Source organism: Cyrtonyx montezumae, unplaced genomic scaffold (assembly GCF_038088225.1).
Source record: "Cyrtonyx montezumae isolate F1298 unplaced genomic scaffold, pur_monq_1.0 scaffold_5, whole genome shotgun sequence".
Taxonomy (NCBI): Eukaryota; Metazoa; Chordata; class Aves; order Galliformes; family Odontophoridae; genus Cyrtonyx; species Cyrtonyx montezumae.
Window position 1 is genome coordinate 19,707,337 of NW_027072056.1, and position 72,089 is coordinate 19,779,425.

At 39.2% G+C, this 72,089-nt stretch overlaps 2 protein-coding genes across 2 annotated transcripts; one reads left to right on the top strand and one right to left on the bottom strand.

Annotated features, from left to right (window-relative positions):
- Positions 1-17,612: 17,612 nt before the first annotated feature.
- On the bottom strand, positions 17,613-36,283 carry SERPINI1 (serpin family I member 1). The gene is made up of 8 exons (XM_065748071.1): positions 36,017-36,283; positions 34,236-34,466; positions 31,708-31,902; positions 30,466-30,670; positions 26,451-26,548; positions 20,827-20,913; positions 19,560-19,649; positions 17,613-18,301 (listed from the first exon to the last, which is right to left on the bottom strand). Exons 1-8 carry the CDS (start codon positions 36,264-36,266, stop codon positions 18,225-18,227), a joined length of 1,233 nt encoding a protein of 410 aa, XP_065604143.1. The 5' UTR covers positions 36,267-36,283; the 3' UTR covers positions 17,613-18,224.
- A 19,609-nt stretch (positions 36,284-55,892) lies between these two features.
- PDCD10 (programmed cell death 10) lies at positions 55,893-65,946 on the top strand. The gene is made up of 8 exons (XM_065748060.1): positions 55,893-56,066; positions 61,382-61,596; positions 62,336-62,389; positions 63,109-63,226; positions 63,795-63,921; positions 64,262-64,340; positions 64,625-64,707; positions 65,464-65,946. The coding sequence occupies exons 2-8, from the start codon at positions 61,501-61,503 to the stop codon at positions 65,543-65,545; spliced, it is 639 nt and encodes a 212-aa protein (XP_065604132.1). The 5' UTR covers positions 55,893-56,066; positions 61,382-61,500; the 3' UTR covers positions 65,546-65,946.
- Positions 65,947-72,089: the final 6,143 nt, after the last annotated feature.

The window sequence follows — 72,089 nt, forward strand, 5'->3', positions numbered from 1 at the left end:
CAAAAGCCTTCTCCATAATCTTCTACTTTCTTTACCTTGTTATTTCTATACTTTCTCCCACATAGTATTTTATGCCTGAAACCCCCTCTTAGGCATCTGAACCTTTCTTCCAGGTGCCTCTTTTCTCTATGACTGGGTATGTGTGTGTGCTCTGAGTGGAAAAAACACAACTACGTGATCGTGGCTTATAGGTTCAACATATAATCTCATCTGGAAAACAATGCCCTGTATCAGCTGAACGTTAATATTCTCCATCATGTGTTTGTGCACAGGGAGAGACATGAATCAGAACACTGTGCAAAGTAAGTTTCCTATATGGCTTCTTCCTTGAACTCAGAGAGGCTATAAGTTACTGCTGATGAGAGCCAGAAATAATGTAGCATCTCCAGACAGAATAACTGCTCAGACTGGTGCGAGGATAGAGAGGATGAGCTGAAATGAAACCACTCCATTTTTTAGCTGTTCACTCATCAGTTTTTTGGGGCTGTGAAGGCAAAGGATTTCACTAGCTGTTATATGCCTGAGCACAAATGGAGCATTATCATCAGAGCTTTACTCTTTGACCTGGTTCAAAAACTCAAACTATGGTATACTCCAGTGTTTCTTCCAGTTTGCAGAAACCTTCTGGTTTAAATTGCTGTGGTGCCAACCCGAGCTTTAAACCAACTAACTGTAAGGAGCAACCAGTGCATTACTTCTCTGGCTTATTTACTACCACAGTGCAAAGAATGAATGAGGAAGTTTTACAGCACAGTTTTCCCAGTTCTCTTGCAGTCTCTTTTGCCACTTCTCTGTGTCAGTTACTTGTTTTCTTTTTTTCAAGGTATGTTCTTCTCCTCTGAAAAATAATTCTTCTTCCGAGGGCCCTGCTCAGAAAGAGAAGATTTACAACAGTGGATGTGATAAGGAAACAGCATTTATGATTACATATATACCTGGGAATTATATCTAAAAGATAGGAATATATCTAGAGATTATAGGTGCATATGTTTCCAGGCTTCCATGAAGTAAATGAATGTGAAGATGTTCTGCCATTTCTGGGCCCATTACTCAGCAAGCAACGTGATGATCTAATACATGGCTAGTACCTGACATTTATTCAAGAGCTCAGAATAAAAGCTTCTTCTAAATGGTCATGCACAGGACAGGCATCTGATGTCTAAAACATGCTATGCATTCGTTTGCATGTTTCAAGTGAGATTATATAACAGGGATGTACTTCAGTTGTGCAGAGAAAGGATTACGCTTCATAACCTTATCAGAAACAAATTTGTGTTACTGAAGACAAAAAATCAATGGGTCTACTGACACGCTTACAGCTAATGCTCATCTTGCACTGAACATGCAAACACTGGATTTTAAAATTCACCTTTCATTCCTCACTCTTGATTACACCTTTCAATTGTAATTGGGCCATCTCAGCCTTAGAATAAAAGGTGTCACTGTTTGCAGGACTGGATTTCACTCTTGGTTTCGAGTCTGGCGTATGCTTTTAGTGCTCTGAACAGCATTTAAATGTTAACGAGCTTTTATGAGAGGTAATCAGAAACACCACAATGCTAAACGTTTTTAAATTAAGAGTTGTGACTTTTCTTTCCTGTTTTCAAAAATACAAAGTTTATTTTTCTAACAATTAGGAACAGCAAAGATGTACAATATGGGCTGAGATCCTGTCTGTTTTCAAGACAGTGGTAAACCCCATGATTTCATCTCTAACATTTAACAGCTCGCTGTTAGAATAGAGATGAGGCTTCAGCCTAAGCATGTCATTTTGCTCTTTACCTTCTCTCACTCGGGGACAATGAAGCTGACTGCCTCGAACATCATGTTCCTCTATGTCATACCAGCTGAGATACTTGAAGGGATCAGAAGGAAGCTTAAAAAAAGCAAAACAAAGAAATAAATGAATCAGTAAATTTTCCAGTTCTCGGCATTGTATTTTCTTACATTTTTAGCCTTATTACACGAGCAAAAATATTCAGACGTGGTTTCGGTGTCTTCTGCCTTAGTGCCATCTGGTGAACAGCAAACAGACATGTGGTAATGAGGATACAATGGCATGAATTTCTGTATGCATACACATGAGATCATATTTATAGACTATTTTACATTAAAAATACCCTGAAAGAAAATGACACATTAAATCTAAACACAGAAAACCTGCTGCAGTGTTCGAGAACATGAGGTTCAGGGCATGCTCCCTCCAGTTACAGCAGAGCTACACACACATCCAGCAGCTGGTAGTGCTGCAGAGATTCCCATTTCAGCTGTAGTTTCCCACAGCCCTTTCTGGATTCACAGTTACTTGCATGCATTGCCTCAAATACTGCACTCAGATTACGTTACCTTGCAGAGCAGCACTTGCTGTGACATTTTATAGCAAATAACACACAGCCTCCTCAAGAATTATCACACACATGTTCATTGCACAGTGCTCAAATGCTTCCTGGGCCATTGAGTCAAGTCCCTGACACTGCTGACACCACAGCATATTGTCCTGTGATCTGATCCAGCTTTGGGAGATAAAGGGGTGCAAAACAAAACACGTTCAAAGCTGAAGGAGAGATTTCAGCCTTAGTCACTCTGTGTCAGTGCCTCTCATCTAGAGTCAGACTGGTAAGGCAAACACTTACTGGGGAAGATAGCCCTGAGTCACAGCTCTGCCTGATGAATCCTCTGCTTGGTGATGAAACTGGAGGAATGGTGTGAGTGTCACTCAGGATGGAGCAGCAGGTTGAATAGGATGCACAGAATTTTCGATGGCCCGTAGTCAGACCTGAAGAACTGGAGAGATGTTAAAGCAGTAACAGGTTCTGTTCAGAGAAATGGAAACTGCTTGATAATAACAGAACATATGGAGCAGCAGATGACAGCCTCATGATCCTGGTCAAACCACAGGTACAGCACTTCCACCCAGTACCTTAAAGGAAACCTCTCACCCAAACACCATTTATTTACATAAAAGAAGCAGTTTGTTAAAAAGCATTGACCTTGAAGATCACGATACCCCATTTTCTCCCGCATAGCCCTGCATTCATGGATCTGGGTTGTAGGACAAGATAACTCTGCTGTGTGCTTATTTTAATTCTCTAAGCAAGGTTCAGTAGAACGTCAAAGGTCCAAAGAAGAGCACAACTTTGTTCAGTGCCTTGAGGGTGTGTGTGCTGTAGGCAGTTCATGCCCAAGAACACCTCCAAAAGTATATTGTACACACTCCAAACAGTGTAATTTCTGCAATTGTGCTTCAGAGGTATTTAGAAATTTGCAAACTAGCAGCTGCAATTTAGAAATTTACCATGGAATGCTTGAGAAAAATAACTTTAACTTGGTAAGTGTGTGCATACAGCACTGCAATTTGACTTTTACTGCACCAGCTCAGCGAGAGCTTGTCTAAAAGCATCAGCTGTCAGAAAGCATCATTAAAACAATTATAGTCAGGAGCAGAAATGGAGAATAAAAATGTGTCTTTAAAACAGGCTAGTCAGGATGATACTGGCAGTTTCATATTGAGTGTAAGAGACAGGCTCAACACTGTGCTGGTTAAAACTCAGGAGTACAGCCTCATTGGAAAACAATCATGCAGCTTCTCACTGCGTTGACCTCCTCGGCTGTTTTGCCTTTTTGCAACATTATCAAAACCAAACATTACTTCTTGCCTGGAAGTGCATGCTGACTGCAGAGCACAGCACTGACATATGGAATTATGCCTCCCTTCTTGTTTTATGGCTTCACTGTGTTGTTGTTTGCCTGTTAATGCCATCAGGGCAGCCACAATAAACCACAGGCGACTCAGAAGAAGCGGAGCATGCTCAGCATTTCTGAAAAGAGCAGCTCTGTACTTCGGCACTTCTTAGAGATCATCCTGAGACAAACAGACTACAGGCCAGCAGGGATTCCCACACTCAGCAACCCTGTGAAAAGAGGATTTACGGTTGGTGAATGTGGGAAGCACAGAAATTAAAAAATACACTGGGAGCTCTTGCTTCGTGCTGCCTTGATATTTGCTTTGCTTCCACTTCACTGAAGTCACATCAGAGAAATACAGAAAAATACTTTTTTTTACTCAAGGAAAAGTTCTGTTGTTCTTCAAAGTCCTCGGGGGAAAAAAATAAATAAATTAGGATGCACTGAAGTAAGTGTTGAGAATCACAGGGCTTTCCAAAGCCTTCCTCTCACCCAGACACTGTCAAGACATGCGTACGCACTGCTGGTCACTGGAAATTTGGGTGAAAACATCTTAGCTGGATGATTTCTATTCTGGTATTTTGGCAGAAGCCCACTCGCCAAATTCTGTATCAGTGATAGAGAATAAAACATAACATCCCAGAATCAATATGTGATAGATAACACTCCTCAAGTCAGGTGGGCAGTGAGATTTTCACTGGAAAGAGTGGCAGAAGGAAGCATTTTTCATTTCAAAACTGAGTTTAATAAGCACCAGATGGACCCTAACATTTTGTCAGAGGATCTTTTGGACAGAGCAAGTGCAACACTGCTTTTCACTCTTTTTCTTTGTTTTCCTGTCCATTTTGCTGTAAAATTGATGTAAAAGAAATTGCAATGAATGAGGCAGGATGCAATTCCAAACAATTACAGATCACACAATACATGAAAGTAACAAAATTTTCTGCCTTGATTGTGAGGCCCTTTGGCTGGATATGAATCTCCAATGACACTTCTGGGAGCAGCACACCAGATTATGTCAAGCATTAGGGGGAAAAAAAATGAGATTCATGATGTCTGTCCAGGCTGAGTCATTTCCTCTCACTTTGCCTGCAGTGAGAAACTGGTGCTTATCATAAATCACAGATCTAAATTCTTACGAGAGAGGAATTAATTTCAGTAATGGAAACCCTCTGTGGCAATAACCTTCCTCCATTCTCTCTCTTCTTGGGATCTGTGGGGAGGCCTCAATGATGTCTCTTAAGCAGATACTTAGCTATATTTTAAGAATCCCATAAAAGATGCTTGGAGATGAAACTTCAAAACTAAACTTAAGAAACTGAAGGGAAAAATCTTCACTAATGAAAGTCCCAGATATCAAGGTGTCGGTGTCAGTCATGTCAGTGAAATGGGTTTGCTTCACCCCTGCTGAAGTCTTAGCAAATTTTTCATAGGTAACAAAATGCTGTGATTTTTGTAATGTGGTTGACTTAAAGCGTAGGATATATTAAAGGTTCATGGAATACTCTGATGAGCTATAGCTGTGCCACTTCTGAAGATACACTGGTGAAAGACATTCTGAGTGAAAACGATCTCTCCTATGTATTATTTCAGGTAATTGGTCTTTAAGAAAGAACTTACAGTCAAAAGGCTTTTCTCCTGATTTAACTGGCAGCTTGATATAGAAACATTCTAGACACTCCAGCACATGTTCAGCTTCGCCTCATGGAAAACTGCAACTGGAAAGCTCAGTGGGTGAGAAGCAGGGCTGAGGTAAGCTATGAGGAAAGTCTAGCAACTGGGATTTGGAAGGCTTCTGTCCTGGTGATTGGAGCAGTTTTGGGAAAGGTGCCTCATGGAGGCTTAGCTTACTACCAAACCATGACTACTTTCCATGTAAATCCGCAATGCTCTTGATACACTGGGTCTGCAAGACTTGGGAAGAAGAAATAGGGCTGTTGGTATCGTTCTTGCAGACATCCAGAGTAGGAACACATCTGGTGATGGATACAGCTAGATTTCTAGCTCAGCCAGAAGACACAAGATGGAAAGGTGCTGTGTTCCTGTGTGGTGCACTCGGAATAAGTCTGCTCACGTTGTTATGCAACAGCACAGTGCTCCAAGGCCTTCTCATTCTACTACTGTGGAAGGGAAAAACATGGATCACTGTGAAGGAGTGAAATCTGCTCGATTCTAAGATCATGTTTCAGAAGAAGAATGTAAGGAAAGGGTGATAAACCCTCAGAAAGCAAAGAATTCACTGATTTTGCAGAGTCTCTGAGAGAGCTGGTGATGGAACTGTCCATCCACTGGAACGTGTATCTCACTGCCTGCATGATACAAACACCCAGTTATTTATGTTGTCTCAGTCAATTGCACGTGCCGAAGCTGATCAACAGAATTGAATTGTAGGGTTAACTCACAAATGCAATTTGTGCAGGCTTTTAAAAGCCAAGAAACTCTGAATTCAGGCTGAGCTCTGTTCAAAAGGCACAGAATTTACTGCTACGTAGCAGGTGTTGCTTGTATGCAAAGACTTATTAAAAGAATCCTTTGAATTTAGAATAGTATAGGACTTGGACATTGTGTTTTTATGCTCTACTGCCCTTCAATTATTTTTATAGGTGTTATAAGACTTTATCCAGCACTTTGAAGCAGTTTGTTTGAGCATAATTTAGTGACAAACACACCTGTGAGTTACGGTTACAATGCTGCTCACTGTATCACCAATTATCCTGCTTTACACATCACAAAATTGCCCCCTAAAAAGATGCAATTAACATAATTAGTTCTTATCCATGTAATTCTACATACCTGGTAAATTAACTAAGGTTCCATGCAGCTCACCGTGGATCTAACTTGCCCCACAAACACAACTCAGCATGCCTTTTGCACATTTTTATAACAAATCACACCTTTTTGTCAAGACACCTTCTCTTTCAGGAATCATACAATGAAACCAAGGGAAGAAAAAGAAAAACATTTTTTTTTCCTGTTTTCACTGCACAACAATCTCCATCAGCAATGCAGGTTGGTACGTTTTAAAAAAGACACTCAATCCTGTAACACTACCTTTCTTGTCAAAGCATGTCAAGGCAGCCGTGCAATGGCTGCAGTCACTTCTCTTCTTTCACCCTCCTACCTTTCCGACATGTCTTGCTGCTGCATAAAGTCCTTGCATCTCGCATGAGGCCGTTTGTGCACAGCCAGTGCTTATCTTCCCATCTTTTCCCCTGCACAGGTGGCAGTTCAGCACCCTCTGAGGATTGGTGCCCTGCTGGGGTCCGGGTTGGGGCCGTATGGATTCAATGTCTCCAGGGAAACACTGTCACCTCGCAACGCAGTCACGTTAGGAGCAGTTGTTACCGATCTCTTAAGCACACCAAACAAACTCCTGTACTGATCTCGTGGCTGTCACTGAGCCGTCTGCCTTTCCAGAAGGAGGCTGAAAGCAGCAGGGGATCCCTGTCACATCACCATCCAGCTGAATCTCAGGGATGCTCACTCCACAATTTCACCTGTCTGAATCACCTTCACATTTTTGCCCATTAGCTTGCCTTTGCATAAATGGTCCCCTCCTTCACTCACAGCTGTCCCACAGTTAAGCAATGCAAGAACTCTGGATGAAAACAAAATAGCTACTTAGAGAGTCTCACACTTTATGTGACATTCCTTAAAGGTCTTTATGAGCATCTCTCCTCACCGATGAATGCCTTCGCACCACTTGAACACGCTTGGCCTTTTTATACACCATCTTCCAACGCTACCTTCTTTGAGTTGAGTCTGCGTCTGAGAATGAAAACGAAACACTTCTCCTTAGGGGAACTTGCAGATCAGTGCTGGGTTTATTTTTATATTATGTTTTCATTAAAGCTTTAAAGCTACAGGTCCTTTGAATAAGTTGAGCGAAGCTATTCAACTTGAAACGTGTTTGATATAATGTCCCTTTGGTTCCCACAGGCCAAGAGGAGATGCTTGCAGCGTGCCACTGATGGAATTGCAGCAGCTCAGTATTGTTATGGACGTTGACTAGTCCCTGCTGAAGTTTACTGATGGCTTTTTGACTCTAACAGTGGTTACAGGAACCAAGTTTCACTGCTGTGCGGTATAAGGTTGTAATAGAGCAGTCCATCATGCCCTATTGATCTGCAAGTGCATTTCCCACACTGCAGACATAGCTTTTTCCTCACTTGAGCTCCTAGCCATCCTACTGCAAGGAGAGGAGATAAATAGACCAGGATCAATGTGAAAAAAATTACACAGTAAACTCCTTCGCCCATGGATATTCAACAGGAAATACCGTATAATCACAGACCTCTATGGCTGCCTTCCCACCTTGCAATTTCCTCCACAGAAAACATACCTCCTGTTCTCCTTTTCCTTCAGAACTCTCTTTCCTCTTCTCTTTTGTCATTATAAAGTTCCCAAACATTAGATTGTCAATTAATTATCCACAATTTAACAAAATAACCATTCCACACAGGTTTCACTAAAGATTTAGATTGTAGGCAGTTTACTATAGGGTGGGCAGGGGACAGGATATGGAGAGTTGCCTCAGGTCACTTTAAGCACATCTTTTCTCTACCTGCCCAGAATAGAAATTAATATTTCATTTTTAAATTAAACAAGACAGTAATTTGGGGCCTCCTTACTTAACATTTTTTCTCTCTCTATAAAATGAAAGGCATTAGTCCACATCACACTCTAATGGGATTTAGAACTTCTATGGCAAATGCTTTCCTCACAAAGCATAGGAAAAATAGCTGTGCTATTTCACTGAAATGACACATGTAAGTTGGTGTCAGCACTTCCATCGTAAACACTGCTTTTTACAGATCCCTACAACCTGTGCATAAAAATGAACTTCTGCCTAGAAACGCACATCCCTGCAAGAAAGACATAGCTTTTCCCACTTTGTCCAACTCTGACAGTAATTTTGTTCTTAAAGTGGCTGAGTGGGGCAAACACACAGCGTGCAGCCACACGTCTCTCCTACCTGCACGTGACTGATCAGACTCCTCTCTGCATGTCCTACAGATCCAGCTGGTGCTCTGCTGAAATATGTATGAGCTGCTCAGAACCTGTCCCCTCCTGAGACCTGATTAATGACAGAAACAACTCAAAATTATCATGGCTGCTGTAGGCCACGAGAAGCCTTGTTGTGCTGGGTGCCACAGAAGGCAGCAAACAGAGTTTGCTCCAGTGAGTTTGTAGTCTAATTGAACGGAGCAGACAGACAAAGAGTCAGGGAAAAGCAATAAGATCATCCTACTTGCTTTCATACAGCAGTAACTGAAACGCTCAGACTATGAAATCCTGGCACTGTGGTAAACAACAGCAAAAATTCTGCTTATGCAATGGATCAGCATCGATGCATGATCACAGAGACCAATTTCCTTAAGATCAGACCAGAGGAGCCACCTGGCTTTAAAGCCCGGGCACTTAAACTGCTGACTTTTTCTGATCTGAAATTACGTTAATAGTCTGTACAGAATTTACTTAAGTGACATTGCTTCATTATAACATTTTTGATGGAGGGGTACCACACCACTTCCTAGACATGATTTCACATAAATCTCTTAATTTACTTAGTGTTGTGATTCACCAGCAAAATCGGATCTAAAAGTTTAATACTATTATACATACGGTAGAAAGTTAAATTTCTATTACTGATCTTTCCTGGCCTGACTATGTCCAGGAATCTATGGTATTCGTGCTGGATGAGTCACTTTGAGGGAATTTCTTTGAACCTTTAATTAGTATAATCTGAATGGATGCTCGTAGGAAGCACTAGAAAGGGAAAATAATATTAAATGTATGTATGCTCATCTGTGCTGCTGCACATAAGCAGGCATACTTGAATAAACTATCTGGTTATTTCGTCGGGTTACCTAGGCAACAAGTTTCTTTTTGTCCTGCCCACTTGGGATTCCAGCAAACTGTTTCACTCCCAGTGATAACTTGGAGAGCACTTACAGGGAAAAGCCAAGAAAAGCAAAATAAAGCCTCGAATGGGAGAAGCACAGCTAGTGAAATGTTTCATCGGGGTTACTGGACAGAAAGGAATCAACAACTAACTGCATAAATAATTGAAGTGAAAACAATATGTGCCTGTTTTTCTAAGGTGTTATAAAGCCATGAATTCCAAGAGAGTTGGAGAGGCTGTAACCAAGCAACACTACTGAAACTTGGTCCTCTCTTCTGGAAAAACAAAGAGCTTGTAAGCCACAGTGACAACATCTGGCAGAAAGATTGAGTTTTCTCCCTCATTTTATGGCTTTTGGATCATAGAAAGACATGCTTATGGAATGAAGAATGGCATTTTTATTTGGTTTTAGGGGAGACTTTAGGGGAATTGGACTTCACTCATAAACCGTCAGTCAAAAACTTCTGGATGAAGTTGACTTTTTCTGACATTAAAGAAAGATCATGTCTAAGTAACGTGTTGAGATGTATATATATATTTTTCTTCTCAGAACTTTCTTGCCTCCTTTTGCATTTGGCAACTTTATGAAAGAGGAAACAAAATCAGACCCCGAGTGAAGTCAGTGGCATGCAATACTTCGTTTAAGCATAACGATTTCTCTCATTATATTTCTCACTGAGAGAAGGTATATTTCCACTTTCACCTCAAAACACAGCTTTTTATAATGAACAAAGTCATTTCATCCCTAACCCACAGGTGTACATAAGCATATGATCAACCTTTTAGCCCCTAAAAGTATTGCCGCTGAATTCAGCGGAGGTAGAGTCAAACCTGCATGTGCATACAGGGAAAACAAAAAAATAGTATCTGTCAGATTTTTTTACAAGAGACTGAACCAAGGACTCTTTTATGGAGGCCATAGTTTAGAGCTTATTGAAATAAATAGGCAAATACCATCCATTTTAATGAGCTTTCTGTCAGCCTTGACTTGTCCAAATGCTATTTCCATCTCATTCTCACAAATTGAAACATCATATCCAAAGCTGACAAAACGATATCAGACATATGATGAAGTCACCCAGAGATGAAAACTCTGATAAGAGCAGGACAGTTGTCTCCATCCACATCTCTGTCAGGAACCTCACCTTTCTCCTTTTCACATGTTAATTGTTAATATGGAATACAACATTCATTAAGCGCCTCCTAAGTTTACTGAATGGGACTTTCATCAGGTAATTTTAATCATATGAAAATCATTCTAAATTAATTTTGATAAGCAATTTCCTGTTGCACTCTTGTAAGCTTCCTTTTGCACATTGTCACTTTAAGCAGCGTCTCTGGTTATTCTCCTGCCTAACTTCCTTCATTGCAGATGCCACAAAGCCTCCATAAATTGTTGTATTTATTTATGTTACTGCTGCCAATTGCTGAAGAGTTATGGTTTTTGTTGTTGTTGGTCTTGGTTTTTTTTACATTTGCTTTTTGTGGAGAATTGATCACTCGAATTAAAATGAAAAAATTGTTTTACTTCACTCATCAAAAACGTCACAGAACACAGATCACAGGTAATACTGGAAATACTTAGAGGAGTCACTAAACGACTTCTTTATAAAACTGGGTATATGAAGTTATCATGTGTTAAACACTTAGGATAAATAGACATGATCTTGTTAAATATAGAATGGGAATATTACTCATAACACATCTGACTTATTCAGTCTGGCATCATCAATGCCAGTGGCTCCCAAGCTGTTCATACTACCCAGCCTGATTTTTGCACCTTTCCCTCCCTTCCTCCCCAGTAATTCCTGCCTGCCATGAACATCTGTTTTATACATACAGTGAATATGTTTAGTTCTGTGCATGCATGCACAGACTACAGAACTCCACCTGCACAGCCAATCCATTCTATATGTGCATATCTACAGATATGTAAATACAAACATCACTGAATTGCAGAGGAAATGTACTTTAACACATACCTGATCTCTTTCACAGACCCATCCCTCCTTTCGTTTCAATAACAGTATTTTCTTCAGTACTACAGTTCTCATTCATGTTACTGTTTGTGGGATGAGATGCAAACAACCACCTAGCAATACATATGTGAAGAACAGACTGAAAGAACAGAAAAGCAATGTAGTTCAGTGGCATAAATAATTTGACTGTTTAAAATTCAGAGATATGTCTTTGTAGCAACAGAACTGAGATCTATGAACGGGTATGCACAGGCAGAACTTGTTCCTGATATCTCTGATTTTATTAATCTGTATTCTTTTCCTATCTTATCTTTAAAAAAAATACACTTCAATTGACAGCCTTGCTATTCATTATCCTTGCAGGATGTAAAGATGTTTGCTAGTTGAAAACAGAGCCTCCAACAATCATAGAGAAAAGAAGAGTGAAGCACTCTGAGAACCCCCTTCCATTTTTGTTGAAGATGCATCATTCACACAACTTTTCTCAGGAAACATAAATAATTTGTTCCCAATTGCTTTCAGCTTGAAAAAATGGGAGCCTTGTGATAGAAGCAAGGAGAAAAGGCACTATTTCCCTTAGTGCTTCTTCTATTGGAAGAACATGGAGATATTCTATCTAGAAATGGACATATCCTGCCAAAATAAATGAAATTCAATGAAAACATGTTGCTGGTAAAAGTCAGAACACGCTTCTAGTATCACATTGTCATAAACACTTCACAAAGGTGCAAGAAATTTGGAACGGAAGGAAAATATGCACGTCCTGAGGGCTATGCTACCTTCTTTCAGCAGCAGAGGCACATAAGCATTCTTTGGTCTGATTTTCCGATGCTTTGTCCTTCGGATATGCATTTGTACCTGCTGCTATGCAGGTGTGAGTGCCAGCCTCACCAAATGGTGAGAAAGTTTCTTTTCTCCTTAGCTTGCCCTGAGGAAAAGAGAGGGCTCTGTCTTCAGCAAGACACACGATGTGGTGGAGCTGCAGTTTAAGGCAAACACATCTTATTGTACCTTTTTATCCTTTCAGACCTCTAAGTTTTTGCAGTCAGACTGTGGAAGACCAGCAGCTGAGCTTCAGCAGTATTCTTTGTATGCTGCCTTTCCTGTTTTGTAGATGTACTGAATGCAAAACAAAACAAAACCCCCCAAAAAAGCAGCAAGACTGTGCTTGCTCTATAGCTAGCAATGCATGAAGCACTTATTTCTACAGCTGTGGAATTCATCCAGAACATTCATAATGGTGTTACAAAAGATGTGATTCAATGTGTGACATTTAGTGTGCTATTGTGTGACACCAAATGATTAATGCTCACAGCAAAACACTGGTTGGCTTAAGCAAACAAAATTAAATATTTCTTTATGATTATGGAAATCATGTTAGATAGCTGAGGGAAAAACAGCTGCTGCTCTCAAATGCTTCATATTTGTTGACTTGTTTTTAAATGCTTTGCTTGTTCACTGGATTCTCCTGCCACATACACCCACTGACACTTTGGCCCAAGAAGTGATTCAGTGATTCGGATGGCAGCTTGGGGCACAGTGGATAGCTGCATATCACTCTCCCTCTCGCTTTATTACCTGCAATTTACAGCACCGTATCAGTCCCATTTTCAGCCTTAGAAAGATACTGCAGGAGTTAAAAAAGGCAAAGATCCTAACCCACATACCAAACCAGCTGATTCTTCTCTTCCTGGCTGGCCCCAGGACATTGGACAAACTTTACATGCTGGTCATTCAGCACAGGGCTTATACTCTGCTCTGGCACCATTGTTCTCTGTGGAACAACTCACTTGGGCTGCAGTCAAGCAGAAGGACCAGAGAACTGTCCTGAATCTTATGTGTTTCCCAGCAGAGTACTGGAGCATCCAGTTGTGCACTGGAGCAAAACAAAGTAGTGCAAATCACCATGACCTCTCCCCTATCCTCCAGGGGAAGGAAATAAGATCTAGTCCTTTGCACACCTTTATCAGACTCAAATCAGTTACCCTCTGAGATCCCAGGCACAGGACCCTAAGGGAAGACAAAAGGAGCACCAGTAGCACAGGGGGAGTTGCAAGTACTACCTTTGTATCTTGGATCTTACCTGTAACACAGGTATAAATGTGTTTTCCCACACATTGAAAGCAACGCAATAACCTGTAAGGTAAATGCTAAAAAGAGGAATGAAATGAAGAATGTGATCTTCCGTTCCTCTACCATCAGTGTTAGGCAAAACTGAGTTCATGCTTGTGCAGGATTAGGGCAACAGCAGGATAACTCATCAGCAGCATTTCTGCCATACAACTGCATCTCACACAAAGGCTCACTGATTCCCCTCTATTGACATATGCTGGCTTCTACACATTTGTGTCAAATGCAAACATGTAAAATACATAAACTCCAAGTCATTTAAAAAAAGTTCAAAAAGTGACTTTAAATAATAAGCTGGACTTCACAGCACTGAAGGAGATACAAAGATAAAACATGTCTCCCACTTGGAAAAACCTCTGCTTATTGAGTCATCAAGACCCATTATATGGAATTAGCAGACTTTGATCCATCTTTCTCAAATGCTTTTCAGATTATCATGCTTGCAACGAAGGAGGGTGGAAAATGAGCTGCCAGCTGGTTAATGGTCTTCCTGAAAAATAGCCTTCTCTGTTGCTTTTTTGAAGTCACTTGTCAGGGAACTGTCATAATGTAATCTCTATTCTCATTCATTGAAGGAAGCATATTTTAAGTAATTGTTATCAAGGCTAAGGGAGCCCAAATTAACTAGTCCTAAAGCTACTTCTCAGGGCACTACAAATAAATCTACTGACAAATAGATGTATCTAGAAAACGCACACAAAGTAACACAGAAAGAGCATATGAAGGAGCTCCTCAAATGAGGGTTGTGACTCCTCTTCAGGGCTCCCTGTACTGATGATCTTTGCCCAACATGGTGAACACCAGTATTCCTTTATTGCACCAGGACTCTGCTATCATCTGTCTGCTTCAATTTAACTTGAATTCTATGAGCAATGGCTCTTGGAATAAGAATGCAATGCCAAGAATCCCAAGGCTAAAAAAGATAGATTTACTCTAGAAATCAGTGATCAAGAAGTGGGAGAAAGTTCAACAGAATATTCAACAGAATAGTTGTTTCTCTTCCAATTATTAATCTCATGCACCTGTATCTAATTATGTCCTCAAACATACAAGCAACTCATGGCTTTTGCCAAAATCTACATACAAGCAATCCTTATTCAGGACACTCAGCTCCTCAGTATTCCCCTAGGATTACTGCCCTACAAGGAAGTACTTCCTGGCTTCTTAGGATAGAGTGACATCTTGTGGTTTCTTCTGCCCATCATTGAGAAATTAGCCACAGAAGTGTTAACTTTTTCTGTTTCTGGTATAACACTAAGATCTTGAGTGATCTCTACTCAGTCATACTCTACTCAGTCCCATAGAAGTCCAGCTTCATGCTTGGGCATTTCTGTAACAATGTGGTAGGGTGAATCACACTCAAAATACAAAATATGTTCCTTACTGTAACTCAACTACAGACTTTGAAATTACATTAAATAAAAAGCACTTCACATCTAACAAAACCACAGCCACAAGCAGACTGGCTTAGTCTTGCTTCCATTAAGAAGTACAGGTATATCTGCTCTATGCAGAAAGTTTGCCATTTTCAATACCATTCCAGTTTCTGTGAACCCGGGTGAGCAGTTGTGTTTTGGCTTGCTTTTGAATATCTAACAAGTACTTCAATCAAGACTCTGCAAAGACAGTGAAAACCATTGCTTGGAAGAACACAAATTTTGTTGCATAGAATATGTCAAGTTTTTGTTTGAATGAAGTGCTAATCCAGAAAAATGTTAGCTGCTCAAGATCCCACACTTTAATGACCTCATCACTTAAGTTAGTCAGCTTCAAGTCACAGCATCACTACTAAAAGGATTAGCAAGTACTTTCTCCAACTGAAGCTCTGAAAAGCGTTTCCGGCAGCACTCCAAGGGATGAATGCAGGATGGAGAGAAGATGACAGCACTACAGAACTGCATCTTGTGCTTGAACTGTCCGCATCACAGAAGGATTTCAGTAGACACATCATTGGTCACTTACACAGCACAACCATAGTGTTTCAGAATTTATTTTCTGATATAGCGCCCAACACAAAATACAAAGTTTTTTTTGAAGGACTACACACCTAAACTCACATATGGGACACTAATAAATTCCCCTTACCATAAAAACAGTAAGGCAAAAAGAATTGCTGCTAGTTCTGTCTCAGAAGCAATAGCATCTTTAAAAGAATGTACAAAATCTAGATTAAAAACAATGGAATGTTATGTATCTCAATCAGCTGGTAATATGTAAGATAGCAATGAAAAACAGTATTGTTTGAGAGCTGCTTTCTCTGTGGCATACAACAAATATCATAATTTGGTAATAAACCCATTCACATTACCAAAAACAGATTTCACTTTCAAAAAAACCAGGAAATAACTATTTTGTTAGAACTAGGCAAATATGAAATGAAATAGCTACTGTTTGCATTTCTCCTTCTGCTTGCTTTCTAATATGCCCATTGAGGCAATTCTCAGAGTCAGACTTGGCACAGGAAGCTGCCTCATTCCAATCAGTACCTACATTCAGACTAACTGTGCTCTACATGCACTTGCCTGATATCCTTCTGACTGGCAGTTGTCCATCCATAATTCCACAGCTTTAGTTCAAGTCTATCTTCAAAGTCTTTCCCTTGGTAAGGAGCACCTACACTGCAAGAAACTAGTGTAAAGACAAAATAGCCCAGGAAGTACTTCTAGTGAACTAGGAATAAACTTAATTGAGAGTTTACTGCTTTTCTCTCATCTTTCTACATCAATAGCACCTCAAAAATTGGCTAAGAAGTGTGTAACAGCATGAAACTTGGGCTCTTGATAAGGTTAAAAAATAGAAGATCCTTGGCATACATGTTACTTTTAGATGCATTAAATGATTGTGTAAATCACTTGAACATGTAGAGCCAGCCCTTCTGTAACCATAACAAAGGAGCTGGATTTACCTACACTGAGGCTAGTTCTCCATTTTGGAGAAAGCAGTCCTGCTTCTTCTTTGGAGGCAAGGGGAATACTAAGCATAATATATTTTTTTTGACTGTACAAATACTAAGATTACAGTTTAAATTTCAATACAAAAAAAATCTCAAAATCAAGACTAATCTACACTATGGGTAACAGAAAACAACAAAGTACTTGAAGTACTACTAAAGAGCTTCATTTTTCCTCTGTGCAACAGCTCTAAACAGTTCAAGGAGGCAAGGCTTGTATGTGCTCAAATGCCCTTTCTCTACAGCAGTTTTAACCAGACTCTACAGAGTTCATTTGTCACTTTGTAGTCAATCCTGTAAGATTTGCACCAGCAGAATAAAAGAGTGAACAATGAGTCAAAACTGGCAAGTTCTCTTTGCATGAATAGCTTTGTTTGCAGTATCTAGTTTGTTTTGAACTGAATACAAACTAGAGAAGCCCTTTAGTAGAAGTTACAATTAGCCAATATATTATTTGTTCCCATGGAATGGGAAAGACAAAACTTCTACTGACTCTATTCCCACTTATGCAGAAGTCTGCATTTATGATCTGTTTCAAGAGTTCCTCCACCCTTTTTTCCTGTTCTTACCTTATTAATAACTTCTCTTCATCTTACATTTTGCACAGTGAGGGATGAAATCATATGCCTGCCTGGTGATAACTTAAAATGGAAATTACAATTAATTCACAGGGTAACATTTACTTCTGGTATATCATACTCCTCTGTTAATACTCAATGAAAAGTTTGGGAGCACAAAGGACTGTTCCTTTAGACACTTATGAACCACACATCTTTAGACAGTGAAAATTAAGAAAATAAATGAATGTTTATGTATTTTACTTTAGTATCACTCTAAATCACTGAAGGGAGATACTGTAAAGCTCAGGTTAAAGTAGAACAACTACTTTTGGGGAGAAAAATATTCACACAATGTGACTGTTCAACTATTTTAATTTGGACATACACAGCTATTCTACACTGACTAGCTTGGAATATTCATGCGATCAGATTTTATTGGTACCAACACTTACGGAGGGTGAATCGCAGAGTTGCATGCAGGAGCATTCATAAAAGCAGCATTTTAGAATCACATGTTGGAGTTTACACAGTCAACCACAGTTCTCAGATAGAATCCATAAGGCTTAGTTTCTTCCATTAACTTTGAGACAGCACATCGCAGTCTGTTTACTATTACAAGATTACATTTTCCAGATGTAGATCAACTATAAATCATGAAGGTTTGTCATTTGATTACTCAGCTGAACACATTCTGCTCCTGTCTCATCGATCCAGTCAGTCTTAGCACTGTAAACAATTCAGGACTTATGGATTTGCAAGATTTTTACTTTACAATTCACTAGAACAAGAAAGAGTTGTTGACATGTACACAATTTTATTTTAAGGACACAGCAATCACAACAACAAAAACAGAACCATTATTTTTAATACTGTGAACTTTTCCTCTGGAAACTGACTTGCACATAGATCTGAAAGCATTTTAAACAATATCTTGGGAGGGGGAAACACGGCAAACCTTAAATATATTAACTTCAAACTTGATGTGCTTCTTTCCTCATTTTGGTAGCTGGCAGTAGTTAAAGCTCTTCAAAGTCATGGCCACTTGTATTCATTGCTTCGGGGTGCATTACCCTCCCCATGAATAACAAAGTACCTGAGCAAAAGGGAGGCAGGAAGGCAAGATGTCAGAACGAAAAAGTAAAGCCAAAGTTAAAAGATGGTGAGTACTGAGTTCTTGGCCATGTGGGAATTCATGTTAAGATTTCGGCACCCATGAAATCGTATGGATCAGTAACAAGAGAATAAGGACTTTGTATTCTGAACTGATATGGTACACAGACAAGAACAGAGGACACTGTCTGCATTTCAGTATCCTTTGTCTTATTCTAAAGGCTTGATTCAAAACCCACAACAAATCAAAGCAGAGGTTTACTTTAAATCCAACAGTTCTGGTGAAGGCTCATGGAAATACTACCACTGACATAGTCAGTGCTCTCTAAACTGGGAAGGGGTTTCTAAGCATTGCAGCTAACTTAACTGAAGTCAGACCTTAACTGAACCAGACTTTCTTGATCACTTGACACTTTCACCAGCCTGAATTAGTGAATAACATTCCTCACAGAATTAAAAGCAAGCATTAAGAGCCACTGTTCCAATTGGAGATTATTACACTATGTAACTTAGAACAAGGAATTCTCTACATACTACTCTCCAAGGTATCTAATCATCCCTTATAGTCTTCATGTTTATGTATTTCTATAACTGTTGAAAGTAGTAACCAATCACAAGCACTTAGGATATGCTAGTGAATAAGCATAACCTTTACAATTTTCCATCACCTGTTTGTAGAACAGTTCAGATGGTAGAACACAGAACCACGTGATGCTCCGTGGCTGCATAATAATGTTTTGTAACCCAGCCACATCCACATCATTAAGACAAATATGAAACTAAGGAATTACTTAATCATTACCCATTTTGCAAGTGCTGTTCTCATCTCTTGCCTGCCACAGAAGACTTCAAGAGTACAACAGAATTATTCATAGCTGTAATATCTGTCCATTACGCAAATCACTTGGTACTGGGAACACAGCTTATTGGTCTCACTACAAGTGCCAAGTGATTATGGAGTGCAATCATTACTCCCCTGAATGAGCATAACACTACACTTTGATATAGGAGAGATTTCTTTCTCAAGTTCTTCAATCACAGAATGAGTACTATTCAGGATTGCCAGATTTTGGTGTCTTCTTTGAAGAAGCATTACAGGGACATAGGGTCAAGCCTTCCAACATTTATTTCAAGACAAAGCAAGGAAAGTTAATAACATGAAGAGAATTTGTTCAAAATATGCCATTTTCTATCATACCTGACAATGCATAGTGCAAAGCGTGGAAGAGTGAAAGTCTTACCTGTTCTTCTGTTTCTGACCAGGAAGAAGAAAGGATGATCAACTATAACTTGGGGATACAGTACTGCCATTCTGCTAATGGCAATCATTCCTGAAGGATAAAGAACAGGAAGCTTAAACATTACTACACATTCTCTCCTGATCTTAAAGAAAAATACTTGAAGCTCATGAGCAATCACTCAAAAAGTCCTACGCTCCACTTAAGGTAACCACGAAATAGCATGAGCAGTCTAACCAAAAATGAAAGGCCTACACAGGAATGGCTCATTTATGCATTAAGAATAATTAAAAAGTAAGTAAAAATGGAGTGGTACAACATCCTGGACTGAGGAAGCAGCTTATAAGATGCAGAACCTTAAGAGGAATTATGAATTCTGCTTCCCTGTAGAAATAAGATGCATTATGTTGGACAGTGCTGCTGATTTCTTTTAACAGCTTAAAGCCTACATTTGATAGGAAAAGGTAACCCTTAAAAGATACAGAGTATGAAATAATTAAATGGGCTGATGTTGCAGCTTTTAGCTTCACTTCAGTCTTTAAAACAACAGAAGTTAAAGGTAAAATTAAATAGGAGACCAGTAGGATTGGGCTCTTCATTATTTTTTATTTAGCAACATATGGATTTCTCCAGGGCATTATTTCCCAGTGTTTCATTTCGTTTTAGAGTTTCACTGCACTGACAATAAAAAACTCACGCACGCTAGCAACCCCTGTCCATATTAATGTTACAATCCAAGCTAGTTACTGATATTTATGAGCAAGGAAGTCATTTATCCTTTTCCTACAGTACAAGCAAGTAGAAATCAGCTAATGATAGAAAACAACTTATTCTCAGGAAAAATATGTGATGATAACAAGGTAACTCAGGTTTTTCCATTTATCACTTCCAATCTTGCTTCTGTAAACAAGCTTATTAAAATGTAATTGCAGCAACTCTGCTCCTAACCATACAAGTTCAAATGCTTTTGACTATTCTCAAATAGTGTATCAAAATTCAGGAGTGCTTAAGCTCTAGGAAGAACAAACCACAGCTTGTACCTGCATGACACTCAAAAGCAAAATGGGAAAGATTTTCCATAGGATCCTCAAGAGTCTGTGAAACACCACGTAAAGAAGTGTTAAAAAAGTTTCTGTTCTGGAAACCAGTTTAGTTGCTGTGCTGCCTTCAAGCTACATATTATTTAGGCTCCTGGATTTTCAGCAAAACAGCTAAAATATTAATTAACATAGAACAACATTTGATTTCATTCTGTTTTCCAGTCAGGTACCTGAGGCAGCAGCAGCTTCTGATCCTTCCTCATTAACTTCTAGGAAAGCCTTATGAAGTGCCTTCGCAAGGTAAAGTTCTTTGTTATCTAAAGAAGAAAAATATATTTCAAACAGTCTACAGTCAAGTGAAACATTTAAGAAAACAGTCACATTGTCACAATTATCCACCTTCTATACCAAGTCAGAAAAGATAAGGGTTTCGTGCACAGGACTTGCACTAAAGTACAGTCTGCCAGTGCCTCTAATAGCACCAGTTACCATGATCAAGATTGTTCTTTACATACAGACATCACAGGCATTAGAATGGCATGGCACTATCTAGAGCATCAGTATAGCAGCCATTATCTACCTTCAGTTTCTTTTAAACATGTTTACCATGATAAAAATCAACACAGAACTGAGTTATTTTCAGTCTTGTTTTCCAATTTTCTTCCCTCATTTTCTAATTTAGGTCCAAGCCTACTCTTGCTTAAGTGAGAGGATGCTCCACTATTTTTCTTCATCTAAGAGATCAGACCTACTGGAGTAGTCAGCACCTTGCAAGAAGCAATACATAACGTCATTTAATCAGTTTGATTAAGTTTCATCAGTAAGATATAATGAGGATTAGATACACATTTATTGTACCTGCATAATGACAGACTACAACTAACAGTTAGAAAGGAATAAAAGCTCTCTCAACAGGAAGTTACCCAACCATGGAAATCTAATCTAAGCACCCCACTGAGACATCTATACATTTTTGCATTTTTAATCCTCGACAAAATTGTTCAATGCCAAAACTCCAGTTGAAGGCTGAGTAAGGAGGGAAAGCTTAGGACTTTTATAAACTGCTATCCACAGCTGCAGCCAGCAGTTCTAACACTAAAAAACCAAAGCCACAAGAGATAGTTTAGTATGCCTCTCCCCAGATCTCACTACTGCTACATACACTCAGAGCCAAGCTAGCTCTCATTAGTTCATCCACTAACCTTAAACCTCACCAGCAGAAGCCCTAAATGGATTCCCCCCTTTGTAACTATGTATAGTGAACTAAATACTAGAAATCCTAAGCATCAAACCCAAGCTTCCAGCAATGCTACTTTGAGAGCTAGGATGACATTTCCCCTGTTGTTCTCAAACTTGGGACATACAGAATCTATACACCTTGTAAGCTAAGTACAATTCCCACAGCTTTTGTCTCCCTTACTATTAACAAAACACCACCAGAAAACAACATTAACAGACAGCACTTGAGGTATTAGAGTGCTATTAAGAATAGATGGATAAACAGAATTATCAGGTGTTAAACAGTCATCCTCTAAAGCTCTCATTCTTATAAATACATTAAGACTCAAGTTTCCAAAAAAATATTTAGCAGCAAACCTAGGACGTGCAAGAACTCTTACAGAAGTTACAGAAGACACAAGAGGCCAGAAAGAGTGACAGACCCATGCAAATCTAATCCCAACTGCATTCCTTGCATCACACGCACTGACTTTGTAAACACGTCAGGTTGTCAGGGTTCCTGTTAAGTTTATTGGTCACTTCCACACATTTCTTCATTCCAGGTAGTTCCATTTTGCTATTTTTGCTTGAGACCATTTCAAAGCTCTATTGAGCATTTGAGTTAAAGATGACATAAGTTAACAAGAACTATGCAACTTTTATAGAAAAAATGCCATTTCAGAGCCTCTTACTTTTCCCTTAAGCACAATTCAATATTTAATAATAAAACTTCCCACTTATCCTAATCATGCCCTTCAATCATGATTTTTATCACAGTACTTCAAGCCTGCTCCTGCAACCTGTAATATCCACAGAAATACTCCTATTTTAATCCTGTATAGCATGGCATCATGTTACTCTGAAGTATGTTTCTAGGCAGAACACTCAGCACCTTAAGAGATCAGTCTCCATCTAATGAGCTTATTGACTACTATGAAATTAGGCCCTAACTCACCCGACACAAATATTACTAACATTTACCATCAGCTATAAAAATGAGCTAAGTTATAAATGTATTCTGGAGCTAAGTATAGAAAATAATATATTGTTGACAGGAATACAAAAAGTGCACCACCAAAGAAAAAATAACTCCAGCTATAGTACTGAAGCAACACTAATACAAAATAAGTCTCACAAATGAAAACTATGGTGCAACTTACTCTCAAGAGTAAAATATCCTCTCATTCAGCACACCTTATGTCCTAAATCAAGTTTACAGTCCACGGAGTGCATAGGAGTCTTTAGTCAATGTACTGTGGATAGTTTTAATTGTGCTGAAGTGATTTTTTAACCCCAATCACATCGCCTCAAACCATATCCAAATATGTCTGTGGTTAAGTTTTCCATGAGAGCGCACCTTTATTTGATTCCAATTTCTTCCCCTTCACTCTGATGGATATCTTTGTCCTTGGATAGTGAAAACAGCAATTTCACATATCAGTTTCCTTTTTCTAGACTATTTGTTTTATACTGCTGCTATTACATCCCTCCTTGAAGGGAGTTTGCTTTCATATGGGGGGCAGGGACGACACTAGGTGATTACATCCTTCTTAATTGTGCTTTGCAATTGTCACATGACTGAATAAATTCAATACCAAACAAATCATGTCTTTCCCTTCAGAAGGAGGAAGAAGATGAAGCTTACCTGAATATTTCCTATCATGTCATTTATTTTCTGGAAGAGTCTCTGAAATGATATCTAAGGAGATAATGTGTTTTGCTATTACTCAGGAAAGGCCCATGAAGATTTGGTATCAGAGTTTAGGCTTTCTGCAAGACTCTAGCCTAGATAGCCAATAATATGTACGTGTGGTATGAGGCTTATTTCTGATGTACATGACTCTGTTAGCCTCACATTTCATTTGTCACTACACTCCATATGCTTGCAAACGCCTACTCAGAGCTGCCAAATGGTTGCTCTGCAAGTCTCATTTTAAAGAAAAGCACACAGGTTTATTGGCTTTCCTAGCTTAGGTTGCCCCAGAAAAATTATACCTACCTCAGTCAAGACTGTGAAGAACTATTTACAGAGATGGTGCTCTTCCAATTACCAAACATTGTGAAATCAGTCATTAAAAACACTTCACAGCTCACTGAAAAATAATTCACCTTGAGCTTGAAAGCAGTTGCCTAGCATTCTACAACAGCAAAAGAGTATTACACATTTGAAAGAGAAGTTGACCTTTAGCACAGCAGTTTGAAACTAGCTGTAATTAGGTAGTATAAAGATGCTCAAACTGCAAGTTTGGGTAAGTTGTAAAATCCCAAACACTTGAGGATCTTACAAAATTTGTTCCTTACTAAGTTTCAAGTTTGATTATTTGAACAAGATAGAATTGGAGGTGGAAACATCTGCTCAAGTTTTTCTTTTCCCTGAAAGTGAGTCAAACACTCACAACCAGGTAGTCAAACAGGAACATCCTCCTACTCACCCGCACAAATTGACAGCTTCTGCAAGAGAGCTACATCTAAAGCAAGCATCCAGATGAATACCTTATCTTTGGTTGCTCACAATCCAGACATGTAGAGAGGTAAAACCAACTCATTCAGTTCAATTTTTCCAATTGAGTGTAAAAAGTAAACTAAAAAACTCCAATTCTCCAATTTCATTTGTATCCAGAGAACTCACAGTCTCAGCAAAGTCAACAGTCTGTGCCTGAATCTGATTGCAGGGTTAGGGCTGTTGAATCACAGAATGCTTTCATTGACAACAATCCAAAGTAAACAGCACAAAGAGAAGAGGAAGAGTTTTTCTTGAACAGAATTTCTCAAATCTCCTTGTTTTCTCCCTGAATTAGTAGTGTTCCAAAAAAGCTTCTCATTCAAATATCTGGATTTAAGTTTCCATAAAATAGCAAGTTACCTGAAGTGCTAACACCAAGCTGCATGCAAACTAATGGCCTCAGCTTCCTTGCTACCTGACACACTACTCGGGTATTTGCACAAGCAAGCTTTAATATTCCTTTATTATTTTTTGTTCCTTCTCTATTTTATGAGGCAAAAATTAGAAGCAGGAAAAAAGCCTGTATTTTAATTATCTGAAATTTTTATCTCCATAGCATGATGTTTTTCCACCAAAAACAGTACTTAAATATTTTCTTATTCTTAATTTATGAAATACCTGCTTCTTGGCAGCACATGCTCTCTTCTAACAACACTACAGTAAAACTGCTGAGTTTTCTAAATACACCACTTTATATTTAAAAAGCTTTTCTTTAAATGACAGTTAACTCACAGATGCAAAACATGACATTTTGATTTTGTACAGTACAATTGTCAAAAATATGAAACTTTGAAACAGTCAAATGGATTAAAACAAGCAAGTTCTAATCTTCTTACTAATCTCAGCTACAGAATTTTACTCAGCAATATTTAGGCATACTTCAAATAAAATGAAATAAGAACCAAACATCACCCCTGGGGTTCAACTTGCCCTATGCATTTTCCATTCTCCTTGATACTTTTCCTCAAGCAATCATTTTTCTGTGCATACAGAAGTTGTGGTAAAGCTTACTTTTCTTTGGAGCAGTGGAGAATTTGGAAATATTTTTCTTCAGAAAATTAAGGAAGCATTATTCAGGCATGCAAATTATCACATTAGCTGATTCCAGTTTTCCTTACAGCTTCACAGGAAAAGTAAAAACAGCAAAATAGGCTACATGATAACCTATGAACAATGCTTCTAACTTAACAAAAATGAAAATGACTTAATTCTGAATGCTTCAGCTGCAAATTTTATACTTCACTACTACTACCTTGAACAAGTTAGACCAACATGATTGCTTCCAGGAACAGACAATTAGGAACTATTTCCCATCAGCTAAGCAAGTGTCTGGCTGATTAGACAGCAACCCACAGAGCAGAAATGTACACAGAGCATAAGTATATAAGCATAAATTGCCAGAACATCAGTCATCCCACACTGGTAACATGTTTCTTGATAGAGAATATTCTGGTCTGTCACACCACAGGGTTAGGTAGACCATGCTAAATATACGGCTCATATGGTTACTTTTCTTACAAGAACTTGAGCAACAGCAACTCAGCTACCTCGTGACATTTCCACATATTTTAGGAGGTATTAAAAGCTTAAATAGCTCCTTTCCACCTGAATTGAAGTATTAAATGACACTTCAACTGCAGAATGAAACTGTTCACAATGTACTGAAATAGACAAGCAGCACACATTTTCATCTCAGAACTCTTTCCTGTTACACTTACATACAGAAAGCATCTGAGGAGATAACCAGTCATACAAGTATTTAATGCTGTTAATGCCATGAAGAAATGGCCTCTGGAGAAAAAAGATGACAACACCCTTGGTGTATAAATCATTTGCTATTAGGGCACCAAAGCCACACATTGCTCTAATCTGGATCTGCCTCTTGCACATTTTTAAGACCCAGTTCTGAAACTCACAATGACTTTTCCCTGGTCAAAAATACTCCCTCCCACTCCAATAGATTGTACACCCATCTCAGCTGCTCCTCCAGAGAACAACCCTGCATCACACAAAACATCCCAGAAGATCAGAAGTCAGCTAGTAGCTTTTATTTTTTTAAATGAAAAGGCATCAAGATCTTATTGGCTATACTCAAGAGGATGATTTTAGTACTCTCATCATATCTCCTCTTACCAGACATCGCAGTGAGGTCAGCACTACGGCTGAACACTTCTGTAATTCCAAGACCCTTCAGTACATCTTTCAGATCAATTTCTTGTTCTACTGTGAATCTGAAAAAAATGACAAAAAAGCAGAAAAACTAACCAGTGCAAGTAGCTCTTAGAGTATTTTTCTAGAGGATTAAAATTTCTAGGTAATGACAACTGAAATACTGAGATAATGTGAAACAGGAGATTCAGTAACAGTTGTATAGCATAGCAACATTTCCTGTGCTTACACTAGTTTATTTTTACAGTTGAAATGTTTTCTAATGCAGGAGGAATTAGAGGCTGCTGGTAGTATGCACAACCCCTGACCATAACTCTGCAGGTACAAGCCTTGACAGCTTGAAAAAAGATAATCTGAACATCAAAAGACAACTAGGTAAAAGTCAAGTGACACTTGCTCATTTATACAAACCACATTCATAATGATTTGTGATGGAATAGATATTAGTCATTATCCAGAGAAGAATTTTATGCAAGTTAAAATAAGATCTGGAGAGAGCTTGGGTCTGATAAATCACTGGCAGCATCAGAAGTGGTCACATATCCTGCCCAGTTGAATTCCAGTCTATGCCTGGAAGAAAACAGAACTGCTCCTTGTGATTCCACTGTTTTGGCAGTTCTTAAAAGAATCAGAGACTAAAGATTCACATACTGGAAGAAGTTTCTTATGTTCTGGTATGAAATGCAGCAGTATGGTAACATTCTTAGAAAAAATGAGAATGTTTTATAAAGTCATAGAACTCTCACAGTTGAAAGAAACATTTAAAAATTATCTAGCCCAACTTCCCTGCAATGAACAGGCACATCCACAGCTAGATTAGGTTGCTCAGAGCCTGGTCCAGCCCTGGTCTTGAAAGCCTCCAGCAACTGAGCATCCACCACATTTCTGGGCAACCTGTTCCAGTGCCTCACCACCACCACTATAAAAGACTTCCCTCTGTACACCCAACCTAAATCTACCCTGTTTTCCTTTACCTTAAGGAATGATTGTCTAAAACTATGACAATCCAGAACTTAAGGTTTGTATAAAGCTTCAAATGTAAAAATCGTTTTCTAGTTCACAGACTTAAGAGAAGAAAAAAAGACAGCTTCATCTTGCACAAGGCTGAGCAACAATTCTGAAATGCTGAGTCCCAAGGTGCTCAAGATCCACAAAATCAAGAGGATTTGAGTACACTTTCCAGTTATGGAGAAAAACTAACTACAGTCTAGTGTGACTCATCCCAAAGGCTATAATTTCAAGGCTTACTAAAAGTTCTGAGTGAGAAAAAGCAAGAAATGTCTGATTCTCAGTTTGGTTCTAATATATTACATTCTGCAGAGCAAGAAGCAAAGCAATGGCTCCATTTGAGAAACCAACAATTTCTTGTTTAGAAGACAGGGCTTAAGGATCTGAATCACAATTTCAGCCCAATAAGCAACCTATAATACAAAGCTGCCAGCTGACATCAATTCCAGCTTTTCAGATGGAATTTCAGCAAGGTTGTCCCGAGGTGCTTGCATAATTCAATAGCCTGAAAATAAAACAACAAGAAAATCCCACAGTACTGCTATTCTGACCAGGCAGATCAAGGCAGGTTATGGTTCTCCCCGGCAAGGTCCTTCTATGAGAGCTAAATATAGGCTGCAGATGCTGGCAACATGTGTATTGCAATAGTGCACTGCTTCGTTCCTCTTCTGTGACTGCATCTCAAGAACCATGAGGTCTGACTTCATCAAAAGGGGACTCAAAAGAATAGGGAAAAAGCTTGTTTTCTTGAGAGAAAGAAAACTTTCAGATAAAAGAAGGTTCTTTCAGCATTAAGTGAAGCAGGAAGGTCAGTGAAGAAAACCACGCATACTGAGATGGTCCTTCAAGGGAAGATCTGCAGACCGTAGCAATGTCATTAGGCAGGAGCTCCTCCTGTGTTCTTCAAATAAATTGTTAGAGAGTTTTTGTAAATTAGATTTGTGGTCTGTTTCAATTCTATGAAGAAATTGGATTAGAAAGTTGACCATTTTCACCTGGGTTAAACTGCAAACATTTGAAAATGAAAAAGTATAATTTAACAATTCAGTTCAAATTTCTCCTTTGCTATTAAGAAGAGTAATTTGCACACAGATCATGCAAACAGAAATTATCATGTTTGATTAACTCTGCTTTCAGCTAGTGTTCAGGCCCTATTACAGTTCAGAAAATGTTCACTCTATAATTTGATAGCATCTTTCAAGATATAAAAAATTAATTTTATTCCACTGCTGTTTTCAGTTTCTCAGTGGACAGAGCCTGCAGGCCACATTTCATAACATGCCTTCCTGAGTCACAGCATAAAATATTTATGAAGTTTTTATTTAGAGCATTGATAAAATTCTGCAGATCCCCTCTGAATCTCTAATGAAAATCCAACACCTTGGGAACATGCAATTAATCTTCCTAATTTTTATAAGGAAATTGCACTATTACTGTGAGGTATTTCAGGTCCATGAGAGAGAGCTGGAAAATGCTGAAGGTAATCAGAACCTATCCGTACCGGCTTTGCCTTTGCTTAACCTTAATTCAAAAAGCATTTACCAGTTTTCTGGAGGTTCTTAGATGAGAGTGACAGGCATGAAAACTAGCCTAAGGTAAGAACTGTTGGGTACAGAATAAATAAGTTATGTGACCACACAAAAACCCAGAGCCCCAGCTCAGCCATGAACTTGTCTGAATATTGGCTAGAGAGAACCCTGGAGTCATTCCTTTGGATTAAGAACAAACAAGCAAAATCCAAAACTGCCTGCATAAACTTACATCCAGTATCATTAATACAATTTCAAAAATACTCATGTATTTAACTTGATACTTCAACTTCCTAAATTCAGAAGCTTGGCTTTCTGAGATTCCCTATAATTGAGAGACCTCTGCATTCTGTGCATCTCATACATGGGAGAAAGAGATAGCAACCATCAGCATCTGATACAGACGTAGTGAAATACTGCTGTTATAAAAAGGAAGCTTAAGGGATGTAAGACACCTCATTTATTTTCTCAGTAATATCATGTAACATTTGTCTGTGAAAGCAGGAGAAATAGCCTATGAGAAACTTCTCTCCCTTCAAAGAATTTTTGCCCTGCTCCTTACACATGCAACATAACCCAAATTTCCCAATCACATGAAAACAAGAACCATTTCAGCGACTAGAAGGGTTTACTAAGGTTTGTTTTTCTGCTGCCTTGTGCTGTGGCTCAGCACCACAGGAAGTTCAGTAAATACACAAGCATGAGCTGCATCACTATATAAACAGTTTAATTAATGAAATCATTATGAATCCTTTGAAGATTGTTATGATTCAACATTAGTGACTTTTAGTAGTAAAAAAGTATAAGTACACAAGCATTTAGAGGCAGATGAAACAATTCCAGGGAAGGTAACAGTGCATCTGAGTAAATAAACCTCTGAGCATATACAACTGATGTCTACAAATAAACCACTTTTATTGCTCCTCTAATGAAAAGGAGTCCAACCCTTGTAACATCTACGAAAAAGGAGATATTGATTGAAATCACCTCTCACTCAACTATTTGTATCTACAAATACACACGCCATTAAAACTTTTTGAGTTAGAAACAAAGTAATCTAATTAGCACCCAAATCCCAAATGAAACATTTTGGCTTTGTTAACTCAAGCTTGAAATATTTGTATGGCTCCTATCTAAATGGGACTTAATCATAATGAGTTCTGCAAAAAAATGGGAGCCATCACTCAGAGAGGATATACTTCTGATGAAATTCCCCTTCCTGGAGCTTATTCCTGGAAAGGACACAAATGCAGTGTTCAGTTGTTGCTCAGACAGCTGCTATTATATACTAAACAGCCCCAGATCTTCTTGTCACAGCAGCCTTCATGTGAGTGCTATGGAACTATGGACTTGGCCAAGATGTTCAATTTCTACCTGTGCTGCTCTTCCAACTCAACTGAACACAGCCTTCCCCATTTATTGATGTGGCAGCATATTCTCACCTTGGTAAATAGACTTCGACTTTTTGCTTTTTCACAGAGTTAGCCCACTCGTTAATCAGTGAGGCTTTGACAAGTGGCTCCAATGTGACCAGTGGAACTTCCTGTCTGGAAAGAACGATCATCATACTAATTTCATCTCCTTCATACGGTATTTCTAGAACCTGGTAGATGCCACCTGCTTCATTAGAGCCATCACTGAACTCTCCTACAAGAAAAACAGGAAAAGGTTATTAGAATTATGTTCTTTCATTTTTACTAGAGATATGGGAAAGATATAGGTAATGATTACTATGTAGTGGAGTTAAAAGTGACCTGCTACTCTGCAAAAGGAAATTGTAGTTCCTTCATCATAGAATTTAAGCCTCACATCTTTTCCTAACCAAGGTAAGCTTATGCAATCTCTAGGTAATCATATTTTTGAACTTATTACCTAACTTCCATCTAGCTTCCATTTAGGCAGTGAAGTCTAGAACTTGTTAAAGCTAAGATCTTCATGGAAACAGATGGAGTTTTTTCTTTCAGAAAGTTTATTAGTGAGACAGTAAAATATTGCCAATAGTAGACACTGTGGAATCCATTTCGAGTTCAAGCTCAAGACAAAAACATTATTGCTCTGCTGTTCAAAGCATTTGTTTTACCTCTCTAAGAATATTAGGGCAGTAAAGTGTCCTTATATGAAGACTTGGCATTTATTTAGAATATAATAAGTTCATTTGGAAGGGACTTAGAAAGGCCATAGACCACAACTGCCCCACTGCCAATTGGAAAACACTGCTGAGGGCATCATACAAATGCCTCTTGAGCACTGAGGGGCATGGCAGCATCAACCATCTCTCCAGCAAGTCTGTTCCAGTGGTTAGCCACCTTCACACTAAAGAAGTCTTCCCTACTATCCAGCCTATTTATTTTAGAACTTAACACAGGACAAGAATAATATTTCACTAAGAAGCAGGTATAGCGCTATAACTATAAACAGATCAGATAACTGAGAAACATTGTGAAATTCATCATGCAGCACTAAAACATACCTAAACAGTAATCATGAAGTCATTAAAAATGTTGCTATCTGGTACAATATGCAAGCACATATTATGAAAACACATCAAATAAGCATCCTTCCACTGAGCAAACACCACATTCAAAGCTGTAGGTAGAAGAATAGATAACACAAGTAAGTACTACTGCAATAAAGATACTAAGGGAAAGACTTATTAGATTTAAATTGCTACATCTCCAACTCACCATAATAAAACTCTCCCTGCTGGTACATCATTGGAATCTGCACTTCTGTTTCATCATCCTTAGTGAAAGAGAAAGTTCTTGTATTTTCAGGCCTGAATTGTGATTTCCAATTGCCTTTAAAGTAGATCGCATTGATGAGAACCAAATGAGTTAGAGCATCAAAGTCTCTTGATGACACAAAATCTTTGATCATATCTAAGAAGAAAAACAACTGTCAGTCTTCACGTCAAATGGAGCATTAAATCAAATCTCAAGACAGCTCAAAAAAGCAAGAAAATAAAAAGCTGAGCTAACATGTAATTTCCAATTCAGAAGTTCCATTAAATCTCATATTAAACCACCAGTGTTTTGTAAACTTAAAGTCACAGTGTAGGTGCACGAATCTTTCCATCAAGGACATGTTAGCTAACTGTTACTGTATCACTACATAAATAAATCCCATAATCAAATCAAGGGGAAAAGAAAGTCTATTTACACCGGTGCTATAATACTTTCCAGCATTCTTCTCAATGTCTGATCGTCTATAAATTCTCGTTCTGATCCAAAGAAGAATTAAATGAAATGTAGAAACATATCTATTGGAGCATTACCTAGGCTAATTTTTAAGTGCTCAGTTTCTAATCAAGCAGTGTCCCACTGATGAGTAACGGCTAATCTGTGTAGATCCTCAGCATTTGTTCCACTGACATTAGCTCTCGAAAAGCACAAGAGAAAAAGACATCTAGCCCCTGCTCTACACAAGGGAGGTGTATCAGCTAAGAAGGGCAGCTGCTTTGCTCCTATCCCTAAGTCATTCATATGAGAATACAATCTTACCTGCTTTAGCTCATCTTAAACAGTTTCCTTCTCAACAAAGCAATTTTGAGATTGTTAAACTTGGCATGCTGACCACATTTGTCAGTGTTCCCAACAAGTTACAGCCTACTTCAGATGGCTTTTCTTTGCATTTATTTTTAACTGACACTGCATTACAAAGTGTTAAAATAAGCACATTCCTCAGTCTGGTTATTACCCCCTTAATGTATTGTTTAAAATACAAATCCCACCCGCTTTCTGAAGGATATGACTCCTACGAACTGGTTTGAAATTTGTGTATCATATGGCAATATTTGTTATGGGTCACTATTTGTACTTCATCTCAACTAGAACATCATTAGAAATGAGATGTGGCCCATACTTTACAGTTGGAAAAAAGAAATTAAGGAATATTATTGTCCTTTATTACTTAGTACATTTTCTCTTGAGCTTTTCAATCACATCTTGTTAATACGCTGACATACATTAATTCTCTGGACAGAAAAACCTTGACAGTTGTTTTTTGCTCTGAGCCTCCCATCATTTTAAGCATGCTGGAACTAGAAAACTGACTGTCTCATACTCCTTAACTAACGAGAACATGAGCCCTCTGTCAGAACTGGCAGGCAGGAGGGAATGAGATCTAGTGCTCAGAGATTAGGCTTAGGGACTGTTACTATCGCAACCTAACTAAGAGACCAACAGCTGCCTTTGTTAGCTCAACGGTTCCTTCCAGGGTGATGGTTACAAGCTTGGTTGGCAGATGTGGCAGGCATTAAGCATGAGATCTGGGTGCTCTTTTTAAAAGGAAGAACTTTGCTCTTCTCGCAGACGTGATGTTTTCCTAGAACACTGGAAAAGCTACTGCATTACTTACATTCCCTCCTTTATTCCTGTTGCTTGAGATAAAGGACAATTTACCACAGTAGGTTCCTTTTTCCCCATAGAAAAAGATGCTTTTTAAAATGAGCTAAACATGTTATGCAAGATGTTTTTCAACTTCAGTGTTGCAAATTTCCTATAAAGCATTATGGATTCTTAGATGCCCATACAACATAGTGATGTGCTAATTCCTTAAATGTACTAAAGCAACTTGATCTAACCAGGTACATTCATATCAGTAATTCTGTGCTTACTCCTTTCCTTCCACTGCACATTTCTGTTATAGAACTCTGACAGCACTCCTACAACTGAACAACCTCTAAACACGTTCTCATTACCACACATTGCAAGGATTAGATCACAGGGTCTCAGGTCTCATTTTGTGCTTGACATTACCTTTAGCATTCACTAGTATTCCACTTCTCCATAACATGTACCTATCCTCAGTCCTCCACACAGCCAAAGCACAGGCCACTAATCCCTCTGTAGCTAAGTATTTAGCATTTAACAATACCATTTATCTACACTTTTTTATAACAAAATAAGCTTTTAATACTAATTTCTAACAGCTACCATTAAAACATTCTCCTTCAGTACACGTTACAGGTACTTCATGGTAGTGCAACAGGAAAATATGCTCAAGACAGATCCTATCATATGATTAACAGTAGTTACTGTTGCTTAGAACATTACTTCCCTGTAAGGGAAGAAATAAGTATAGTTGTCTGAAGAGCTCATACTAGAATTCTCTGTATGAGTGCAGAAAAAAAGATGAAAATGTAAAAATTTCAATGCCATAACTCCAGAAATATAAACACTTACTGCAGGAAATAAAAACCATGTAAACTTACTGTTTGTATGATTCTCTACCCACTTATTGATGTGGGTAGCTACAGCTGCACTCTGGCTGAAATCTATATTCTCTACTTCAGCTTTAAAGTACTTTTTCACCAACTGCAAAAATTTTTCACTAACATGGAATCCATTCTGAACATAGAGAGAGTTAGCCATATTCAAAACATAATGACTTTCTTCAGCAGTTGTCATGTCAGAAAGGTCCTTCAAAAAGGTAAACTCTTCACCTAGGAAAACAAATAAGTTCATGAAAGCACTTCAGAAAATAATTCTATAGCTTTACACTAGAAATTCAGGCATTTTATGAAGGAAGTCTAATCTTTTTTCTACATTCAGCAGTTATCAACATTCAGAACTGAGAACTTCAGTATGACTGCTAGTTAGGGCCCCCATGGAGTTCCCTTCTCCAAGACAGGCCTAGAATTTCCCAGGATATAGCACAGATCATTTGCTTGGGTAACAAGAAATTCTGGCAGTGGTAGCATTAGATTAAAAGCCACAGAAACCTAACCACCCTCACAGCCAAAAGGATCCAAAAGTCTGCCTTAAAACAGAAACCTCTTACTGCTGCATTGCCTATCGGAAGCTGAAAATTCTAGTTTTCTTCACACCAGAACTTAAAAATTGAATGCAATTAAATATTTCAAGCTCAAGTTGTCAGAATACTTTCATTAGCACTGATGCAAGAACAGTGAACAGCCCAACTCCAATTTGCTGCATAGCTAAGTTATAGATGTGGGGTTAATTTATCAAGTGTTAGAGAAATCAGAGTTAAATGTGCACTGTAATCTCTACAGAAAGTCATCAACTGCATACAGGTACAGCACACAAAGCTTGCCAAACATCTTTCTTGAGCTGCATTCAGAATTCCTCAATGCCCATTCACAGAGGACTTAGCTTTCAACGAGTCCTATGAACAAGGAATTCCGTTCAGACTTCCATTACTCCAACATCAAAATGAATAAGAATTACCTTCAAAATATTTTCCCCAATTCACTGATCTACTTTGTTTGCAGACAAATCAGAACGGTTGGCATTGAGTATGCATTGTACAGCACCACATCCAGATGCATGACTTTGCTCATCCCACACTATAAGTAGCGGTAGCATTGTTCTGTTAAATGTTTCTTGTTCCTCAGCAAGGATGACAGGAGCACATGAATCACAGAAAAGCTTGGGTTGGAAGGGACCTTAAAGATCATCTAGTTCCAAACCCCAAAGCAGACAAAGTATCATGCAGAAGCAACCAAGATGTATTTCCTGAATTAGTATGCTGTATTATGCAATACAAATAGAACATGACAGACAAATTAGTCTGAAATCTACACGTTTACCTACAAGAACAAGTTTTGTCAAAGCAAAACGTGGCATTTTTAGTTGTTTTACAAAGCTTCCTACTTCTAAGCAATATTGCTTAAAGCAATCTTTTCCTTTTCAGGTTTTATCATAAGCCTTGGAAAAAAAAGACACTTCTGCAAGTCTTACAGCTGTAGCAGCAAGAGCATCCTTAACTTTACAGATAGAAACCCAGATCAACAGTAAACAGCAATCACTTGAGATCCAAGTGCCCAAGCCAGGATGGCTTATTAGCATTGCTGCTCACACAATCCACTCAAGCATGCTTCAGCACGCTCAGGCCATCACACAGGATGTCAAGAAGCCTACTGATTAATAACCTATGGACATCATCAGGTCATTTCCATGATTGCTGAAGCACTGCCAGCTGTTTCTTTAAGACTAAAACCCCATTGTAAGGCACGATTATAAAGGCCCTTACCATTTTTTAAGCTGTCAAAACCCAATGAATGTCGAATTTCTTTCAGAGTGGTTCCATGAGCTCCAAGCTCTATCATTCCCATGGCTATTGCAATGCTCAGAGGACAAAAAAGAATATTCTCATCTTCTCTTGCAGCTCGTAGCTGATTGTAAACATTCACAGAAAGCTCAGCAATAGTTTCATCAGGAAAATTTGTCTTGAAGGCTTTACTTTGCAGAACAAGCAGAGACAGCAATCCAAGGAAATACATGACGTGAGATGTTAAGACCTGCAAGATAATTTTAGAGGAAAAAAGTTAACTTCATATAACAATTATATGATTCTATGAAACACAATAGTAAACTTAGTAATTTAAAATTTTTGTGGGATAAACCTAGTTAAGGAGTTAAGGGCATATTAGAGTTTCCCAGAGGAAACACATATACACCCTTCACAATGAAGCAATAAACCGTCCCTCCCCTGAAAATTAAGTATTACCTGATTTCATTCATCTGTTGATGAAAGATTTTGGAAGCATGAAATTCACCTTCTACAGAAAAACACTAAAACACTGCCATATCTTTCCTACTTTTCCCTGTCAAATTTCATATTGTTAAGCCATGCTGGCACAGACACAGTACATATTTCTGCACTTCTTCCACCAAGGAGACTAACAAATGTGTTTCTTTCATTTGATTTTCCAGTAAGATACAACTTATTGAAAGTCACACTACTCCAGGAGCTGACAAGACTTCCTCAGGTGCAGTAAAAGTTTGCTGACACTGGTGACAAAGGAAACGTACCATGATGTTGCTTGGCTGCAAAACTCATGACGAGCAGCCAAGATGTCTGTTAGTAAATAGCAATGATAAGTTGACTAGTTACATTTGCTAACAGACTCAAACTTTCCTTTCCAGTCAAATTCCTTTATGTAACCACAAGAAAGATTTGATGGTGGAAACAGGAAACTAGAAAAAATTCAAAAGGATTATACTAACCCAGTTTGCCCCCAAGCTTCACTAAAACATGTCAGTAAACAACAGTTCTCACTCCACCCCAGTTTGCCTTGACACACAACAACTAGCTTAATTAAAACAGCATGTACTGCAGCGTACACATCTCCATCATACCACTTCTTTCCTCTTCACACTACGTTGGCACTTGACCAACAGGTCAGACATGCTGAGTTAATGTAGGTTGTGCTTCAGCCTCTTCTCCTGGACACTTGGAGCCTCAAATACCATGAAGCAAACAGATTTAGTCCAGAAGCAGGATTCGTATGTTTCTGTGCCAGGTTGCAGGGCTTGTCAGCATGGGTTAAATTCATGTGAACATGCTATCCTGCTGCTTGACTGAAGTCAATTTACATACTGCCAGCCATAGTGCCTCTACCTGATGTTTCCCAGCTGTATGCCTGCAGTTACTGTGGGTCTCCCTTCACCTGACATTTTACCCTCTAAGCTTTGTGCAGCATTTATACTGCACATTCCATCTACAAAGGAATACGTTATCTAATTAACTTGCATAATACTGAATGATACATAATACATATTATTACTCATTTCATAGATGAGAAAAATAAAAAAAGGAACAAGGCACATGTCATGGCAGCAAGCAACGTGATCACTGTTTAAGTTTCTTCCTGTACCCTGGCCATGGCTCAGCTCTCTTTTTCATTGAGGAAATTAAACAGAAATTAACAGAGCAAATGTGCTTCAGGGAAAAATGGCAGGTTCTTAGAGATGAGCCAGAGCCCACTTCCCCCTCTCCCCATCTCCTTTCTGAGACCTGCTTATGTATACATATGAAATATGCTTATTTCTCCCTTTCTAATGATCCCTCCCTGTGTCAACAGTTCGTCCCTCTGGACTAACTGATGAGTATTTCCAATTCTGAGATACTGGAAATTCCTATTCTGTTTAAGAACAGCACAAAAATAGTCACATAAGCAGCTTTGTACTGTACATACAACACTTGACATCGCACTGCCTTTCCAATGGATAACATTTCAGCTGGAAGCACATGACCACTACTACATGAACACATTTTATGGTCTATAGCAGCTGTAAGCAGCACACCTAGAACAGCTCAGCAGAGCACAAGGCAACACTGTGGCTTTTTAATTGGCCTGCAAGTAAGTTTGCATCATTAACAGGATTTTAATTATGCAGACAATGAAGTTTTTTTACTCCATTGTATCAATACCATGGTACTGAGCTACTCAAGCTCACTGAGACAATTGCATTCTCAGGTTTAAAAATGGAAAAAATCCCCAGCTTTCTCACTGCAGAGGCAACTATTCAGCACTCCATCACTGATCTCTACCATCCATGTGTCAGAAAACCTTAAATCATTGCAAGAGGTGGGTATGGGCACAAGACAGTGCAGTCCTACAGTAGCAGTGCTCTCAGGCTGTTTGTGAGAAAAGGGCTCTCTCAACATACAAACAAAACAAGGGATGATATTTTATTGCAAACAAGGTCTGTGGGAAAAGCCTGCAGAATAAAACAGACACCTGGTCAAGCTGCAAGACACTTACATTTTATTCTCAGTCTAACCCAAGACATTTGGGGTAAGCTCTCCAATTTCCTTGTAGTGGCAGCACATGTATACATTTCCGCTGACAATGAGAATCTAGCTCAATTATCATTCTAGTCATAACGGTTACTGCCTCCAATTGCACCTTGCTTTAGGCAGTATTACACCTGGTTTCATTCTTTCACATGCCTCTTCAAGCAGCAGGTCTTGGTCCAACAAACAGCCAAGCACTTGAAGTACAGCACATCCTCAGCATCTTTCTTCAGTAAGTCGAGGGCACTCTTGTTTCCACAACAACACAGAATTAGAAAGCATTTCTAAAATGCTTGTACCTTACTTTAAGTGAAGGGAACAAAGCTGAGCATTGTACAATTTACGCCTGGGAAGTTAAACAATTCCTGAGTACCATCAGAATTTTGATGCAGGCTTTTCAGACTCAGTTATGAAAAACTGTCATAGCTGTTCTGTAAAATTGATATCTAGTTAAATACTGCATCAGCTAAATAGTAGTTTAACTCCTGTTCAGTGTGGACTTCAGCAATCATTAATTTCAAAAGTTCAGTACACATTTCACATTTACTGACATATATAAACAAAAACGCTGCTGAAGTTGCTTTCAGCCCTGTAAGTATATAAATATTATAGGCTGAGATATGAATTTAATTTCAGGACCAATCAGTGACAGAAACTAAAACAGCAGAACTTAAATTAACTGACACGTAACATTCTCCTTCCAGATAAAGAAAGAACGAGCCCTAACTCTTCCAACAGTATCTTCTTGTAAAAAGTGTGTATCTCAAATCATCTATTAATGCAGAGGTTTGTAAGCATTAGTTTTATCCTTGCAACAGTTCGTATTTAAAAAGCAGCAGCAAACTAAACAGTACTACAACAAACAAACATTAGCAACTCCACAGAATACATTATTACACAGTTAAAGGGGGTATTTAGTGACTTGACCCTCCTGGCATTTGTTTTGAGTAGAAAAATGCCTGTCTTGCACTCAGGGGCTTCCTTAGGTTTTAGACATCGCTCTGTAGAGGGTTTAGGAGTTTGTTTTTAATCATAAAGATAATTCCTACTCGTTTTTGTTAATCACTTCTCAATAAAAATAATGAAAATGCTTCTGGATATATGGCATTCAGTAAGCATTTGCACTGAAGTCTAGTTTAATTCCTCATAAGTTTCCTCTATTCAAAACTGCTGAAACCTTTCATAAAGGTTTTACCACTCCCAAAATTCTGTTTGGCACTCCCCCACAGTAGGTCACAGCCAGCTCAGTGGGCAGCACTTCTACTCCTTCTCCTGTACATAGGCAGTGAGAAAACCAATTTCATAATGTATGAAGAAAAACATGCATAGGCTGAAATACAGGGCTGATTAACTCTAGCTCTTGCCTTCCTCCAAGCATAAGGCTGCAATGACTAAGAGGAAGTAGAACAACATCACCCCCTCACACCCACAAACTGTGAACTATTTCAGATCACTGCATATGCTTTCAGAAAAAAAATACAAGGGGGCAAGCATCCTCTGTAAAACAAGATATTTTAAGACATACCCAAACTCAAACAGTTCACAGAAATTAAGTACTTGAATTTTGAAACAGCAAGAATTGAACTGAACTCACGCTAGGAAGGTGCCAAAAAATTCAATTACGGATTGAATTCTAGGGCCTTGTGCATGCCAGACAGGTTGGAAAGAAAAAAGGTTATCATTTGCTTGTCTTTTACACCTTCAGACTCTTTATAAAACCTACAGTGGGTTTTATAAAGAAACTGCTTCACAGCTTTAGAAGCCTAGCAACTTCACAAAATAGAACTGTGATATATTGCCTTAGTTCCTCAGCACAGACTGAACTAAGATTAGTTGCCTTGAAGATTACTCTTGGCTACATGCAAGCTAAACACCAAAAGTGTGGGAAGCAGAAGTGGGAAAAAAACCTGCTGATTCCTTCCAAGCAGTGTATAAGGAAAAGCTCGGGGAGAAAAGAATGCCAACAGTCCCACTACCGTACTTGCTTTCCTGTAGAGAAGAAACAATATCCATAGGAACAGACAAGTCTAGCAGAATCAAGCGAGCCAACTGCCTCAAGAGCAGGCTTACAGTTATACTAAGTCATGTTTATACACAGGACTGAAACACAAGAGCCATAGGGGGTAAAAAATATATATATCAGCTCACACAAATTGCATATCTGTTGTTCTGAGGTATTACTGCTGAGAACCAGGATGATATAACCCAGGGAAATAGGAGAATAAAGTGTCTACAAGATGCTTCAAGAAACAGCCATCATGGACAGCACAAGCAGTACCTGACAAAGTACTTCTGCTATTAAAACTAGTTTGGTTATTACAATTAGTGATAGTCTCATGCCTGGTATCTGGAGACATGATTAAACTGACATCCATGCTGCTACAACAGGCTTTACCTGCAGATAGAATGTTAAGTCCCTCATAATAGAGCATACATCTACATGTTCCTGTCTTGAAAAAAGTTTGATTTTTTCAAAAGCATTTATCTTAGACTTATGTGAGCATATGACCTTGTCAAATGGAGATCGTACAGACAGATGTGGCATCATTAAGCTTGTTTGATGCCATTTCAGAGACGTGCAATAACATTCATATTTCAATCTGCACAAACATTAGTAATAAAGTCATGGGACTTTATCACCATCTGTTAGTTATGGAGCCATTGCCTTCTGGAGAAAGAAAGCTGGAAATCAATTTCATTAGAAAGCAACATCAAAAAGCCCTCCTGATTCAAGCCAGTATTACACAGATGCTAAAAAAGGAGCGCCTGGGCAGTACTATAGTTTTCTTCTCCAAACCACAGCTAGGCAAGACCTTCTGGATTTACTTTATAAGGCCCCGTAAGACCAGCAGCTTCATGGAATAACTCCAAAAACATATACTGAAAACTTTCATATTGAACATTTCTACCATTAAATCCCAAATGTTTTTAAACTTTCATGAAGCTTGGCACTGAGTCATTAACCTGCTGAGACAATTATGCAAGCCAAAGTTGTCTTAATTGAGCTTCCTCAGGCAAAATCCCTCAGCTCCAATTAAAAAATAGCAGAATACACTGAGAAACTGTCCAAAATACTTACATTTGAATAGCCTAAAGCAAACATCTACATCCACATCTAGACGACTATGGCAGACCTGCTACAAGGCCTGCTACTGCAAGGACCCATTTACAATTCCCATATTTGTTTCTTCTGTCTAGGAGAAAAACATTTAAGAAATTCTTGGGTAGTACAGTGTTTGTTTTTAATCTGCAACAGATGCGATGTGTCCCACGAAGACTAAACTATAAATAAAGAAGCATTAAAACTGTGAAGTAGAAGATTTCATGTAGAAAGGGAGCAGAAAGAACCAGTGCCTCATTTCTGAGGCATCAGTTATACCTCCTTCAGTGTTATGCCATTTCCTGAATATAACTTCTTGCATATAACATTTAAGTGATAGAATTAATGTAGTGTCCCACTTGTAACACTACCATCTAGGAAAGATAGCCCAAATAAGACTAACTTTTCCTTCCTCAGATTTCCTTTGTGTGGTTTGGGAAAGAAAGGAAGAAGGGTATGACCTGATTCCACAGTAACTTTCTATCAGGAGCAGTAGAGACAGCACACTAATGAGCTATTTTAGATACAGGAACAACTTCTCATCTACTCCTGCATGTACTGCAAATTCTTTTACAATAAGTCACATTTCTGCTCTTTCACTATGAAATCCAGTTGATCAGCAAGCTCCCAGAAGCAAGCTCCCAACTATAATTTAATTAAAAGGGCAGTAGCTAAGACTCCCCATATGCAGCTGCCAGATGCAATATCTGCAGTTTAAGTCTAAAGGCAACGTTACTGCATGTACTGGAGCATGCTCTAATCCATGATGAAAGCTGTCACTTAAGTCAAAGACACTTTTGTAATGCATTATGATATTACAGTTTCAGCAGAATGAAAAAAATACATTTTCTGAAAGCATTTACAGCCTGCAAGCTTGGAAACACAATGTCTCAAGAGCCAAACACTTTCTTGAAACTGCATTTTTTTGCATTTTTTGCATAAAGCAATAAGAGATGTTACATTAAAGAGCACACAGACTGGCATTACAGGAGCTCTTGGAGACAGTATTAGACCTCTGAGAATGAAGGACTGAAGAACACAGGAATAAAAGAGAACAGGAGACCTTTACTATACATGAAATCATTAGAATGATAAAAATCACATTAAAACTACCTTCAAATTTCCTCATTGGAAATCATTCAGAAACATCTCCAAAAGCTACCAACCAAGGAGAACTATAGGTCTTTAATAAAATGCAGCTAAGAATGACAACCTTGAAGTCACCTTAAAATCACTAGACAAGCTATATAGTGCTGTGAGGCTGCCTCCAAAGTTCAGTGTATTGAAGGATTAATTTCTGCTTCATTCAGCTTCCTTCAACTGAAATTCAGAAAAAGATCAGATTTGATACAGCTATATCAATAAGAACAATGCTAATTAAAACATTTTCAGAAAAGGAATCTACCATCACAAACTGAATCAAAGTGTGACATAATAGCTTTTTAATCTAGAATACTGTATTGGCTTCAAACTTATAAATGGAACCCAATGTTGACTGATCTGTGTAACATTACAATTGCAAAAAGTGATTATTCACACATTAACAGCACTTGGATCAGAATTAGTTTCCCACAGAAAAGAAATAAGATATACAGATGGCCTCAGGAAAGAGCAGCATTTAACACTAGCATTGGAAGTAGACATTACACCTCAATTACAAAACTCAAATTCTCAGAAATATTTCCTGATGCACAGGCATTGCTTCTTTATACCATTTCACCACTTCATGGTCCGTTCCTACACACAAAACAAGCTCCCAGCCACCAGAGTTTCCAGGCAGCTACAGTTACTCCTGTACTAAGATGCATACATCAGACAGCCCATCAGGACAGCCACAGACCCGACAGCCAGCAGCACAACTCGATTAACCATTGTGCCATGATAACTCAAGCACAGCAGCATGCCAGCCAGGCTCCCTGGGCCACCAGCAGCTCTGGCACCTGCTCTGCACAGTCAGGGAGCAGAGCTGGCCAAGCCATTGCCACCCGCTCACAGAGCTGTGCTGGCAGAGCTGCCTGAGCCACACAGGACATACGAAGGATTGCTTTTAAAACCAGTTGAAAGAATCATTCTGGCAAGCATGTTGAGCCTAACACAGAGCCACCATTAATACAAAAATCCAAGTGAAAGCAGCTGCAAAGCTGGTCTTGAACAAAAAACTTGAGACAAAAAAGCAAGAAAGATTGTTTACTTCTGAACCAGCAGAACAGAAGCAATGAAAAGGACATTTAAGAAAAACAGCAATCAGAAATTAAAATTTAACACTATTACTACATAACATTCACAACTTCATGTACTTCCCTAAGATAACATCACAAAATCCCTTACAAAACAGACTTTGCAAAGTAAAAGAACAATCTGGGTGCAAAATTCAGGCCACAGTAGGATGCCTCATGGCACTGCAGGAGGGGAAACTCCAAACAAGGCAGACCACTGTACTTTAAAAAGTTAGAGATGCTGATAACTAATCTTAAAAGAATGAGAAACATGAAAGACTGCCGGCAAATCCAAGTTCAACTTATCCTTCTGCCCAAAGTTTGGTTCCATTCTCAACTGTAAGGCTTCAGCATTATTGCTGCTTGCACTACTAGTACTCATCTACTTGCAGTATCTTCACTCTTATTTCCACGATTTCTTCAACTCAAAATCACCAAGCTGACAACCCTGCTACTTAAGATCAGCTCTGCAAGCGTGTGGAAATGGAGTATAACTAGGACATCAATACAGACAACTTTTCAACTTCTGGTATGTAGTCAAGAGGAAAAAACAGCTAGCATGAGATTGTATTGACCATTCCACCCACTATCCTCATTTCTCCAATTACACAGTTCTTCCATCCCTCTCACTTCTCTGCATCCATGCATTTATCACATTTTAAAAAAGACCCAATAATAACTTAATAGTTTTCAAATTGGGTGGGTGAGCAAGACATGAAGACAAATCCAGCATCCTACATGTTTCTAGAATTGTTCAGGTAATGCTTGGAACATCAAGGGATAAGTGGGAAGATGGAAAGAAAAATGCAAAGTAAAATCCCTCCTTTGCAGGTATCTTATCCACAGCAGACAACGTGCACTAACCAAAGAAAAAAGGCTTCAGTTAGAGGCAAAGAAAAAAGGCTCACTGAAGTACAAAGAAAATATCCACATTCCCATTCTGTTATTTATCCTGGCCTTTGAGACCTGTTGATAGATCCCTCTTGGCTCACTGTGGACAAAACAGCTCCATTTTCTAACTGTGCCTGGAAGGTGGAATTTGGCCCCGAAGATCACCATTCAAGCCTCAACAGTTTGCGTTTATGAGAACTGATGCTGTTCCAAGCATCCTCTCTATGATGGGCCATTTAAACAACACATGTAAAGAACTGAATTGGTTTCAGTCATGCTCACCCAGAACTTGCCACATTGAAGCCCATATCACATTAGATCTAAATGCAAATGCTGAAGCAATTCACATGACCAAAAGCAAACGTGAAGCACTCAAGAATTCATCAGTTCACATATCTATGATTTCCCCAGGGCAATATTAACTTTTGTTACAGAAAAGCTTCTGCATTTGACAACTTCAAATCCTTACAAAAAGTAATCAATGCATTTCCAATAAGTACAGTGAAAAGTGAGGGCTGAAATCTTATTGTCTACTCTGCTAGGAACAACTGCTCATTTTCCAGCAAGTCATAGGTGCTTCATCCCAGACTTCCTATGGCAAGTTAATATTCAGTTCTGGCCTATTATGAAGTATAATATTAGCCTGTAACACAAAACATGGAGCTATGATTCATGCGCGTCTAGTATTTTACATTGGTGGGTTAAAGCACACACCCTCATGAAAAAATTAGGTTAATCATAATTAGCTTGGCTTCAAAAAATTAACAGGCTATCCAAAGTCCTTGCGCCTGTCAGTATCTCAACTTTCAAGGCCTCCACAGTTTAGATCTAAATTAGGATGTTAAATAGTTGAGGTGGGCAGCTGCACCTCAAAACAGGGAATTTTGACCCAATTTGTGCCAACCAGAACCATTAACACAAGATAATTTTCAATCAACATATTTTCAGCAAACTCATTAGCCAACAATCAACTAGAACACATTGCCTCACACAGACCTCCTGCAGTCAGTGCAGCTGTTGCAAAGCATTGCACAAAGCACACAGATTTTAGTTACTCACTGTGAAACAGTCATTCTGTGGTTTCCAAATACATCCCGCAGTGTAAGTGGTCTCATCCCTAATCACACTAAATCTGTTAACCCTTCAAGAAACAGATAAGTATACACCTGGAAGAAGTTCAGTTCTACACTACAGTTCTACACCTCTATCCCATCATGAGATGAAAACACCTTGATGAGCTATGTACTGTTTTAAGTTCTGGCTAGCCTTGCTAGAGGGAGAAAAACCAAGCACAACAGTGGAATTAAAAGGAAACCTACAGTACAAAAGCATCCACCTGAATCTTTAAGTTTACTTTGTTTAGTCATACACTGCAGACAGTGCAGAAAATGCTTAAATGCTTCTTTTCAGCAGTAAACTGCTTGTGTACAGGCAGAAGCAATATATCTGTATCAATTGTCCTATCCTGTTCGACATCCAATGGTAGGGACTCTGCACAGCTTAAAAAGCAACTGGTAGTCAGCTGAGACTTCAGCTTGGTGCTTTTCTTCCACAGAAATATAAGGAAGCTAACTGCAGCAAACAAACCTTAAGCAGGACATCTCTAGCTCCTAAAGTCTGCAAGAACTTAGCATATTAATAATGGAATAAAATTTTGGGACATTTTACTTCAATGAAACATGAAATATTTCAAACATGAAATTCACAAAATCAGAACTTTAAACCATTCATCATTGCACACAAAGCTGTTATAGTACTTGCAGTGAGTATGCAACTAACTACAACATTAGTGAAGTCAGGCATGAACACACACTTGTCTAGGTAAGACATCTCTATCCAGAAATTAACAGCTTAAAACTTGTCTCCCATGATTCATTGAGTTCTGGGAATTGTTACCATTATTACTGTGTACTAGGAGGGGCAAGGAAAGGCCTAGTAAAATAATGGATTAAGAAAAATCTTTTTCTAGAAGCAACACCAATGAAATGCTGCATAAACACTGTTTCAGACCACTATTTACACTAAACACTGCTTTTGCCCTGAAATTTCTTCTATCAGCTTAAACTAAATCTTTACCAAGATGTACAATAGCAAAAGGTATTTATATTTAGAAATACACATATACAAACTTATAAAGTCCTTAAGATCCTGTTATCACAAGAACAGGCTATATGAGATGAAATTCATGAATTTTCTACCAATAATAATGCAAAAGAATTCAAAGAATCAAAGCAACTAACCATCCTTGATTGCTGATGCAGGAGAAAATTAGATTTAAAATGGATACTTTCATACCTTCAAGAGACCAGGTAGTGAAAGAAAAATACTGAAATTATCTTGGTCTGTAATAACACAAAAACCTCCTTGTAGCTTGCTGTAACTCAGCAATGCAGTGCCTTTGTTTTGTGCCATTGTGCTTCTGGACTGTTACTGAAACATCAGTTACCTTCTTCTACTCAAATATCAACATCACATCTTTGCTGTGAAGGTTAAAAAAACTTCATAAATTGGGACAAAGTTGTAGACTAGTAAATCAAAGATGATTAAATCCTAGCATTTCATTTACAGGAAGAAATGCTCATGAAGGAAACAAATGGTAACTTTCCTTGCCATACAAGCACAATGGCTATATATAGGTCACTCCAAAAGTAATGACTCCTATTTACTTCCATGGAAACTACAACAAATATGAAGAGCAGCTATAAAATACTATTTTTTAAACACAGGCACCACCATTAACGTTGTGACAAATGACAAAACAGATGTCATGCCTGCCTGGCCATCCAAAACATTGCTGCCCCACTGCTGAAATGCAGTGCTCACACTCACTGTGGCCTCCATAAGCTTTCAGCAGGCATCAGTAGATGCCATTGGGTACCATTCCCTTCATACACACATCCACATCAAACACCATTCTATCAGACTGCCACTCTACTGCATCTGTCTCACACACAGCAATAAAATGTAATGGACTATCAGTGGGAATGGTCAGCTTCTACTGCCACACCATCAGCATCTACCTCCAGCAATTGCGGGGCACCATATTACAATAGGAAGCATGCATTACTTTAGGAACAGCCCTCATATAATAACTTAACTACTACAGGAACTTCATGGATTGTGTGTTAAGTTACCTTCAAATGCAAGTCATCCAACACAATAAACACACAGCCTTTGACATGCTTGCTTTCATCACTGCAATACTTAATGACAAGTGAATTTGATTCTACAGCCCAGCACTACTCAGGGCAGAAAACATTCTGAACCAAATTAAAAATGTACCAAGAAGAAAAAAAGTGATTTCCCTAAGTATTTCCATAGCTTGTATTAAGACATCAATTACCATAGGTTGTCTTTTAAATTAATGATTCATAGTGATGGATTATTCATGCAAGTCAGCCAGCTGAACATTATACTTTGACTCTAGGGAGAAGGTATAGCATGTCTTAATTAACTTTATTTTGTGTAAGTTAGAAAATAGTCAAATTTCTTATATTGTTTTAGCTGGTTGACTACATTAATAAAAGTAGCACAGCAGCTGAACAACAAATTTTAAGTAACCTTCATAAGCCATATATGAAGCAAACCATATAGAGCACCTTGCCTCTGATGAGCTCTAAAGTAGTTAAAATCTATTGATAGTTGAAAGAACTGACTTCAGATCTACTCTACTTAAGCTCAAAGAAGATGGACATTTCATATTGATGCTCCTGTCATAAGCACAGTTCTGCAAGACTTCAAGGATGGAACAATTCATTTCAGAAGGCTAAAGTGTTTCCACACAGTTGATTGAAATGGTACTCAAAACTGGATTTCTTCCAGCAAATAAAGGAAAATACAACATTCATTTAAGTTGCTAATTTAACTACCTCCTTGAACATAACTAGTGTCATGAATAGGCTTACACAACTCACCAGGACATTGCAAAACAACTTTAATTCAAGCAGTATCTTGGACTTGTAATTTGTAAATTTCAGACAGTGTTATTCAACCTCTGTACTGAAAGACTTCCAAATTAAAAACGGGAAGCAGATGACAAATGAAACCACTTGCCCCTAAAGTAATATAAATCACCTAATATTACAAGATACACAGCAAATGCTCTAGGATGGTGAAGATAACCGTACTTGATGAATATCAAGGCCACCTAGTTGCTTACACAGTTTATAAATAGCAATGTTGTTTAAAGTATTAAACCCATTCAAAAATATCTTTAAAAATTAATTCCCAGATGCCTGACAATAACTACTGGATTTTATTTTTTTAGGAAGTACCTGCTTTCATTTTATACTGAAAAATACAGGTTAGACTGAATGACTCATTTTCAAATCCCTTTGTTACAGGTAAGGGATTTTTTTTTCCTTTAGAAAGATTTATTGATAAGTAATTGAGTAGTAATTCATGGGTGAGATAAACAGTATTATTTCAATTAATAAACTCATTTAGGAAAGAATGAGCAAATATCAATTCATTTCTACCAATCCTGAAGCAAAAAGTAGTGGCAATGGATACAACACTTCCTTCTCCAGGGCTTTCACTACAACTAAAAATGACGCATACCAGATAGAGCTCCTTGTAACTATTGTTGTATACAGTTTTGAATTGATGTTGGTTGATTCAGAGGATCTGATCTCAGAACTGGAGCACCTCTCCTGTGAAGAAAGGTTGACAGAAGTGGGCTCACTTAGCCTGGAGAAGAGAATGCTCCAGGGAGAGGCCTTCCTGTAGTTGAAGGGAGCCCATAAACAGGAGGGGAAACAACTGTTTCCAGCTTAATAGCAATAGGATAAGGGGGAATGGCTTTAAACTAAGGCAAGGGGAGCTTTAGGTTAGATAATAGCACAGCATGGGGGCTGAAACTAGATGACCTTTGAGGTATCTCTTCAACCTCTTCAATCCCAGCCATCCTATGATTCTCCTCACAAACAGATATTTTCTTGTTGAATGATATCCGCATCACAGAATGACTTGGGTAGGAAGAGATCTTGAAGGTCAGCTCCAATCCTCTTGGCACAAGCAAAATCACCCACAAGATCAAGTTTGTAGAAAAATTCTAATGAAATCACCATGTGGGTGGAGGAACAAAAGTGCACATAGAAACTACTCAACATAATTACATAAAGCATTGGACATATGCTTGCCAGTCTGATATGCACCATAACTTATTTTCTTGGACTAAACAAGGGCTCATCCTCTCAAAGCAAGTTATTACTTTGCACTCACTTCATACATGAAGATGGATCAACCTCATAAGAACACTATGGGCTGATATTGTACATACATTCTACTCCTTCACCCATAAAAAAATAGTAACATTTTGATTCATGCAAGTCCCTCAGATTCACTTAATAGTCACCTTGTTCCTTACTTTCACATATAGCCCCCCCACTTGCTGCTTCATATCCTCCATAATGAGACATACATTTGCTTGTTTTTCCTTACCATCTCCTCTAATTTTCTGTTTTCTTCAGTATCACAATGCATGCATTATAGGGAGAGCAGATGGAAGCTGCCAGCTACAGATGATGCAGAGTAGCTTCTGTGGAAGTAGAGACTCCAAAAGCTTCTAAAGCCACATGCTTATTTGTGCTACTATGACATTTCCTATGCCACAGAGATACTGGGGAGGACTAATCAAAGGCTCTCCTACAGGAAGGTGAGAACAAGCATATTTGTAGCAGGCAATGAAGTGAGGAGCTGCATTTGGACATGAGTGACATGTGACTTCAGAGCCTGTCCCCAGAACAAACAGGAACACCCACAGCCAAGAAGCACCACAATGGCTTTGCACAGCTTACTCCTTCAGACATCTTTTTATTAGGAATGTTATCTCATGCCCTGCTGAATTTCCAATAGTCTTTTAGAGATGCTCTTCACATACCTCTCTCCCATACTTCAGGAGCTGCAAAGCAGGGAAAGAAATTACATACCAGCCATTCTCTCATTCCTAACAAATATATTTAAAAGCAAAACAGTTTCAAAGTGAAGCTCACTGGGTGGTATATTCCAAAAGCTGTTCCCTGCTTATAGCTGGTAGCAGTGAAATTCCTGTTTACTCTAAAGAAAAACCAGTCAACATTACTGCAGTATGAAAACAAGATCATAACAACAGAAGACCAAACAGTGTTAAGACCACAGCTCTGACTCCCCTATGTTTATATTACAATTGCCAGATGTGTATTCTTCCCACACTGCCTTACCCAATTCTCATACACTACTACTCCCTTCTTCTCAAATCCTTCCTTAGGAGGCCTTGAGGAATTACTTCTCTGGACAGATGGACATGGGAGAACATTGAAGAACATGGAATAAGTGTTCATGAATCCTGTGACCGGAAGAATCACTGCCAGAGCCATAGGACAAAAAAGAAGTGGATAGAAGCATATATAATGTTGAAACAAGGTCTTACTGATCCACATAAAAGCCTCTCTCATTTGCTATTTAAAGTGTTAAACTAAAAGGGTATTCTGCAGTCTTCAAATATCACTTTCGTCGGATATTATCTGAGTCTATTTTAGAAGCATTGAGTCAGCTCTGTTTTGTTGTTTTTTACTTTGCTATAATAAAAACAGCTGCTGCCTGTGAAGTTACTGTGAACAAACAATGCTTCTTTAATAAAGAGGTTTATAGTTACCATATGCAAGCACACATGCTCTTAAAGACAGAATTGCTACAGTGTTTTAGAATTTGCTACCCAGTTTAACAAGAGAAGTTTATTCCTCTTGAGTACTTGTAAGAATCATTAGACATCTTCTGATTCCCACTAATAACTTGTGTTTTGGCAGACATTAGCATTTCCTCCTCCTGCTTCTTGAATAAATCTGAAATTAACAAGTCCATAAGCTGACATATCTACAGTAACTTGCCTTTCCTCATCTCCTTCCAACTTCTCATTCATCTTTGCTGATGAGGATATTATTCACCTGTGAGCTTTACCTCTACTTAATTTTGACTGATACTTACCCCCTTCTTCCCTTTACACCAGAAGTATCTCAAATCGAAGACCTGCTATTGCAGTAAGCTCTCTGTGTAGGCATAGGTTTTGATTATTATCTTTAAATAGTTCAGAAACCACAGCAAAAGCTTTCTGGAAAAAACTGAGAAAGAAAACGAGTTGCTTCAATGAGTTCAAATTGCAATGTGAAATAACCAATCGTTAAATGCTCAAAGAGCTGCTTTAATTCAGAAGTGGAAAGAAAAGCATTCCAATAGGGCAGTTTTAGTATGCCAATTAAAAAAAGAAATCTTAAATCTTTAAACCTATTTTCTTTGTAGCTGTAACTTATATAACTGAGATGCACACAGGAAAAACTGGGGCACGGAGCATTACCTCAGATAGAAATGGTTGTTACTGAAAAACAGCATTTTGCTCCATTGTCAAGGCAGGAGGCAGACTCCAGTGGCTCAGTGATCATGAGGAATTCAGACAGGCTGACTTCAGTGAAGTACCCATGCTCCTAACATTACCCTGACATGCCAAGGTCACTTAAAAGATAACATTATGAAGTAGATGTCCAAGTTCTCTAGCTTACTCTAAAGTTCCACAAGCAAGCCAAGGGCTGGAATGGATCTCTGCTCTAACAGCTCACTAGTGGTAGTCTGCATCTGGTACAAGTATTTGGGCACATTATTTTAACATCAAGGTAATGAGAACTTGCTGTGGTTTCTGAGCAAAATTCACAGTCAATTCCAGAAGTAAAACAAGTCTTGAATAATGTTAGAAGTTAGAAAGCAGGTGATAGTTCCCCTTTCTCATACAAGGGAAACCTGGAGCCCAGTACAAACTCAGATGACAGCATATACAAAAACAAATGAGCACAGGAACTGAAGGGCTCAGGGGATCACTCTCAGCTAACAAGCAGTTCTGTTTGTATACGCAAGAAACCTCCCTGAGCACAGCTCCAGTTTGGATAGAAGTGATCTTTCTAGAAGCCTGCTGCCCACTAGACTCAAGTCATTGTGAGGTTAAACTTCTCCTCAGACAGGCAGAGCAGATTAGATATCCTTTACATTATTAAGCAATTATTAGTTTAGATGTAACAGTAATGATGAAAAACTGCAAGGCTGAAGAACAACCAAATAAACAGGAAGATGCCTCTGATTAATAGGCAGCTATTTGGTTAAAATTGAGCACAACTACACCGCTCAACTTTCTTCTAGCAGGAATATTACTTGTCACTATTCATTCTCCCTGCAAAAAAAAGTCTAGAGATCTGAGAAAATTTTCTTCAAGAATTACCATATTTAAGCACTCAACAAAACCAAAAATTCTTTATAATACAGAAGTTTAAATCTTATTAACCAAAAGTGAGGTGCATATTTAACTCATTAGCTTGTATCAACAAAACATTCTTTTCCCATCTCATAGCAACCACTGCTTTGCAATGGCTCTAAAAGACCAAGAAGGATGTGGATAACTCAAGCAGCTTTTATCACATTAGCCACACTCTGCTGTTCTCATAATCATTAGCTTTGAAGTATATTAAACAAAGCAGAATGTGACCTCAGAGTTGATATTTTTATCGCACCACATAAGAACAATTTCTTATCAGACATTTCAGGCCACTAAATGAGATGCTGCTCAAAATTCCCCAAAACACAATCAGACTAAAGAACACCAGCGCCTTCCCACCCACCAACAAAGCCAGGGAAGGCTGGCTGGTGTTAAAGGCTGTCTTACTGGGTGTATGGTTTGGGCTGGCTGAAGGATCAACGAGAAGTGGATTGTGTGTATGAGATAATAGGAAAACTCAAGCTTACCAATACAGCATAGCTTTATTAACATAATGCACAGGTTACCTTATCTGCATTTATATTTATTGCAATGCGATCACTAACAAACTCCACTGACCTGACATGCAGTTCACAAGGCTGAAAACATTCAAAATAAATTGAATCCAGGAATTTTTATGATGCTTCCCAATTTAAATCAACTACTCTGGTCTCCAAAGATAACGCAATCACTAAACAGTTTACTCCATAGATGTAAGTATCCTATTATCTGCCCATCACCTGAAATATCAATGGTGGGTTACCTCCTGTATCAAAGATAGGTAGTCATGTAAAACAAAACTAAGCATTTGTAAACCCTTGCTTATACATCAGTTTTAAAAATATTGTAACCACAGACAACTAGAGTTTGAAGACAGGACTTATGTAGATTCCATTAATTCACATTCAGACGGTGTTTTACAAAGAGAAAAATGTACTACCCGCACAGAACATGGACTGTCAAGTTACTTTAAGATACTCAAGCATGTCAGAGATGTGTTTTCATAGATTAAGAGCAACACTGTAACCTTGAGTTTGAGAAAGCAGTAAGAAAGCACTCTGAAGACTTGGGAGTAGCTAGAGCTTGATGCAATGAATCCTTCCAGCACCAGCTTCTCTCCACTGCTACATTTAGCAACACAACAGAAGTTGAATTAAGGAATAGGTAAACCTACAACATTTCCATCTGCTAAATAGGTGCCAGGAGTGATTACAGTGATGGATTGCTCAGACACACTCCTGGAGCTCTGCTAGACTGTCAGAACACATGTTCTTCTATGACTTGAAGAAAGGAGGTAACAGAAGACCCAAGTCTTAGGAAGAAGCAGCAGAAGTACACCACAGCCACAGGCTCCAGCAGGAACAAAGGCACTTAACAGGTGCATTAATCCCAGGCCACATTGAGAATCAACTTGAGCCAGCAGCACAGTAGCTTAAGCTTTCAGCAGGCCAACAGACACACAGGACACTGTATAGTTCCAGAAAAATAGAGACTGAGTCAAAACAAGTTTGAAAACCTAAACCAGATTAACCTCAGTGCATGACTTCATGTTTTGTTGCCTCACAATTGCTCCATGCGATTCTATAGACAACACCTATCTCAAAGCAAAAGCCTTCCCTCCCTACTCTCAGCTCCTTTACAGTCACTCCTCACCACGCTCAACCAAGCTGCAACTCCAAAAAATAAAGAGGCTGTAAAAATAATGAGGTATAAAACAGGTCTAAGAGCTTGCTGATAAAAAAGGGGAAATCTGGAAAAGCATCATAAAGTATTATTAATATTATGATTAAATGAATCATTTTACTTCAAGCATTCCACCAGTAGGTCTGCAGCCTTGTAACTTAGTTTTAAAGCCACCAGAATGGGAAGGTATCATAGAGGTGCATCTACCTCAACCCACACTATGACATCGTGGTGCCTCTCAGCCAAACTAACCAGCAAGGCTCTCAAGTTGGGCTGATCGTATCAGAAAGAGAAAGAAAAATAACTGAGGCATCAAAGACAAATACTCTGTGTGCACAGTAAAGCATCACAAATCCAGCATTCGTCTTCCAGCACCTTTCCTTACCTACGTGCAGCACACACGAGGGATCTGCTCCCACACACGGATGTCAACGCCTTCCCCACCTCAGTGCTGCAAGGAGATGCAGCTGGCGTTCAGGAGCACCGTGATTTACAGATTCGTGCACCTGCTCACACCAGGTGTGAAGTGAGACACAACGGGGAAAAGTTGCACGCTGATGCACAGGGAACAGAGGTACGAACTGAGCCGCACTTGGACCGGAGCTCACCCCGAGGCTTTCCAATACCACAGTTAACACGACAGAAAGAGAAAAAACTAACAAGCAACGCGACCGCTCTCAAAAAGCCCGTGCGAAGAACGGGCACACGCAGTGTGAGCCGCACGGGGCTGGGGCAGCAACCGCGCAGCACAACCGGGACGAAGCAGCGGGCGGGCTGCTGCGGCATAACACAGGACAGGCAGCAGGTGCTGAGGCAGCGGGACGCTGCGGAGCAGCTCGGCTCCTTTCCTCCCCTCCCTCTCAGCTCCTATACAGCCCCACACCGCCCGCCCCCAGGCGCTAACGGACAACACTCACCGGCACACCCGCTCGGCACCACCGCTCTCCACGCTGCGCCGCGAGAAATACTGCCGCCGCCGCCCGCGCCGGGATATGCCCGCCGCGCCCCGCCCCGCCCCCCACGAGGCTCCGCCTACTTCTCTCAGCTCCGCGCTCTGATTGGGTGCCCTCTGCTCCTCCTCCTTCTCCCCTGCCCGCCCCTTCTACCGCCGCGTTGCATTGTGGGCTTTGTAGTTAAGGGGAGCGAACTACGAATCCCAGGGGTCCGCGCGGCCGCCGGTTAGTTCCGGACAACGCCTGGTGTGGGGTAACACCGCGGACGTTTCCTCCTTGCAGGCGTTTCCGGCGCGGCGGAGGAGCCCCCTCGGAGCTCCGTGAGCTTTGCGGGGCGGGGGGGCGAGCTGCTTCGCTTTTCTTTTCGGCCTGTGTTTGTGAAAGGGTAAGCGCCTGCAGAGAGTGAGAGATAGAGAGGGTGGGGGTCACCGGTGTATTTGCGTAGGGCCTGGCTCTCCTTTTGGGGCTGCGTTACGTTAGAAGCGTACAACTCTTTCATGCATCGGGTGTGGGAATGGGGCGCAGAAGCGTCTGCCGCAGGTGAGCGCGGTGCGGGCCTCGGCCTTCCTACTTCGGGAGCAGCCCCAAGGCCGGGTGACCCGGGCCAAGGGCTCGTCCTTGTCTCTGTCTTTCTCTTGGGGCCCTGCTTATGGGGCAGGGCACCGGCTCCCGCCTGCAGCCGTACGGCCGGCCTAGGCAGTGCAGGCCCGCGGTGTATTTTTAGCCTGACCTCGCACCGTGGAGCAGCGCTGTGGGGCTGGGCCCGGTTCGCTGCAGGTGGGGCCTTCTGCCGGCCCTAGCGCCTGGGAGGAGAGAGAAAGTACCCGGGTTGTGCTTCCCGTAAGGACCGAGCTTTGGGCAGGTGTTGTTAAACGCATCTGTGTGCTATTATGTGATTAATGAGCGGTGAGCGTGCGGCCTTCCTGGGGCTTGCAGGGGGCATAGGTGTGCTGTTGAAACCTTGGCTCAGGTGGATGCATTCCTGTTATCGGAGGAACTGATTGCTGAGCGCTGTTTGTTTACCCACGGGGATGTGTTTTTGTGTTCGGGGCTGTTTCTGTTTGTGGCTTATCAGTTGATAGGGCAATAACAACTGAGTAGTTTTCTTTTCCCAAGGAGAAAAAAAAGAGCTTGAAAGAGAAGCAGGGATGTGTTGTGTTATACTGTGTTGTACTGGGGAAGAGAAGGCTCAGGGAGACCTCTTTCAGGGAGGCCTTCTAATACTTAAAGAGAGCTTAATAACAGGAGGTAAATCAATTTTGTATGTGGGTTAATAGTTACAGGACAAGGGGGAATGGCTGTTGAAGGATGAAGGATGGAAATTTCAGTTAGATGTTGGGGGAATTTGAAAATTTTTTTGAAAAAAGCATGCTTACTCTACCAAGAGGCATTTGAAGACACTTAAGATACTTCAATGCTATTTCTGATTTGCTATCGCTTCAGTGAAGTTACTGGGTATAAGAATTAGTAGATTACAGAACCAGTACAGTAGGCTGCCTTTGTAAGTTTCTTGTTGTCTTCTTCACTGGTTTTATAGTACATAGGTTGTAATCATTACAGCTGCTCTACATGCCAATTTCAATGAATTTAACCATCTTTGGCTTTAAAAAGAGGAGCCCAGTGCCTGAGGCATGAAAGCTTTAAGTTTGGTACTATACAGTCAAAGTTATACAAGGGGAATGATTATGACCTATAATTGGAAGTACTGTGCAGGTAACTTCTCTCCTGACAGGGGAAGCTTGTGCTTTTTTTGCTGTTTTCCATTACTAAGGGGCACTTAAAGGTACCGTGCTATGCATTTGGTAGGTACATTGTTAGAGCAGCATACTGGCCATACATGTTGGTTTTACAAGTAAAGGCTGAGATCTTTACATCTGAATTTGGGGCAGACCTCAAGTTGTTTGTTTATCCTGCTCTTTCTTACTGAACTTATTTAAGTTTTTCTGATAATTCAGATCTGGGAGGATTTTCTCTTAACCCAGTCTTCTTGAATCCTCTCTACAGTAAGTGGAGCAGAATTTGTTGGTAGTGGGGATAATCTCTTTCTAGCAGGAGCAGAGCTGTAACTTCTGGTTCTATCCTAAAAGCCAGTCTCTGAATTAATCATGCTGCTAGATCAGTGCCTCAGGCCTTCTTCCTCTTAGTACTTTGCTTAAAAAGAAAGAGCTTGAATGTTTAGCTGCTTTAAGATTTTCTACATCTGAGTTAAGTGGAGCCTAGAGAATGGAATAGAGACAACACCTGTGGTACAGGTAAATGGTGTAGCTCAGGAGAGAAATGCTTCCAGCTGGTACCTCGTGTTTCCATTGTTTTCTAAGTTTTTATTAGTTGCAGGCACAAGACTTCTGCCTTCTCTTTAAGTGCTCTTTCAAAAGATGGTATGGATCGAAAGCCTTTTTTCATAGATAACTAGTGAGCAAAGGTAGGTTTGGGAAAATTTCTGCCCTTCCTGGTTGGTTTCTTGATTAGTAGCTCTGTACTTCTACTTAATTTTCAGTGTCAGAAAACAGCATAGATGAGAAAAGCAAGCTTGTATCTTGGGCACTGGTAGCTGTTCATGTTGGAGAGTGTGGACTTTATTGCTTTTTCATCCTTTTTGCTTTACAGGAAGTTTATCTGAATGTTGGGTGTTGTGGTTGCATTTTTTTCCCTCCTGACAGTTCAGTTGAATGATTTAAAACCTCATTGGATGAATATGGAAGAATAGGTCTGTAACAGAATTCATTGAAAATACATCTAAAGTGTGCTGCTTCTGTGACTGCTGAGTAGCTGGGGTATTCTTTGGTGCTGAAATATTAAAGGCTATAAGATTTATACTGTTAGTGAAAGTATGCTTTAAGTTAGTTATTCTCTGGGAATAGGTCTTGATGTTTTTGATGGCTTAATGCTAAACAGACAGGATTATATTAGTTTGCATCTTAGGCATTGTTTTCAAATTTAAATTCTCTTTATGCTCACTATATCCATCTTGTTCCTTCTCTCTGATTGATTTTCATCTGATAGGGGTGAGGCATGACTTCTAATTACACATGCTGGTGAACAGGCTACATTTGAATCTGTGGGATCACTGTTTAAAGAAGAAAGTCTTATATGCAGATGATATTTAGCACTCTGTTTTTTCCCATAGCTCATACAGTATATCCTGATTTCTCCTTGCCTTCTCCCTCAGACCAATTAACAGATGTACCACTTGAGTAATACCTTTTTTGCATCTAACAGCGGTTTACCTGGATTTTTCATACCATATGACATTATGCTGTTTTAATGGATCACCTGTTCATTGATCTCATTCCAGCTTTTTGGAGTGTCAGTTTTGAAGGCTACTGGACTATGTAATAATTCACCTAAATCATAGAATCACAAGGTTGGAAGGGACTTACAAGATCACCTAGTCCAGCTGTCAACACATTCCCATTGCTACCACAAGCTACTAAACCATATCTCATAGCTCTTCATCCAGATATCTCTTGAACGCTGCCTGGGATGATGACTCCACCACCTCCATTCCATTGCCTGACCACTCTCTAATAATAATGAATAATAATCACTCACTAATGGAGATGATTACTATTTTTGTGGTGATTTGGTCTAAGTCATGTTTTTAGACCTTTATTTTTTCCAGTGCTGTCAACAAAAGTATTTGATGTTCTTACCTGGGTTTTTTGTGTGTTTTATTTAAAAGTACCACTTGTCCTCAGTCTCAGAGAAATACCTCCTGTCTTCAGTCCCTTGAATCTTTTGTGATAATGTGAATCCAGAGTTGATTTACTTTGTTTGAAGAGTGTCAGTGCCTGCTAAAGAGGTAATAGATGGTGTATAATTGTTTTTACATGGGGTGTTTAGTGGTACTGTAGATTAGTAACAGGAGCTTATAGCTCCTCAGAAAATGAGCCTTTCATGGTAGTCCACAGTGCAATAGGTTTCCGTCATCATAAAAATCTATCATTCTGTTCGTGTTTTATTTTCTTCCTAGATACTGCTAACCCATAAAAACTCAGTGACTATATCTAATGGTTGCTTTGTCCTTTTTTGCCCTTCTGCTTGCGATCAGAAATCTTTTGGGCAATGTTCAGCAATGTTCAATTACCTGTTTTGAAAAGCTTACTCTGTTGACAGCGCAATACTTTAGATAAACACTTGCAGGCAGTCTGTGAATTCTATCTTAGGTGATGCTCCTTTGTGTGCTGTCTTGCTTGAGTGTTTATCTTACTGAACTTGCAGAAACACAGAGCTAAAGAGTAAAGCAAACAGCTGTCCCTGCACCCTGCCCATGGCATGCCAGAGCTGTTGGTGCAGGCAGTACGCATGTGTAAGAAATGGGACAGCTTGTACTTGCACTAGTGAGCGAACTTGTTCTGACGAGTCCCCCCCCTTCATGGGAGTACACTTGGCATGAATTTGTGTAACTTGGTAACACGTTGTTTAAAGATGTTACTATGGGGGGGGGGAAATGATGAATGTGCACTTGTATTCTTCCATGTTCTGATAAATGTAAAATAGCTGATGGTAGGACCTGTAGTACCATTCATGTCAGGCAGTTTGAGTGAAGAACTGTCACTTTATTTATATTTAACTTCTTCCTCTAAATGTGCTGTCATAACTGCTGGCTATTTCTGTAATGTGACCTGTTCCTGAGTTTTATCACATTGAGGTGCACTCATGCTGCCCAGTCACAAGTGCACATGGAGCATGCATGGTATTCATAGCCAACCATGTTCCTTTCTTAATAACAATTTTTACTTCTATATACTTATCCTAGGCAAAAAGATAAAATATTTTCTATTTAAATAGTTGTGTACAGATTTCTAGCCAGTGCAGAGCAAAATGGGGAATACAGCTTGAAGTGTCTTACCGTGTTTTGACCTGTTCCAACTATTGAGAAGTGATATTGGTTACTGTTTTTACTGCTTCTTAAAAGTAAGTCTTCTCACTGAAATATCAGTCAAGTCTGGTACTTGGACATACAAATGCTTTGAAGGTTGTTGAGAAAAAACTCCTACAGCGCATTAAATAAGGAATTAAAAGAATTAGAAACCTTTTCATCTTCATTCCTAATTTGGACGTTAGGTCTTTAAACTCAATTAGGTTAAGTGAAATGCTCCAAAAAGTCTTATCTTGATGAACAGAAAATACAGATGACTGCTGTAAAGATTTCTTATGAACCGCAGGGCAACCATCTTCCTTTTTTTTTTTCACCCCCCCCCCCACTTAATTTCTGCATCTGAGCAATGATCATGCTATCTTGAGCGTGATGAGCTGGACTGGGTGGAGAACTTCCAAAACCAAGGTTCAGTTGCTGGAACAATAATTTTCCATTGAGTTGATGTAGCTGTTGACACACCCTGAGTGGAAAGATGACTTAAGACTTTTGCTTATATAAAAAGAAAGATAAAGTATTCACAGTTTTTGTGTTGTGTATCAAATAATTCATTTCCCTGGAAGTGATTTTACAGAAGAACTTGCAGGGAAGGTTTTTTGGCAGCACGTTTCTATAAAATACCTTCTTGTTTAATAAATTAGGAGTTTACAATTGCATGAAGCAGTCATTCTGTATTTGCTTAACCAACTCATAAAATAATTCCTGCATTCTGGGCAGAAACTAATGTTGTTCTATGCTTTTTTTTTCCACTTTTAGCAATTGCCAGTTATTAGCATTCATAATTATTTGTTGGTTTGTGCTTTTTTTCTTCACAACATAAGGACAACATATTTCTCAAGTTCTCTCAGTATTCTTGCACGACGAGGAGAAAGAAGAAACGTTTCAGTGAATGAGGAGTCTTTTGCTTCTATAGCATTTTTCTTGAGAAGTGGGTCTTTGGATGAGGATGACAATGGAAGAGATGAAGAATGAAGCAGAGACCACTTCTATGGTTTCCATGCCACTCTATGCTGTTATGTACCCTGTCTTTAATGAGGTAAGCTGTGTGCTTTTGCTTTACAGTCTAGTAATCTTCTATGTTTGAAAATCTGATTGCATTAAGAGATTGCTCATCTTGACAGATCTTAACACCACTTTATTTCTGTGCCTCATTTTTCCCTTCTTTCCCATAAATGCATTTTCAAGCTTCTCAGAAATGATTAGTTGTGTTGGTTTAATTTCATTTTGCAGAGGATATTAGCAAAAATGCCAAATAAGATTTTTCTCGATCATGCAGTTGCTTTTCTAAGGATTATTTCAGTGTTTGCTTTTCCTTTCATCCCTGTAAATGCACACCTGAATTTTTGAAAGGCTTTTTTTCAGACCTGCTTCAGCTCTAATGGCTCCAGGTCTGACGTAATGTTAGAAACTTGTGCATTATGTGACAAGAAATAACACACGGTTTAGCATGTACCTGTGATCAGCCTGAGACAGTTATTTTTCTACTGCTAATGGTGTAATTTAGTAGACTATTTGTCTCTCTGCAAGTATCAGAGGCAGTGAAGATGTTCTCAGAAGTCTTCTGTCAGGTTTCTGCTACGAGCTGAATAAAAGCAAAGCGTATCCAGAGCTGTTTGTTTGTTTATATCAAACTTCATATTGTCTGTCCCTCAGATGAGATCAATCTCAGTTCCTCTGTCAGTACACTATTTCACTATACCATATAAGACAAGGATGAGTACTTTACTTGTTCTGGTAACAGTATAATTGCTAATTTTTCTGAACTTCTATTGCAGCTAGAAAGAGTAAATCTATCTGCAGCTCAGACACTGAGAGCAGCTTTTATTAAGGTGAGAAGTAATTTGTATTGTAGAATGTTTATCTTTTCAATGACCTATGTACGTTGAAATTTCAAAGAACTTCCTTGTATCACTGTGAAGAATGCATCCTTCATGATCAATAGTCTTAAATAAGTGTGCAGTCTCGTGGACTATAAGTTTGCAATGTGTACTCACATTAGAAATCTGAGTGGTTTAAGTATACTGAGCAATTTTAAAGAATCTTACCTTGTCTGTGTAGTATGTAAACTTAAAAGTGGCATAAATCAGTGGAGATAGAGCAGAAAATAGTGATAAATCCAGCATTAATAGGACCAGATTATGTAGAACAGGTGTTCAGACACAGAAATGCATCAGACTTTGAAAATGGCTCCTAGATAAATAGGGGATTTTTTTTGGGAGGGGGGGAATGAAAGATGAGCTTTTAGTATTTGGTGTTTCCATTTACTTATATCTAGCAGGAAATTGAAGTGTTTTCTTAAATTAAAGAATGAAAATTTATGATTCCATAATACTTTAAGTAGCTTTCTTTTGAAATTCTTCTCACAAACCATCAATTAAGCAGAATGCATCTTACCATATGAGCTTCTCAACTAAGTAATGCTTTCCTGTTTCTCCACTTAAGTGTGCCTGAGCGGTTACAGTTCTCAGTTAGAACTTTTCCAAGTTAAATGTTTACAGCTAGTGCTGCCGAGCCAGTATTTTTAACAGTAAGTTTTCTTGCGATGCAGGCTGAGAAAGAAAATCCAGGACTCACACAGGACATTATTATGAAAATTCTGGAGAAAAAAAGTGTGGATGTGAACTTTACAGAATCTCTCCTACGTATGGCAGCGGATGATGTAGAAGGTAATGTCTTGTGTTGTGTATGTTCTTCATTATACTCTAAACAAGAACATGCATTACTTTGCCTCTTTCCAGAAGAGGTTTACTTTTCTTACTAGATCCTTTGTCAGCCATGCTGAATAGTAGGAATAGTTGTTTCTCTGAATGCCTGTTTTGGAGACATAAAGGAAACAAACAAACAAAAAACCCACAGCCACAACTCCCCAGATATGTTCTTAACTAAGAGAAAGAAAAAGCTTGCTTTGAACTGTGTGAGTAGTTCACCTTTTGTGGTTTGCTTCAAATTGAAAGCATCAGTTACACTGACAGAATAGCAACGTGTACAGTAGGCTTAAAGTTCTTTTAGTACTGCATTTGGTTATTGTAATGTTGTCAGTGTTCTCTTGAAATAAGAATGGGCTCTATTCTTTCTCTAGTTTTCAATAAGAAAAGTTGTTGTCGTGCTGCTTCTGTTAATGTTTCAATCCATCTTGGCAATGCTAGTGCATTTTGTGAAGCCGTGTTTTTTAGCTGACACTGGGAACTTTTGGATGAAAAGCTAATGGCATTTTTCATGTGTCCATCTTGTAAGAATACATGATCGAAAGGCCAGAACCAGAATTCCAAGATCTGAATGAGAAGGCACGAGCACTTAAGCAGATTCTTAGCAAGATTCCAGATGAGATCAATGACAGAGTGAGATTTCTTCAGACAATCAAGTAAGTACAGTGCTTTATATTTTTATGGAGTTTGAGGGGCTAGACTTTGCATTTAGAACTGAATGCTCAAATGCTGTGGGAGGTCCTAGCAAAATTGTTCCCATTGGAAGGGAATTCTCACTAAGAAATGAGAGCTGAACATTTTTAAACAGATCTCCATGTTAGGAGATGAAACTTAACTTGCTAATTACTGATTTGAATTACCATGTCACTTTTCTAGCATTTGATTTCTCTGCATCCTATCTGAAATTCCTTCTGTACTAATATTGAAAGAGGATTAAATTTCAGTGTTTGAGTTGAATAGCTTATGGATATTACAGTTCTTCTCATTGTCACACAGGGACATCGCCAGTGCAATAAAGGAACTTCTTGACACAGTAAATAACGTCTTCAAGAAATACCAATACCAGAACCGGAGGGTATGTGAAATAACTTTTGAGTAAAATATTTCTAATAGTAGAAGAGTATGAATACGGGAGTACTAACTGGTCAGTGACATAGTGCTTTAATATGATTTTTGGTAGTTTTCAGCAGTTTTGTGGGAAGAGACTGAATAAAAACAGAAAGAACAACCCATCACCACAGTAAACCTATTCCTTTGTCTATGTAATGTTCGTGTACTTTCTTCTCTATTTAATTACAAGAACCTCAGTGTACACAGCAGCATCTCAACTAAGACTTTGTGGTATTTTTCTTTTCTTAGGCACTCGAGCACCAAAAGAAAGAGTTTGTAAAATACTCCAAAAGTTTCAGCGATACTCTGAAAACCTATTTTAAAGATGGAAAGTAAGTGTCTTTTTGTACTAAGCTTATACACACTGAAAAGATCTTGTTTACCTAACTGGTGTGACTAGGGAAAAATAAGACAAAACTGTGAAAAATGGGGCAAGAATTGTGTGTGTTGTGCACTTTCCCTACACGTGCTGAAGACGACCAGCTTTGTTTTGTCCTCTGTGAAGCAGATACTGTGCTGTGTGTTGTGGATATAATCTTTACTGTGCCTCAGGTATTATCAGTATTGCAGAATATACCAGTAACTGCTGCGTTCCTTGTGGAATAAAATGTTGTCCAGGCAGATGTAAATTACACGTTGCTTAAGATAACCTGCTCCCCTGAGGAGGGAACAGTGCTTATCAAAAACATCACCAGGGGTGACTGAAATAATATATTGCTTCCCTGTGCATGCATGTTCAGTATTTGAGTAAAAAGTTGCTAATTCTGAAATTATCAGGAAATGGAGTCTTCAGCTATGAGATATCTAATAATCATCTGCTCTACATTTTCTTAGTTATTTAAACCCCCAAAACAATGTAATGGAGAGCCAAAGTTTTTCAAGTTCCTGCCAATAAGTGATCTTTTTTGATTTAGCTGTGCACGTAAATGTGCTTGCCATTTGTATGCATTGGGTACATCATATGTTAACACAAGATGCTTCTGGTTTCCCTAGATGCTACTGTATTCAGTTATCCAGATTTAATGCTGTATTTATTGAACCACATTCTTTGAAAAGAGTCTAAAGCACGATCTTTGTTTTTCCAACAGGGCAATAAATGTGTTCATTAGTGCCAACCGGCTAATTCATCAAACCAACTTGATACTCCAGACCTTCAAAACTGTGGCCTGAAAACTGTATATGTTGAGAGTTGTACTTTTCAATGGTGGATAGGGTACCTTTATATGTAAATTTTAAAGTTTTGACTGTATAAATTATCAGCCTCTCTTGCAGGGGCCTTATGCAGGATTTTGAATGGGATTATTGCCATCTTACACCATATTTTTGTAAAACATTGTAGCTTAATCATAATCTCACAATGAAGATTTTGCATCACTTTTTGCTATTATCATTCTTTTCAGAATTATAAGCCAAAAGAATTTACGCCTTAATGTGTCATTATGTAACATTCCTTATAAGAATTGTAAATATTTGGTGTTCTGTTTCTGACATTTTAACTTGAAAGCGGAAAACTGCAAGATGATGTATTTAACAATATTGGTGGCAAATATTCAATAAATAGTTTACATCTATTAGGCTGGGTGGTTTTTTTTGTATTGAACAGAAAAACGTGACTCATTTTCTTAGAACTGCAGAGCGTTCATGGAATGGGAAAATTGAAGCCAGTTGGCAGTCCAAATCAGTGCAAAATATGGGAGATCTTTGGCTGTGATCAGATACGAGACTGGAATACCACAATAATTCTGTTGAAGTGTCTTTGACAAAGTGATGAACGTCCTCAGAATTGTTTTTTTTCATAGAAGCCAAATGCAGCTTGTGAATCTTATTGCTGATGGTAAGTGAGCAGGTTTTTACTCATCTGCTCTTCCAGTTTTGAGGAGATTACTCTCAAGTTCCTCTATCTCTGCATATATTTCAATATTGACTTTTTTTTAATATATACTTGGAATCCTTTTGGGAAGGAGGAGGAGAACAGAGAGGAATTTTCCAGAAGTAATGTTCTTATGCGTGCCGTAAGGCAGCTTTCCTTAAATCATGTGAGACCTGAATGAAAAATGTTGCTCTATAGATGATTAAGAGCTGCTGATTGTCAAAGTGAATTCTTGTCCATGTGATTTGATGGTGGTGGTTTGCAATTTCTAATAACATGCATTTCCCCTTGAAGCACACCTTGATTTTACTTTGAAATACACCAGATCTTTAGAGTGAATTCCTAAATGAAGCAATTCATAAAGCTGCAGGAGGATCACTCAGGACTGAAGGAGCACAATTACTACAGGATTAATTATTTGTTTATGAAGAAACGTGCCAGGCTTTTCTTCCTCACTAGTCTGGTGCATTATTGCTCATATGGGGCAACTGCCTTAACCAGAGTGCATCAGATGGGTCTTTGAAATTGTTTGTCTGTTTAAATGGTCAAGCAAAGGAAAACATAACATACTTGCTGCTCTAAAATAGCACTGTATATGGTCCTGGATACCTGTATGTGGATCTGTTCTTTGACCAAAGTACTGATTATAGTGAAACAACATAAAAGTGTGAAGGAGAGCATTAAGTAACACTGAAGTCTGTGGAATGTGTGTAGTGAATTTCATGATTACATAAAGTGATAAGCAGAACAGGGTCCTTTACCTTGCTGTGCAGGATTTTGTCTGCTTACTTGTAAGCTGAGCTTAGTAACATTACAAAGCTATTCTATACAACTTAGTTAAAACCTTTTTTTTAGTTATTAAATATTATGTGCTAAATTGTCATTTCATGGAGAGTGGCAGAAGAGAAGTGGCAAAGAAGGAGGCAACCTGCCTCACTTCATGTAACATTTTGATTTGCATCTTGGAAGTTAAACGGTTGACTGGTCTTCATTTTGGATGATGTAAGCTTATGAAGTCTTTGTTCCAAAGGGCTTAATGAAAAATAGGTAAAAGGAAGGAAGTCACAGCTTTTAGTACTTGATTTGCACGTTACCAAATGCCATTTTCAAACTGTACAGTTTCTGTAAAAAGAAACACATAAGCTCAGGTTATGTTCTGTGAACTGGACCTAGTTAATAAAATGAAGTGGTTTTACTGACTTGGAGTGAGAGGGACAGCTGGCATTTGTGATCTTCTACTCATTCTGCAGGTACAGTTAAAAATATATATATACACGTATATTATGACTTATTTCCTGAAGGTCTCCTGCTAATTGACACCTTAACATTTGAAGCAAAGAGGCTGTTAAATGAGCTATTTCTGATCATCAGTTTTTCCTAAAGCCTTTACTGGGTAAAGGTGCCTGTTACAGTGCTAAGCTTCAGATACTCTAGTTAAAGACCCTTCTTTAATTTGTAAACTTATTGTGTTTTTCTTTTAACCACTGAAGTATTGTGAAGTTATTTGTTGTCATCCATGCCTGGCAGTGGGAAAAAGCTGGAAACTGAGATCGGGTCACTCTCTTCTATTGTGTGTGATGAATCTGTATCTGTTAGTCTTAAAAACTCAGTTTTATCTTCCACTGAGTACAAGTTGGGGCATGTCTATCTGAATTGCGTTGTGGTTTTGTGCTTTATCTTAAAAGTTTCTTGAGCAGTCAAGATAAGTTGCTTTCCTAAGGATTTCTAATCCAACAGCTAGTGTTGCAGATTCCTGTCTGAAAGTTTCTACTGTGGATGTGGGTTATAATTGATATGATAATGTTAACATGATAAATATACCTTTTTTTATTCTCTAATGATGCGCTGAAGCATTGTCTTAATCACTTGTTTTTAATTTATACAGAAATGATGAAAAGCTTGGTTTGATTTATGGCTGGTTTAAAACTCTGTAATGCATGTCAGATGCCTGGCTATGAGATAAGCTTCATTTTGAGCTGGTGTACAGTTGTGGGTGTGATACTCACAGAAGTGGTTGAGGCCTGATGCTGGTACATCATGTCTGGTGAGAGTAAGATGATGGGATAGAATCAGCCTTGATTAGCCATTATCTTTTCATACAACCTTACCTAGGTTACCACTGAAGTGTTTTGTCTTTGTGTTCTTTTCAAATCTTTCACTGTGTGACAAAGGAGAACATGTCTTGTTTGTTCTGTGGGTGTTATCTGATCTTTTTACTTTACAAGGAGACTGCGTATGATTCTCTATGAGTTGGGTGGGGAACGAGAAGGGTGTCTAGACAAGCTTGCCACTAATCTGTTTTCAGATGATTCCATTATTAAAGGAATGAGACGGAGATAAATGGAAGTGAACGTGTGAGATAGCAACCCTCCCATTTGGCACAGTGGTGATTATCACTTGGCTGGGGATTTGGCACTGGCTGTTCCACTTGGGAGTACTGCTCTGCCATGCTCAGTCTGGCTGCCTTCCTGCAGGGCTAACCAGTGCCTGCTGAAAACAGGCGCTGCAGGCAATTTCTGCTTGTGAGCTGTGAGTACTTTCATAGCTTTGTACAATTCAGTGTATTGGTTCACTTTGTTTTTTTCCACTCCAGGGTTTTTGGTTTTCTCTCTTCTGGGCAGATTCTGCTTTCAGAAGAAACTGGTAGGAAATGTGTTTTGGGAAGAGAACCACTAATGAGCTGTAACCTTGGTACTAAAGCTACAGCTGGGAAGATGCTCCTGGGTCCATAACCTTGGCTTCTCTTTAAAGAAGTTAAGAAGTAGCTACAATATGATTTGGGTCATAAATCTGTCAAGTTCTGTTTTAAAGCCACCTTTCTTGTCCGTATTCCTCTTGTTAGATATCATTTTAAAGCAGTATGAAAAGGGGAGAGCGCCTTCAAAGGTTGAAGTTAAATATCTGTCATAAATTTAATTTATGGTGAAGAATTCACTAACCTTGTTCACAACCAATTATTCTTTTCCCCTTTCTTCGCTTGGCCTTTTTAATGTATCATGAGGGGCCAATTATATCTCATCCTGGGCTTCACTGCTTGAAGATAGCCAGTTTTGGCCTTCCCTAGAAAGAGCAGAGGTGCAGGCAATGCTAAACTGACCCCTTTGAGGCTGAGATGAAGCAACTTTTCCTCATGCTTGAAGTCCACAACAGAGGGATTGTTGCCTCCAAGGTGGAGAAGGAGGGCTTGGCTTATTGAAAGGTTTCCATCCAAGTGCTGTCCTACTGTAGGGTTTCTGTCTCGCTCTCCTGCCCTACAGCTTGCACATGACCTTATATATGTAGTGTTTCCATTGAGCCAGTGAGCTGTAATGCAATGGCGTTGCATAACTCTTCTCCATAACTCAGCTTGCACCTTTTTTTCCTTCACCCAGCTATGGCTGAGGCACAGCACCTGTGCTGTGGGGCCCACAGGCGGCCCCAATTCCCTGTAAGGCCTTGAGCAGTATGGAGGGGGAGATCATTTCACAAGCACTTTTGCCAGCTCTGGTTCCTAGGTGCTTGTGTGTGACTGGCTTCTGTTGGCACATATTGCACATCTCCACAATAGTTAACCAAATGCTTGCATAGATTTTGCTCTACTTAATGCTAGTTGCGAAGACGAGGAGTGCAGCTTGCAGCGTTTGAGATGCGGGAGTGCCTGCGTGGCACTCATGAAAAGCTTGGGCTGTGATAACAGTACCTGGACACTATCAGAGTACACAATTACAGGATAAGGGGCATAATCTCTTCCCTTCTGCCACCTTGTAGCGCTTCTTATCGCAGCTCAGACGATGTTAAGATGAGTAAGACCTGCCCCAGCAGCACACACAGTGAGAATCCACAATGTTAGGAGCCTGCTGTTCCCAAAATGTGTTGTGTGGTGATGATTAGGTTGGTCTGAAAAACTCCAGTTTAAAATTTAGACTTTGCCATTGGTATTCGTGCAGGATTTTTCACTCAGAGATTGATTTTTCGTTCAGTTACAGAAGGTGGATGTGAAAAGAGGTTGGGGTGTTGGTGTGTGGACCCCCAGAGGCCATGATGCTTTGTGTCCCTCAGTGCTTACAAAGTGACTGCTCCACAAATTTTATGCTTTTTTTTTTACCCTAGAGACAGAAGTATTCCTGCTTACTAAATGTATTCAAAAATTGGAATGGAATTAGAGCGCTGAGCAACTCGCTATTGGTGACACAGTGGGCAAACTAGGTTATCAATGTCTAACGTGCTCTGAGCTGCACTGTATGAGGGCAGTGTGACACTTTGAGTCACCCAAAGGCATCGTTGTACTAGGTGGGTGCAGTGATAGGAGAGAATAGTTTGTAGTAGCTCACTAAACGAAGTTTAAAACGCTATATCTAAATTAAGCATTTGCCTTTGACATCTTATTATTTCATAATTGTAACCATGAGGCTTTGCAGAGTAGGTAATTGCTTTTTTTTTCCCAAAGCTGTGTTAGTCTCCAAGGGCAAAGTGGTGGTGAAATAGAAGCCTGAGTGCCTGAAGTTTTAAAAGAAAGAATCAAGCACAGGCTACGCCTATAATTCACTTAGAAACTCCCCTTCAGCTCACAGATCCCTCATCTCGAATCCAGCAGAAAACGCTGCAGAGGAATGGGGGGTAAAACCCTTATGGAAATTCAGGATGGTTTCATGGTAAGTGAATTTTCTTATTAAAATGTTAATTGGAAGGATTTTGCATTGCTTATTGAGACAATGTGGTGCAGCTGTTTTTCACTGCTGTTTGCATAGCTGTGTGGTGGTCATCACTCTGTGCTTTTGTGTCTGCTTAATGAGAGTGACAAACAGCACTGCTCTGCCATGGGAGATCAGGGATGCAATGCAGTGGGGATATGTGATCTTCTCAAAGGTGGTGACATCAGGCCTGAAGTTGGAACTGGAGATGCGTGTGGAATGTCCCAAAAGAGCTGCGTGGCTGTTGTGTGACCATCCAACCTTCCCTTGTGAGGTGCAGAGAGTTAAGTGAGCCACCCAAGTGCTATCAGGAGCCAAAAAATAAGGTCTAAAAGAAGTGGTAGCTCAATGTACAAGCTGGAGTTTCCACTCGGTGCTATTTTGTGCAGTTAAAAGTTATAGACATTCTGGCAGAAAGTTCTGATGCTTCTCAGAGGGTTTTGGTCGCTGTGAGTAGGGGAAAACGTCTTGACTATCCCATAAGAATTGGACAAAGGGAAATTAAATTGGAGCTGAGCTTTCCTTGCATTGTTGACATGGCTTTAAATATGAGAAATGCTCAACAGTGAAGACTCGTTCAAGGTGAAGTACTCCATCCATGGGAGCTGAGGTACTGTTTCTAAAGAGAAATTAAATGATGTCCATGTTACCAAGGCATTAAAGGCGATTATGTTTTCTCCTTCTAGGATAAGGAAAGCCCTTTCTATTGTATGAACTACACACACTGATGATGCCAAAGTGAGGGAAGTTTAACCTGTTGACCTCTTACAGTTTAGAGCTGTTTCTCATAAGCATGCAATAATGTTCCTGTGAGTCTCTGCCAATATATGGGAACAACTTGCATTAGCAGAGTAATACATGAGGCAAATAGAGCTGAGGTGCCAAAAAACCCAAAACACCTGTTGTAATCATGTCTTTGTTGGACACAAATTAAACTGCAAGGCTGATGCACTGGAATAATTAGAGGTCAAAACTGATTGTCCAGTTCTCGTTTACTGAGGTGTCAGGGTAATGTGGGACCTTGCGGTGTGCTTCAGCCACGAGGGTGCAGCAGGATGCCCTGTTCTGGTGACCTCCTCATGGGGGAGTTAAAAACCAGCAGCCTCTGTGCAGCTGGAGCAGCCACTGCTTCTTCTGCATGTTTTATATATATACGTGTTATTAAATGTAAGTG

Bases quoted from the DNA above. Each gene is read 5' to 3' on its own strand.
- SERPINI1 (XM_065748071.1), bottom strand. From the start codon at position 36,266: ATGTATTTCCTTGGATTGCTGTCTCTGCTTGTTCTGCAAAGTAAAGCC. The intron at 20,914-26,450 runs GTAAGAGGAGAT...TTTCTTCTTTAG, and splicing joins TGACCTCACTGCGATGTCTG to ATAACAAAGAACTTTACCTT. The intron at 18,302-19,559 runs GTAAGACTTTCA...CCTTTTGCTCAG, and splicing joins GGTCAGAAACAGAAGAACAG to GTACTTTGTTATTCATGGGG.
- PDCD10 (XM_065748060.1), top strand. From the start codon at position 61,501: ATGAGGATGACAATGGAAGAGATGAAGAATGAAGCAGAGACCACTTCT. The intron at 61,597-62,335 runs GTAAGCTGTGTG...CTTCTATTGCAG, and splicing joins TGTACCCTGTCTTTAATGAG to CTAGAAAGAGTAAATCTATC. The intron at 62,390-63,108 runs GTGAGAAGTAAT...CTTGCGATGCAG, and splicing joins TGAGAGCAGCTTTTATTAAG to GCTGAGAAAGAAAATCCAGG.